The sequence below is a fragment of the Lissotriton vulgaris genome, chromosome 8, assembly GCF_964263255.1.
Source record: "Lissotriton vulgaris chromosome 8, aLisVul1.2, whole genome shotgun sequence".
NCBI classification, from domain to species: domain Eukaryota; kingdom Metazoa; phylum Chordata; class Amphibia; order Caudata; family Salamandridae; genus Lissotriton; species Lissotriton vulgaris.
Genome location: NC_141696.1, coordinates 370,081,025 through 370,153,113, shown reverse-complemented (window position 1 = coordinate 370,153,113; position 72,089 = coordinate 370,081,025).

Below are 72,089 nucleotides of genomic sequence, written 5' to 3'. Positions count from 1 at the left end.
TTTCATATGGTCATAGGAGGTCATCTGGTGGTCCGGGAGCTGTAGCAGGGCATCGCGGCCCTCATTGAGGAATCTCCCCCATAGACCGGCTCCCCAATCGCTTCTATCGATCCGGTGTGCAGTCATCGCGATTTCATAGGCCTTAAACCATTGCTGGATGTCGTCCTCTCGGAAGTATTCTCGGACGACATCCTTGGGGATGTGTACCTTTTTCTCTGTTGCCCCTGGGGAGTGGGGTTGCTCGGGTACCCCTACTCCTTTATTCTGCTTGCGTAGGTTGATCTCAGCTAGGTTCCGCTCGTGTTCGTACGCTAGTTTCTTTTCCTCGAGCTCCCTTTGTCTCTGTTTCTCCTCTCTTTCTTCTCGGAGACGCAGGTGCTCTAAGTTGATTTTTTGTTCGGCCAACTTAAGCTCAACGTCCATTTTGAGTCGGGCCATTTCCAGCTCGTGTAGTCGGGTTTTTTCTCTTTCCTGGATCTCGTCTTGCGAGAGACCCGTTCTTTGCTCTTCAGGGGCCGTGGTGGTTTTTGCTGCGGTGCTCTGATCGGGGGTTCCGGCGGCCCCGGTTTCTGCCCAAGACTCTAGGGCATGCTTAAAATCGTCTTTGGTACTTAGTTCGGTGGTAGCGATACCTAGTTCGATGCAGAATTGTTTTAGTTCACGATGGCTGTACTCATCCAATTTCTCCATCTGGAACTTCTTGGTTGATCCGCTTTCTTTAGTTGTCATTGTGATTTCGTCGTGGGGTGAGCTACTCTCTGTACGTTTATGCGGTGATTCGGATCGCGCCGCTGGCCACCAATGTTAGACGGACCGGGAGGGTCGGCCGAGGATAAGGGGAGAGGTCTCCGGGGAGAGCCGTCTCCAGCGATCGTACAGACAAGTAACTTCCCCCCCACAGACGGACACCACACAAGGTTAAAGTTCAACGAGACTTTATAGGCAATTCTTTAAGTTTACGATGGAATGGTACAAGGAGGTCTGGACTCAGGGGTCCCCTCGATTCTAGTCTCTGGTTTGGGAAAAGGGTAGCGGGACAGTCTGGTTACCAAAAAGATGAAAATAGCTCTCAATCCTCGAGCTCGGCGTTCTAGATGATCGGGCCGCGGCGGAGCCAGCAGGTCCCGAGATGGACGAAGGAAACGACGGTCCGCGGCGGAGCCTGCAGGTCCCGATGAAGATGATGGTTACAAACGGTCCGCGGCCACGCCAGCAGGTCCCGACGACGATGAAGGAGATGAAGGTTACGAAGGTTGCGGCAGCACCAGCAGGCCAGACGATGGTGCACAAGACAGAGCTACGGCAGCGCCAGTAGTCCGTCAAGGATGAGTTCTTCTTTGCGTCTCTCGACTCCAAGATACAACTGTCTTCCTGCTCTGGAGCTGCCCCAGTTATAGGGCTGGAGTGCTTTGATGTCCGGACCCTCGCACTTGGAGGTCGGGAGGTCCGGGATGAGGGAGTCCAGACACCCCGCAGGGGGGTGGAGCCGGCGCCCGGGGAGGCGATGGGCGAGCGGCACTTGGCGGGGGAGAGCCATCGACACCTCTTTCTCCCATTGACTTGCCAAGTAGCCCACTCACCTCCTGGGTGGATGGTGGTGCCGGGATGTCTGAGGCCGGGCCAGGCCCAGGGTTGAGGTCGATCGGGGGCCAGGCGGCCTCGTGGTGGAGGGTCCAAGATGGCGCCCCAGGATGGGCGCGAGGGCCGGCAGTGGATCGGACCCACGAGGTTGACATGCTCGAGGGCAGGGGTCCCTGAGGGGACAGAGGACGTGCAATGGTGGTGTGTGGTACTTGTGGGCCTGGACTCGGGCCTGGTTGGGCCGGGGGAGAGCGGCCCTTCATGGGGCCTGTCCAACACTCAGTAGAAATATTATGCAATGCTCCACTTGCCCCTGTAGGTAACTGATTAAATTTGTCTCTAGGATTTCATGCAGAGCCTGGTGCCTGATCCTTCTATTTTATTGGATGTGGCTTGGTGTGAAAACCTATGGATGTTTGGTCTGATCTCACCTAGTAGTTAATTTGAGGCCCATCGGGAGGGGGGGATGAAGCACCGACCACAGACACGAAATATGGTGTGACAAAGGCCGCTTTAATGGAAGCAGGTGCACCTTACAAACACAAAGCCTTGGCCTGAGCTGTACAAAACTAAATCTCACTAAATCCGAACTACCTAACAACCCCTCACGCCCACCCCTAAATGGTTCCCCACAAATAGCAACATAACCACAAATTACCAACTGCAACATGCCTAACTACCTAACTAAATAACTAAGTGTGGGCCGAAAATTTGTTCAGCTCGCGGAATTTGCGGATTTTTGGCAATTTCACGATCCGCGAATCTCGCGAAATTGCAGAAAAATCTGTGAATCCGCGAGCTGGACGAATTTTCCATGAAGCACTTACAGGGTTACAGCAGGTGCCCAAGTTGAAGCTAATTTCTTTGTAACCATTTACAAAATAGTTACAAAGAAATTAACTTCAACTTGGGCACCTGCTGTAACCCTGTAAGTGCTTCCTGAGCGGCGCCTCCAGAGTACGTTGCCTACTTGCAACTATTCTCTGACCCTGCTCTGACCCTAGAAGCAGGGTCAGAGAATAGTTTGGCACAAGGCTCCTGTCACAAAATTAAACCTCAACAGGAAGCAATTACAGATAAATAAAGCAGGTGCCCGAGTTGAAGCTCAAATTCAGTAACGTTTTAATCATCCCAAAACATTAGTGAGCACAGTCAAGGCTGGGCAAGTGTACTTTAACCCCATCTCTGCCGTCGAAAATTAGCTGTAATACTCGAGGGAGGTCTTTGCATCCATGAGTTTCTCAAGCGCGATCCCCTTGTAGTTCTTGTGGCCAGGAGGCTGCTTTCTCCTCACCTGCTGCCCTGCTCTCTCTCTGACCCTTTACACAAGAGGCATGTGCACACGCATAGAAGCCCCGCACCACACACTAGCAGTATCAAACGTTTTTCCCGCCCTTTCCCAACTATGATGGACAGCTCACTCAAGGGACCTCGGCGCCTTTTGGCGCGGTGGCAAAGTTACAGGAATACATGATCAGTGGAGACAAATCTTCTGGCCCTTTACGCAGCTGCAGTGTAGGAAAAGCACTATACATTTACCCAACGAGGTAGCACTTACTGATTAGCCAGTACTCCAGTTGAGTAGAGGTATTGCACAAAACGGTGGCATCTTCGTGGATAACTATGCAGGGCAGGATTCATTCTGGCACGAGGCTCCTGTCACAAAAATTAGACCTCAACAGGAAGCACTTACAGATATAGCAGGTGCCCGAGTTGAAGTTTAAATTTAGTAACGTTTTTAATCAACCCAAAACATTAGGGAGCACGGTTGAGGCTGGGCAAGTGTGCTTTAACCCCATATCTACAGCTCACTCAAGAGACCTCTGCGCCTTTTGGCGCGGTGGCAAAGTTACAGGCACACATGGTCACTGGAGAGAAATCTTCTGGCCCTTTACGCAGCTGCAGTGTAGGAAAAGCACTAGTCATTTACACAACGAGGTAGCACTTACTGATTATTCAGTGGAAAATACTCCAGTTGAGTATAGTGCAAATCGCAAACAAATCTGCGATTCCGCGGGAAAATCCGCAAATTTGCAGATTTTTTTGCGAATTCGCAGACCGCAAATCCGCAAAATTCACCCATACTTATAAATAACTTGTCATATGTACTCCCCACCCCTTGTCAAACAACCCAGGCCTCCTACTATTTTTCCCCCTTTTGACTAGAAAGAAACGCCACTCGAAAGCCGCCTAACGACTTTCGACCCCCCCATAGGAAGCCTGCCCCCTCGTATATCTGCGCACCCCCAGAGCCTGATCTAGTGCCTCCTTCAATTGGACAATATAGAGTTCCATCCCATACCGAGACAGATGGACTCCGTCTTCCCTGAAAAAATACACTGCGCCGTACCTGAGCTCCGGGTGCTCCATTCTACCCAAACCTTCCTTTGCACAAAAGCCTTCATATCCCTATTAATCTTCCTCTTTGTCTTATCTATGGCCCCTGGCCTCTCTGCCCCCCTCCAAACCCTCCTGGGAAGGAAATTCCACCAAATTACGTAACACCCTGCCCACCTTCTCCGTATCTCCAACAAATACCTCTTCATTTGTTTGACCAATGCCAGACCCTTGCACTGTACCAGGTCATTCTCCCCTAAGTGGATGACCACCACATCAGGACACACTCCCCCCTGTACCACATTATTCAAAACCAGCACCAACTCGTGCCAGCGCATGCCCCCTTTTCCCCTCCAATGACATTGAAACAACCGTTCGTCCAGTTCCAAATTAAGACTCCGATGCTTTTCCCACTCAGCCCTCTCTGCTCGTTTTACAAAGGAGTTTCCTACAATGTAAATGTCCAACACCGCCGCAGCTGGCTCCACCACAGCACCTGCAAAGACACACATGTAAGAGGGGGGGAAACTCTGTCATGTCAGTGCGCCCCTTCTACCCACCGCATCCTGACATAAGTCCTGTAGCAATCTGACTTCCACAGCCCCAACCGCTTGATATCCTCTTTCCCCCTTCCTCGACGCGCCGCCTCCGTCGCCTCCCTAAATTCGAAACAAATGCGTCCCAAAAGCCTTCGGGTCCTCACCATAGACCGTAGGGCATGCAGCAGGACCCACAACACCTGAGCCGCAGTCACCCTGCTGTTGTCCCCCTGACCAAAAACCTCCCCTGCCAACGCCCGCCGCCCAGCCACCAACCGCCGACCCCACACCGCCGGACACACCCCCTCAGACCTCCGCGACCCCAGCACCACCAGCCGCCCCTCCCCCCGCTGATCCGTCTTTAAGCGTCGCAGGCGCACCGTTACCTTCTGCTCCCAGACATCCACCTCCTCCCACAGGACCCCCGGTCCCACTATCGGGCCCACCAACTCCGAAACCCTAAAGGCTCCAAAAAACAACCACGACATGAGTGTTGAAAACAAAATAGTCTCCCCCCATTGCGGCAAATCGGCGGCAACGTCTGTAACAAGCACGCAAGCAGAGCTTCCGTAATAGGCCTCCGCTGACTCACCCGCGGCCCCTTTTCCCTTGCCCAACCTTCCAGGAGACGCGCCCCAAACTCCCCCGCCGACGGCGGATAACCCCACCACAGCTTCCCCATGAACGCCACCACCGACAACTTACCCGCAATCATCACCCTCGACAAACCCATGTCAAGCTCAACATGAACCGTACCACCTGCTCCTCCCGCTGTTTCTGGTCCCCTTGTCTTACCGCTCCAAACCGTCGAAATTCTTCCCATGCCTGTTCATATGCCTTCCAAGTGGATGCCGCCACCGACGCCCTCACCAGTTGAACGACCCGGTGTCTCCCACCGACCAAAGATCCATCGAACCGGCGTCCTGCGCTTGTCCGCCTCCATAGCTAGCCCATGGAACCTCTGCCACTGTGAACGAGACAAAGCATCCGCAATATCATTGTCCACCCCAGGCACGTGTCGAGCCTGAAATAAGATGTCATTCTCCAAGCAGCGTAGCACGAAAACTCTTATCAGTTTCAGCACCTGAGGTTCCCTAGCCGACTGCCTGTTAACCACCTGCACCACCGACATATTGACCATCCGCAACACCCACACCGTGACCGCCACCACCAAAGGAAACAACTCCAGATATGCATTGCTACTCCCCCGCTTGTCAATGCGGCGGCCATTGCTCCGCGCACCACCGCCCTGCCCAGTACAGTCCGAAGCCTCCAACTCCCGCCGTATCTGAGGACAGCGTGACGTCCCACTCCCAATCCTCCGGGGGCGCCATGGGCACACCATTGAAATGCCCCAGAAACGCCTGCCACATCTTTAAATTCTCCTTCGTCCCCGCCGACAAACGCGGATGATGGTGCGGCAGAGTCAAACCCAACAGCGTCAAACCTAGCCGACGGCAGAACGTACGCCCACACCACGCAGCATGCAAAATTTAGATGTCCCAACAAGACTTGCACCTACCGCACCGTCACCTTCCGCTTGTCCAACATGCTCCCCACCAAAGCCAACATTGCGGACCTCTTGTCCTCCTGTAGGCGTGCTTCCATGGCCGCTGAGTCAAGCTCTATACCAAGAAAGGACAGCACCGTACTGGGACCGTGCGTCTTGTCTGGCGCCAGGGGTAAGCATGGGCGAATTTGCGGATTTGCGAATTCGCGATCCGCAAAATTCGCGAATTTGTGCGAATTTGCGGATTTTTGTTTTTTTGCGTGTTCGCAGGGTTTTTTGCGTGTTCGCGGGGCTTTTTGCGTCTTCGCGAGCCGCTTGCATAGCAAAGTTACCCATGCAGTCGTTTATGGGAGAGGGAGAGAGAGATAGATAGATAGATAGATAGATAGATAGATAGATAGATAGATAGATAGAAAGATAGATAGATAGAAAGAGAGAGAAAGAGAGAGGGAGATAGAGAACGAGAGAAAGAAAGAGAGGCCGGATCTCTGAAGGGCCAGATTCCTGAGTTGCCCCTACAGAACATACAGCTTTGTATTTTTAGCAAAATGCATATGAAAATTGTGCTGTAAAGGTCTCTTTTAGTTTAACCCCTCCTGACAACTCAAAATGGGTGTATTTGCCATCCTCTCCCTTCTTCCTGTTTTTTATATCTGTAAGTGCTTCCTGATGAGGTTTAATTCCTTGGACAGGTGCCTCGTTGCCTACTTGTAACTATTCTCTGACCCTGCTTCAAGGGTCAGAGCAGGGTCAGAGAATAGTTGCAAGTAGGCAACGAGGCGCCAGGAAGCAATTAGCAGCAGGTGTCCAAGTTGAAGTTAATTTGTTTGTAACTCTTTTGTAAAAGGTTACAAAGAAATTAGGTTCAACTTTTGCACCTGCTGCTGTAACCCTTGCTTGACTTAAAATTCGTCCCCGCTGATTCGCGGATTTACCGCGATTTCGCGAGATTCGCGGATCGCGAAAGCGCGGAAAATCCGCAAATTCGCCCGCGAAACGGATTTTACGCCCACCCTTAGCCAGGGGAACACCAAAGTAACCCATGAGGTCCGTAAAACCGCCCAGCTGCTGCTGGCAGTCTGTAAAACCCGGCCGCCTCACCAGGAAGAAGTCGTCCAGATAGTATGTCACAATCTCAGAGCCTGTGCGCCAGGAAAAAGCCCACTGCAAAAAGGAACTGAACCGTTCAAACAACGCACATGATATAGAGAATCCCATGGGGAGCGCTTTGTCGACAAAAATGCCCCATTCAAACTGAATCCTCAACAACTGGTGATCCTCCGGGTGTACTGGGAGCAGCCAGAAAGCCGACTTAATGTCGCACTTCGCCATCAGGGTGCCCGTCCCAACCGCCGCCACAATCTTCTGCGTCACATCCACGGACGAGTACCACACCGACGTGAGATCTGCCGAGATGTAATCATTCACCGACGCCCCGGCTCCTTCTTGGGCACCACCCCAATCGGTGAGATAATCAGCTCTGGCAAAGGCGGCTCCGGGAAGGGGCCCACCATCCGGCCCACTTCACCTCTTTGAACAACTTCTCTTGCACAATCCCTTTGTGCGCTTTGACAGACTTCAAATTGTCCGCCCGCCCTGCGATCCACGGACCCTCATAACCCAATCGAAAACCTTCTCGGAAACCCCGTCGCAAAACGGCTGCATCCTCCACCCGCGGATACGCCGCCAACAAAGGCTCGAGCCGATCTAGCGTAACCGGTGTATGAGCCTTTCCCCATTGATGCTGCCCCTCCTTTTCCTCCCCCCGCCCCCTGGCCTGATTCCCCGCCGCCGCGGGCTGCCTGCTGCGCGTGCCCTTATTGAAATCCCAGCAGGCCCGACCGTGTTCTGACCTACCCTCTCTCCCTGCCCCACCCCCCACTGGTGGGGCGGGCCAAAAAGGGGGTCGGCGCAAGCGGCAAACCGCTGGCCGCATAAATGGTGCAGCCAAACTTTCCCTGCCCATTGTCTGTTGGTGCAAGTCTGAGTCCAGCTCTCCCCACTTCGCGTCCGGGTCCGAAGCCATCCTCTCCCGGAACTCCTCATCGTAATGAGACCAGTCGTAACCCCCGTACGTCACCTGAGCCCGCCTGACCACGTCCATGTACTTGAATAGCGTTATGGCCCTGTCCGGATACTTCTCGCAATATACGCTAGCGTATATCAGGAATGCCGCCAACCAATTGTCAATCGTCAGCGGTACCTTCGGGCGCCTGGCCAACTCCTGTTCCTCCTCCTTTGACCCCTCCTTCGACGTCAGCTCCAGGTGAATGAGCTTCAAAATCTCCACATACTCCCCCTTCAATATTTTTTCCTTTGTTGCCAACGACAAATGGGCCCCCAGCGGCTTAGTCACCCCCATGTACGGGAGCTTTGGCACTGGAACCACGCAACTCTCCTTCACCCCGGTGGCTTTCTCACCCTCCTTCGCACTCCCCGCCGCAGCACTCCCACCACTGCTTGCCCCGGGTCTCCCCAAACCCTCGCCATCCGTCACCCCCGCCCCATCCGGGCCTACCCCTGTGTCCTTCACATAACGCTTCCGTACCCACTGACACCTGCGCGCCGCGAGGCTTGCCCAAACCACTCCCCACTCCATCACCATCCTTACCTGGCGTCAAGGTCGGCGTCCGCACTGGATCCCGCCGCCTAAACAGTTGAGCTGAGGGGGCCGTAACTCTCGTCGCATCCTGCCGTGGGCGTTCCTGCAATACACTTCCAACAACATTACTCCTCTCCCCCTCCCCCTCCCGAATTTCCCCCTCCTCCTCAGACTCCTCCTCACAGCCCAAGCGCCCCCTTTCCAGATGCCCCCACTGTATCTCCCAGCCGCCCCCTAGGGACTCCAGCCAGCTCAAACCCGCCGTCTCCCTACACGCCCTCATCAAGTCACTCAAGTCTACACTCCCCCTCCACCCATCCTCTGCATATGTCCCCGCATCCTGATCCCTCGATGGAGCGGAGCCGCATGCTGCTCTCCCGAGCGCCTAGCCAGAAGATCCTGCCAAGAGAAAAAAGTGGAGTCCAGCATGCTGGGGAAAAAACGACCCCCTCCCCTCCAAACTCGCCACACGCCCCCACCCCTCCGTGCGCCCCTCCCCCACCCCATGGAGTGACCACCCCTCCGCGACGGCTGCTCCTTCCACCCCCCCAGCTCCCCCAACCCTGTCCCCAACCCCCCTCCCATTCTGGTCTCCACAACTCCCCCACCCCCCTCGCCCTGGCTCCCCCCAAACTGCACCCCCATCCCCCGCACATCCCGCACCCCCACCCTGCCGTGCCCTGACCCCCCACCGCCTCCCCCTTCCTGACATATCGCCCAGGCCCCCACCCCCACACCAATCACCTCCATCCTCCCCTCCCCCCACCCGGGACCCCCCCGGTCCCCCATCGATGGCGACCTGCTCGGCCCTACCTCACTCGCCCCCGATGATGACCCCCAGTCCAACTTGCTCCCGCCCCCCCCCTCCTGGCCAGACTCCTTAATCAGCAAGGGTGACCCTACCCCCCTCCCTCCCTCCCCCGCCCCCTCACTCCTCCCCCCAGCCCCCACTGCGCCATGCTCCTGGCCCCCCAACAGCTCTCCCACCTGCTGCACCGAATCCTCGCCTTGCCCCATGTCACTCACCCCCAACTCCACCCCCGCTCCTCTGCTCCGCCCACAAACGCCAAAGCAGGCCTGCCCCTTGCGCCCCTCTTCCCTCCCACCCTCCGCCGCACTCCCAGCACCTGTTTTGCCCGGCCCGGCCACCCGCCCTCTGCCGCGTTCCTGACCCACCTCCCCTCTCCACGAGCCCTACGCGGCCGCGACCGCGGGAGCTCACACGCCAGCACAGCCACCGCGGCATCACTCGCAGCGCGGCGGCCTTACCTGGACCTCGGGCAGCACCAGGTCCATGCGGCCTGCCTACCCGAGCAATGTTTCCTGCACATGCCAATCCACGCCGCCGCACACCAGGTCAACACGCCGCACTACCGCCCAGACACTGATCAGCCAAGCAAGAGGACAACACCACCCCTAGACAACGAGCAGCTCCCGGACAGAAACGCGACACCAGGTAGGCCAGCAGAACTGATGCAGGCCACGAAAAAGCTTGCCACCGACCCCCAGACCGTCTGCTGTGTCACTGCCACCGAAATGGTGGTCAGTGACACAAAATGGCCGCTTTTATGTGTCCCCAGCCCAGCACAAGCCCAACCATAGCCCAAAACTACCGCAAGCCCAAAAACAGCAACCAGCCCACGAACGATGCTGGATGGAACCCCCCCCTCCTTCCCGGGTCCCCAAAACCCCCCGGGGGTTGCAGGCCTCCCTCTGGTCGGCCACCCCCCCAAAGCCCTAATGTGAAAAAATAAGTGTCAGGGCTTTCATCAGGAGGCAGCTTGCACCAGCCCATTGCTCACATTGGCACTGCTTATAACAGAATCAACTACTAACCATGAAACCCTGCAAGTGGAGGGAGGATGCGGTGTAACAGCCAGAGCTGCTGACTTTGGAGCTGGGAAACAGGTTTGACTCTCGACGTTGGCTTAACATTCTGTGATTCTGGGAAAATCTCCCCTTGCCTGCCAAAAATTAATGTGTCCTTAACTGGTGCTCATGAAAACTCCAATACTTTTGGGTCGTGTTTGCGCTATAAGTGCTGGTATTGATGATTAATTGCCGGTGCCGAGCACTGTAAGCCACCGGCTCAAATTAAGCCCTGATAACACCCCAATTCACCCCCTTTGGACACGGTATGCGGGTGGTTAGCAATATGTAATGCCACGCCATTTTGCACTGCACTTTTAATAGCAAAGTATATTTTGTGTGGTAAAGTTGATTGGTGCTGCTGTGTGTGCTACTTTGAGTCGCATGCGCTCCTCTGTTACGTAATGTAAATCACACAGCCGAAACATTTATAGCATATACATTTATATACTGACCTAGTTTATGTTATATGCGTTTACTTAGCTGTAAAATCTCATTGGTGAGAGGGGTGTGCAGCAGATGCAGTGGCACGGGGCCCACCATAAATCCAATTATTGCTGTGTTGCACAATTCAAGCAACAGCCATTGGGGGCATTTCCTTTCTTGCACTAGGGCACTCAACACACTGCCTATGTCACTGATGCAAGTCGGGCTTCTGGGCTCTCTGTAAATTATGGGGCACAGGGGGGCCTTGAGTTCTTTTTTAAAAAGCAGGTGTGTGGGAGTGATTCTGATGGGCAGTTTTAAGTGTGGCAGCTTTATGAAACAGCCATAGTTCCTTGAAGGACAGGCCCCATTATTGTGGACCCCATGAGGCCCACAGAATCACGAATTACGAATTATGCCATTGTTGTCGGTGAAGGTTTATGAACAGTCTGGATCTTTATTTCCACTTCAGCCACATTTATTGATTATCCATGTATCTAGCCTCACTGTCATCAATGCAAGGAAGAGAACATGCTGCCTGTCCCTTATCTGTATCTTGTGGATAAGAAACAGGACATGTAAACTGGCATCTGGATGCAGAGGGCAGGGCATGAGGTCCAACACAAAGCCGGATAGGAAGGGATGATTACAAGTGGTAAAGCTGCTGTGGTAAGAGGAGAAAGGTAGAGTAGTCACTACTAGCTCCCTTTAGAGGAGGTGCTTCTGTGCCATGAAAAATCACCTTCAGAAGCACATGAGGAATTCAGGGGCATATTATCAAGGGGGGTTATCTCCGCTTTTTTGGCTTTAAAAGCCAAGAAAGCAGAGATAAAATGATCTCCCTATTACCTAGCTGTCGCTAACACCAGTTAGCGACAGCTAGTAGGAGATAGCGACCATCTTGGGCCCCGCTTTGCATGTCAGTGATATTTATCACTAATGACATGCAAAGTGGGCGTGCCAAGATGTTAGCGACTGGAAACAGTCGCTAACATCGCTATCTCCTATTACCAACTTTTGGAGATATTCGCGCTAAGCGCGAATATCTCCAAAAGCTAACACCTGCCCCATAGCAGTTCTTAGCCATGTTATCCAATGGTAGGTGGATAACATGGCTAAGAGCATTAGCTCAGTAATGCATGAATATCGCTGACTTTTCAGCGATATTCATGCATTTCGGACGATTTTTATCGCTTAGGAGATAAACCTTGATAATAGCAAGGTTCCTAAGCGATAAAAATCGCCGCAGCTCGGCGATAAAAATATCCCCGCTAAACCAACATAGCGATAATTATCGCTAGTTGTTGGTAATATGCCCCTTAATTTGGCTCTCCACAGAAGTCCACTCTACCCAGCCCGAGAGAACTAATAAGCATGACAACATGGCTCATCGAGTTAAACCCTCACCCTTCACGTCAGCTGTGATCAGTAGGCCACAGATTTGAATCCAGTTAAGGCCAACTCAGCCTTTCATGCTTCTGGGGTGAAAAAACGGAGTGATATGAGTTTAAGCACACCCCAGGTTAGGGCCAACTCGGGAGCTGGAGATCTGGGTTTGAGGCTCACATCGGCTCAACATCCTGTGATTCTAGGAAAATCGTATAATCTCCCCTTGCCCATGAACAGCGCCTGGATACCCTCATGGGTGATAAGACGTGCTATATAAATCTACAAATAGCAGTATTCGTTTCATGGTTTCTCCAACTAATAAAGCCCCTCAATAAATATCCCACCCATCCGGGCTTCTGAATATGTTGCATCACGGGAGTTGGAGTCCTAATTTTAATCCACGTGGGCCATATATAAATTATATATGCTGCCCTGTCTCCTGGTTCTGCAAGGTGAGCATAAAAGGACCGCCTTGGAGAACCATGGCAGACGGACTTTCCGACCGCCGCGGACACATTGGGATTCCCACCGCCATCCTAATTTGGCGGTGGGAATTTTACTGTGTGGTGGTGGAAGAACCGCCACCACCGGGTCCTTCCGCCATCATAATAAGCCCCCAAATCTCCTGGTGCCTAGAAATGAATGTGTCCATCTGTAATACAACTGTTGCTCATGTAAAGTGCTTCAACACCTTCAGGTCGAGTTCGCGCTATATAACACTGCAAAAATATATATATATATTTCAACATATAGATGCAGAGCTGTAACCTCTGGTGACCACGGAAAACAGAACAAGAGATATATGGCATATGAGCTACTTGTGATGTGGAGCACGAGAAACAAGAGGGTGGTGAAGGGTTCTGTGATAGAAGCAAGGCAGGAGTAGGGACCGGTCATTATACAGTAATGGAGGCTGGTTGCATGCCCGGTCATTATCGTCCTTACAGAAGAGACAACAATCTATGCGGTTTCAACTCTATAGCTAAGGCGTGAATGCCATTTCTGTGCTAAAAAGACTGTGCACTTCCCCATACTAAATTATAATTTTATTTCAATTCCATCTGTATTTAATAATATTCAGATAGTGATTATATACACTGATTATGTATATTAATATTCATAGTTTTGTTATTTTGTCAGTGTTTATCCACATTCATTTTTTTTGCATAAAAAATTATTTCCACAAATATTCAAAAAAGTGCACTCATGCTAATATGCACGTATGGGTTATTTGCTATAAACTGTAGACAAGCCAATATATTTTCTAATTCGTTTTTTTAACCAGGTGTTGTGATCCATAGGACGAATAGAAGTGAGATTGTTTTGGTAGCAGAAGCAGGCAACAAGTAATGTTATCTCCAGTGTTTTGTTTCCTCTTTCCAGTCTCTCATTCGTCACAGCTACTAGCTTGGTTGGTTTCGTAAATCAAACACACAAAAGATGGTGGGAGGAATGTTTGCAATAAGCAGCAGCGGCTCCTCCGCTAAGGCAGAGGAGCGTTGCCCCACTGCTTTTCAACAGTGCTAAAATGGAAAAATAAAATGATAAAACCTCAATGTTATAATCATTTTATTTTTCCATGTTGAAGCCAGTTTTGGGGTGGGTGGGGCTTGGCTGTGATCGCAGACAGCAGGGGGAGGAGTGGTTGGGGCATTTAAGTGCGCATGACAGTTTGGCCAGCAATCTTGGACCAGCCAAACAGTGATGCGCACTTAGCATGTTCTCCGACTGGCTGTATTGCACGGTCTGGGTGGAGAACATTCACAGGCTCCCAGTCCCTGTCTAAGCGCCCAACCAGGTTGCTCAAACCAAACAAGACGCTGCTGTCATGCTGGTGACAGGAGCGTCATGATTGGCTAGGGGAGTCTGGGGGCCTGTGATCTTCCATGCTGCCAGGCAGAGAAGAGGACAGAGGAGAGGCGAGGGCAGGCCGGACGATCGGAAGGTAAGTAATAGTTTCTTTTCTTTTTAACCAACTGCCTCCCCGCACTCACCACTACTGCCCCGGAGCAGCCGCCACTAGCAATAAGTACCCACTGGCAATCGCTCACAATAGGATTCCAACCCATGTTCTTTTACCCGGCGCGTGCCACATCAGTTTGGAATCAGCCATATGCAAAAGTCTTGACCCTGCTCCAATAGGAACAGTCTAACCTGGACTGCCAGACCAGGTCCTCTGTGAACCAGAACGCAAGCCACCCAGAGGTCAGACTTATTGTAAATGTATTCCTCCGACCACCTTTTATTTGTTTGGGTGGTTTAGTGACAGCAAAGGAAGCTAGTCAAAACTATATGTGCCATTTTTGTCAATGTTATAAATAAAAGCAAGCAAGGGAACAAACAGTGGGGATTATTTACAACCCCCTGTGCCGCCGGTGAGTCAATTTTTCCCATTTAAAAAGTGACCCACTGGCGGCGCAAAGGGGCTTGTAAATAAGCGTCTGTGTTTTGCATGTACTCATAAGTAAAAATCAGGAACAAAGGAAAACTGGGAGTTCTACTTATATCATTGTTTAGTTTTCTAAATAGCAGGAATTATTTACATTGTTTCATTCAAGTAAATTAGGTCAGGGTGCTTCCTTGCTTGATTTGTCAGCAGAGCAAACAATAGCAGAAGGTGTGCCTCATATCCAAAAGCCTATTTATTTATTCTGTACAACTTGCAAAATGATTCATTGTATTTCGCACGAATTTCTGTGGAACACCTGCAGAGGGAAGCACCATGTAGCCAACTTCAGGAACAATAGCTGAGTCAAGTTACATTTTTAAAGGTTGACCCTTCGGGCACATTTCAGATAATCCAAGTAGAACCGTGCTGTTCCTCTATAATTTGACTTATTCATGGTAACTTCCTATTAAATATCAAATGTGACTAATGCTGAACAGTTTCTTGCTTAACCACAGGAATGCATTTAACACACCTTCTCGACTGTGAACATTCAGCATTTTCTTAGCAAAATAACTTTAAAAAGTTAACTAGGATCTTCCTAGGGTTGCCTTGTTTCGGACTGGGCCATTTGTGCACACTGAACCTTGATTGTCATGTCAGTATCTTGTAAAATAGTATATTTCTAATAATATTTATCATAAATCATTGTAATTCTTGACCCCTGAATAGGGGTTCTGTCACACGGAAGAAATGCAAGTTGTTTTTATGGAATCTGTTAGAACCCCCTTCAGAGGACCATGTGGTAAGCAGGGGTTACTGGTTCCACTGTGGGGATTGAGGCCTTTTAATCCTGATGTACCAGGGCCCGACTTATTATGGATCCTGAGCAACTGGACTAAGTACCCCTTCAACACTCGACTCTCAGTGGTAGAGTGGGTTGAGCAGACCAAGGCTCCTGGAGGAGGAGGTAGATACAGAAGTGTGTAAACAGGCTCACAGCTCAAAATATGTTGAATAGCAGCAATGGTTGCCCAGTCAAATATTAGTATTCATTAAAAAAATTAGTATTTGTATATGATCGCAAAGTAGAATACTGCATTCATAAATAATACACACAGGGCCCGATGTAGGTCGGTCGGTAACGGCCGAAAATCAGTATTTTCGGCTGTTACCGATCGGTAAATAGGCGAATGGTATGTAGGGGGTATTATTTTACCGAATCGGTAAAATTACTGATTCGGTAATTTTACAGATTCGGTAAAATAAGAAATCGGTAAATTTACCGATTCGGAGCCACCCATATGTAGGTGGGACTCTTCAGAGTCCCAGGAGCCTTAATGAATCGGTATTTTACCATCAAATCCAATTTGATGGTAAAATACCGATTCCGGTGTGCATGCACATGTGTGCATGCACTCCTATGCCATGTGACAGGCAGACCTGCCCTTAGGGCAGGTATGCCTGCCACATGGCACCCATGCCTGTTTTGGTGGTGCCAGAGGGTGTCAAAGTGACACCCCCTGCACCCTTGTGTAAATCGGTATTTACCGATTCGGTAAATACCGAATCGGTAATGCCCATTCATTCCTATGGGCTTCAAAGCCCATAGGAATGAATGGGCATTACCGATTCGGTATTTACCGAATCGGTAAATACCGAATTCATCCGATTCGGTATTCCAGCACATCTGGAATACCTACATGTCGGACCCATAGATTTACCAATTTTAAATTACCGAATCGGTAAAATTCGGTAATTTAAAATCGGTAAATCTTTTCTACCTACATCTAGCCCACAGTCCCCTGATGTCAGTGCTCTAGTGTTCAAATGGCGGGTTCCTGAATCCCACTTTATTCTTTCTAATGGTAGTGGTTATTCCCCCATACATGACAGTCAACATTCAGGATAAGCCCCACTAGTAGTCTGAGGCTCAAGAGTCTGTCTCCAACTCTTCCATTGTCAACAGTGTTTATTTATGACCTTTATTCTTTATCCTTCATTCTTTTTATTTATGACCTTATTCTACCTCATAGAGCTTGAGGCTCTATGAGGTAGAAGAAGGTCTCTTGGCCTTTTGGTCTGTGATAGGTCTGACCCACTCCTGCAGAAGTTGCACTATCAGAGCCCCAGAGAGCATTTCGCTCTTGGACATTGTAGTGGGCTACAGCAGCTGCTGCTGGTAAGTAGCACATGGGGCTTCACAGGGCCGTGGCTGGGTGTCCACAGTTCTCTCTCCAATGAAACTGTGATTCTTCTCCCAGGTAGGCATTTTCACTCAGGTTCTGATCCTTAGTCGCGACGTGGGCAAGCACCAGTGACCATGGTATTCGCTTCTCTTAACAACGCCAGAACCAGGCAATGTTTATTTTTCGTCACAATGGTCCCCTCCGGCCTAGGGGGTCACTGACCTTATTCCACACAATTGGGCCAATATGTACAGCAGTAACTTCCTCTGCACAGCAGCCCCCTGTGGCATATGAGGTTGCACACTTCACTTCACACACGGGTAACAGCCCGATTAGTGCAGCCACGGCTAACTTCACAGAGGCCCCTCTTGGCAAACGTTGTCACTGATGTGAATTTCCCCTTAGGCAATAACCTGATCAGTGCAGCGGCCATCTCCTCACACCTCGCCAGGATTCCCCACTAGACCTTGCTCCCTCCAAGCGCTCTTCTCTTGCTCACAGGGCACCCAGTTATTGGTAAGCAGGCAGGCACTGCCCCTCCAGGCCACAGGGCTGTTGGTCTTGGATTTCCCTGTGTGATTTCCTCTCACCCATCTGGGAGACAGGAAGACCTTGACGCACAGTCCTGGTCATAGTCAGAATTATTGCTGAGCTTCTCGACATACAGCCTGATTGGCTGCTTGACAGCAGACAATATCGGGGGTCTTGAGCTCCCCTTCCTATAGTCCATTTCCAGACACTTAATGTGATTTAAGGTCTGAGACTTCGATGTTTGTGTTGGGGGTCTTCTTCCTTTTGTAGTACCCACTCCTTTCTCCAGAAAGCAGTCTGTCATAGCAGGAGTGACTCCAAATCTGATGGACTCATAACACAGACCATGGGAGTGACTTGATGTTCACACCAGGATGTCAACAACAGTGATATGTGCATCAAAAGGTTAACCCAGGGCCTCAGATCTACTGTTTCTGATTCTCTTATCTGCTCCATCTCCTTCTAACTATGTGACCAGGCCCCTTTCCTTTGACCTCTCTTCAGAATCAGAGAGCACTCTTTGAAATGTACTGAAAAGCCTGTCTCTCTTCCCATCATCGTGTCCCACCCAGCTCTCAGGAATGCAGCAATCCACCCGCTGTCTGAGGGGACTGCTCTTTCCCCTCATGCTCTCAAGTCAACCTAGAGTCCTCCATGTATTGTACCATTCACAGGCCCACTGCACACACATGCAACCACATGCTTGCTGCCGCTCTCCTTACCGCTGACCACCAATGGTAGATTAGGGTCTCTAAGTGGCAGTTGTTTGCACCCTGTCCAAGTAGGGACCCTCACTCTAGTCAGGGTAAGGGAGTCGCACAGCTAAGATTACCCCTGCCCACCCCCTTGGTAGCTTGTCACGAACAGTCAGGCTTATCTCAGAGGCAATGTGTAAAGCATTTGTACCCACAAAGGTCTGGCTCTAGGGTGGTGCGAACTGTGCCACAGCACTGGGCGCTGACTTCAACGGAGGGGGGGAAGGGCGCCGTCTTTGCAAGCATATTATAGTTTAAAAGCACCTGCTGCCGTGTTCTCGGCCTCCAGCAATTTTCAGGCAACAATAAAAAATGTGAAGATGGCTCTGGTGATTGCTGTTCTTCCTGGAGAGTGATCAGAGTTTTGTCTAGTGGAAGTTTTAACTAACCATAAGGTAGTGCAGAGGGTTAATATGCCTACTGCAAAGAATGTTTTCTATGCGGATAACAAAGTGCATATAATGTAAATAGGTCAGTGGGTTACTGCTTTTGTCAGGGAGATCCTTTTGTTACTTGCACTTTATAAGTTAAAATCCTAATATAAAACAGTGAGCTGCTAACTGTCATTAAAGAGGTGCATGTAAACTGCAAGGTATAGATTAGAGCATTATGATTTTTCCCCAGTCTCAGTTTCCTAATGTTGCACAAATGATTCATTTGGGTAGAAGGCAATTGTTATTAGAGAACCCCCAAACATGGTGTATCATTTTAAATTCTAAGTTTGTGCTTTTCCAGACCAAGCACTCTTAAACTATACTGCCTACCAGTATGTATGCCATGTGACTCCTACACCTTGTAGTCCTCTGTTATAGGTAAAATTTCATATACCCTGATTTACACACATACGATTCATTGTCTCTGGCTAATGTGTGTGTGATGTAAAGTGCTCTGATGCCCTACACTGGAATGAGTGGTACTTTAAAGCAAAATAAATCATGTGAGGAGGAGTGGTTATCGAGACTTGAGGGGCGCTGTTAAAGGGTGGTAACCATTAAAGTAATGGGGTGACCCGGAAAGGTACTGGACCCGGGTTTTATACGATATAGAAAAATTGGTCCGAGACCTCTATATTTTGTAAGACCTGAATAAATCAGTAACCTTTATGATTCAACAATTTCAAAAGCTTGTCACAGGGGATCAGCTCTATTCAATAAATGTATCTTTTTACAAAAAACAACAAAAACCTTTTGAAAAAGCAACAGCAAAAAACACAGTATCCAACCAGGAACAATTTTTAATTTCTACTGGTCAACAAATTAATCATTTTTTGGAACTTTTCGAAGTTAATATAAATGGTTGCCCCAACTAGAGCGTGCAAATAGAAAAAGAGTTGTGTAAAAATGTGTGAGAGATTAAGAAAGAAAGGAATTCATAGAAAATATTTGTGACATAAAATATTCAAAACAATTTGTACATCACAGTCCGGAAAATCAATTAACCGTGCTGCTCAACCTGGCCAAAGCAAAGCAGAATAAGTCAAACTTTTTCTTAAATGTTGAAGACACATCAATGTCAATTTGGTGTTTGCACATCAATATTAGAAAGAACAAATTGGTCCAGGTTTTTACTAAAAGTGTTGACGTTTCGACTCGTCTTTTCGGCCTGTCGGTCATTTAAGCCTGGGCCATGCGAGTCTTCTTCAGGACAAAACTGAAGGGGCAACCCGGGATCATAGATGACCCTACAACGAAAGACATTTAAATCTATAAGCTGTTGCTAGGACATATATAAAAGTAATACCCTAATCTATCTAAGTTGCTTACCCTCGCAGGAAATGAAGTGGTGCTTGTTCCCACGTTCAAAAGGATTAGTTCAATCCTATAACAATAAGATATAAAATTATATCACACAATAGGGAAAACTTAATCCCAATGTGAGAGTCCTAAATGATAGTGGGACTACAATATCAATATTTACCTAGAAAACTTACATAGAGAAATGAATCACTCCATGGAAAAGCGAACATGGTCCTCGTCACAGAAATCAAGCTGTAAAGAATAACAAATAGCTTTAAGTCCCTTCATCACCCCAAAGGGGTTATAATGGGGAAGGGGTATTAAATTACCCAATTGTACCTTCTAGTACTCCGTGTATCTTCTATGCTTAATCCTTAGGCATATGACGTTGGCTCAATTGCGGAGTCATAAAAAATGTGGCCCAATTCAATATGTGGGTGCCACTGCCGGATACAGAGCCCTGCAAAAATAATGGAGCCATAGTTATATACTCCATATAAGCCGGTAATACCACACCAAACAGCGTAGTGAGGAGATCGACTGTACCTGTCTTCTTCTCCTTATGTCTTCACCCACTGTATTTAAAAACCAAAGTCGGGACTCTGCGATTCAACAGCCAGTATCTGTAAATAAGTAATAACCGAGCAGCATTAGAGACAATGCGCTGGTATTAGATCTTAACCCTACTCAGCCAGCATACAAGTTATTATTCACGCTTACCGGATATCTTTTTTGCCCATGTATCCATGTATAGTTCCAACAAAATTATTCTAGAAACGAAGTCACGGCAGTGTGTTTAAAGACAGCATCTGTAAGTAAATAATTGCCCAACCGGCATTAGAGGCAATACACTAATATTCCGGCTTAACTTTACTATACCAGCACGAAATTATCAATCGTGCTTACCGGGTATCGCAGTAGTCTCCCCCAAAGTGTCCACATTGGCTCACAGTATGTCAGAGCAACGCCCAGCCGCCTAGGACGTTACCCTTGAACGTTGCGGTGAGAGTGGTAAACACCAAAAAAGGACTAGTGCTCCTAGCACTCGGGAATAGAGAGCGAATGTGGTTATTTAATTGGTACACTTTTGGGAACCGGTTATTAAAAACATTGGGGAAATAAAGCGGGCACCTTGCCATTGTAATTCTGAATATTTAAAGCCTATTTACAACCACGATGGGTAAAAAACTGTCCGCCATCCTGAATAGGGATCATATAGTTTAACCCTGCGCCATCTTGGAACAGAACCGCGTGAATAACCACGTGTAGTACGTTCTTGTGTTTGTGACCCAAATCGATCAACTCAATCTTAATTATTCTGTAATGTGTGGACATGATTACACAATATAATAACCACAATGTACTTAGAAAAACTTTCAAAACATCTTCTTGCCAATTCCTAAACGTGGGCCACCATCTTGATCTGGGATCACAGACTTGGACAGTGACATTGAACAGACACATTGTTGCCACCCCACTATTTGCTGACAAGGGCTATAAAACAATTATATACAAACACAATACAATTTCATGTAGTTTAATAAATTTACATTCAAAAGCTGTCACAACAATGGCTTATACAATACAGATAAATCATGATGTTTGTGGTGATATGTTACCCGTGTTATAGCCCTATTACAGATAACGCGGGTAAGATCATTCATAATCCTATAGCTGAAATGTGGATCACTACTGATGCTCAGAACGTGATCATACTCGCAACAATGACACCTGTCTATTAATCTCTTCTGATTCTTTCAATCCTTTATTCACGGTGTCCAATTGGTGTATCCATTTACATTCCCTTCTGCTTAACACACCACTGAGGTCGCCACCTCTTGGATTGACCTTTACCTTCTCAATGATCCACCACCTTAAGCTATTAGCTTCATGTTTGAAGGTGGTAAAATGTTCCACTAAGGGCGCCCCTGTTGTTTTACAGCGTATGCGGCTCGTGTATTGTAAGATGCAGCATTTCACTCGCTGTATAGTCTGGCCTACATACATCAATCCACAGGGGCATACGATGGCATAAATCACCCCTGTGGAGTTACAATTGCTGTGTTCTTTCAACACATATGTCGGATCATTCTGGGTGAATGTGGTACATTCTGTGGTCAAGGGACATGCTTTGCACGTCCCACATTTCATGTGGCCCATCACTGGAGGAAGGCCCCATAGTGTAGTTTGCCTCTCAGTCTGGACAGTTGGTAAAAGGGATTTTATTAGATGGTCCCTGATATTTCTTCCCTTCCAAAAGGCATGAAGCAGCGGCGCAAGTCCACCTACTTCGTCTTTCCTTAGATGCCAATGTCGATTTATTGCCTTCTTAATGGCATTGCTCTTAGTATTAAATGTGGTCACACACACCAGTCTTTCCTCACCATTCACTTTTTGTTGTACATCCAAAAGTTGTTCTCGGTGATTGTGCCATGCCCGCTTCCGGGCCTTCTTGAGTAAACGTATCGGGTACCCTCGTTCACTTAACCTGGCAATGAGTAGTGAGGATTCATCAAAGAAATCTTCTTTCTTAGTACAATTTCTCCGTACCTTCAGGAACTGCCCGAAGGGCAGGTTGTCCCTGAGGTTACGGGGATGATGGCTTGTGTATCTAAGAAGCATATTTCGCTCACTGCTTTTTCTATACAGGGTCGTGTGCAGACTACCTGAATCAGCTTTTATTTGAATATCCAGAAAATTGATTGAAGCATTATCAAACTCCAATGTAAATTGGATGTCTACCAGACGTGCATTCAGCCACCCATGAAATTGGACCAAATCCTCCTTGTTTCCATCCCAAATCATAAGGACATCATCGATGTACCTAGCCAGCACCGAAATATGATTGCGGTATGTGTTACTAGGTAAATATTGATATTGTAGTCCCACTATCATTTAGGACTCTCACATTGGGATTAAATTTTCCCTATTGTGTGATATAATTTTATATCTTATTGTTATAGGATTGAACTAATCCTTTTGAACGTGGGAACAAGCACCACTTCATTTCCTGCAAGGGTAAGCAACTTAGATAGATTAGGGTATTACTTTTACATATGTCCTAGCAACAGCTTATAGATTTAAATGTCTTTCGTTGTAGGGTCATCTATGATCCCGGGTTGCCCCTTCAGTTTTGTCCTGAAGAAGACTCGCATGGCCTGGCTTAAATGACCAACAGGCCGAAAAGACGAGTCGAAACGTCGACACTTTTAGTAAAAACCTGGACCAATTTGTTCTTTCTAATATTGATGTGCAAACACCAAATTGACATTGATGTGTCTTGAACATTTAAGAAAAAGTTTGACTTAATTTACTTTGCTTTGGCCAGGTTGAGCAGCACGGTTAATTGATTTTCCGGACTGTGATGTACAAATTGTTTTGAATATTTTATGTCACAAATATTTTCTATGAATTCCTTTCTTTCTTAATCTCTCACACATTTTTTCACAACTCTTTTTCTATTTGCACGCTCTAATTGGGGCAACCATTGATATTAACTTCGAAAAGTTCCAAAAAATGATTAATTTGTTGACCAGTAGAAATTAAAAATTGTTCCTGGTTGGACACTGTGTTTTTTGCTGTTGCTTTTTCAAAATGTTTTTGTTGTTTTTCGTACAAAGATACATTTATTGAATAGAGCTGATCGCTTGTGACAAGCTTTTGAAATTGTTGAATCATAAAGGTTACTCATTTATTCAGGTCTCACAAAATATAGAGGTCTCGGACCAATTTTTCTATATCGTTAAAGGGTGGTAGTGAGGGAATCGGTGGAGAAGGAGGTCATATCGGTGCAAACAAACATTGTTGCACTGAGAGCTGCACACACAGTAACATAATGAAACCCCTACAAAAGGAGTTCACACCATTTCAGAAAAATTCCCAATATTTATCTTGATAAAACAAGACCAAAATGACAAACATCCAACATACACAAGTCAAAATATGACTTTTGAAAACTAAAGCAAGTTTAGTCCATATAAATCAATAAACGTGTTCGTTTTTTGCACAAAGTGCCTTTGATTAGTCAAAATTCAAGAACGGTGCAAGGCATAGAGTAGGTGAGGTGCAGGAAAGCAAAGCGTCCCTTACTAGACAGGGGAGGTGATGATGAGTCGGTTCCTTACTGGCAGGGGAGATGATGCATTGGTATCCAGGCACGGTGCCTCATGTCCCTACTGCGGCTTAGTGTCGATGAAGAGTCAGCGTATAGGGACAATGCATTGAAAATCCAGACATGCAGCGTTGAAGCAACAGCGGTGATGTAGGTGCTGTGACAATTTCACAGCCGCGAGGCAAGCGAAGTCGGAGTGGGTGCCTCGGACGTCAGTGACACAGTGCTCGGGAGTCACAATGCTGCGATTTGTTTGACGTGCTGTGATGGCGAGCTGGGGCCAGAGGTGAAAGACATGCCTGATGCTTCCAGCTGGAACCACGCTTCAGTGCTGGCAAAAGCGATGCATCGATCTTTTGCAGCGATGCATCGAGAAAGCAGGCACTGGGAGTCAATACGTGTTTTTCTTTATGATCACCAAGTTACACTTCTAAGAGCAAAGGGAATGGATTTAGCACCGCTTGGCAAGGCAGGACTCTCAGCGGAAGAGCCCAGGTACTGGTAAGTGAAGTCTTTGATGACCGTAAGACAAAAAACTAAGTTAAACTGACACAAAAGGCCAACTTTACTACTCGTAAATGCTCTTTGTGAATACCAAAAGTCATAAAGTTAGACTTTTGTCTCTGTTTATCTTTGTGAATCGGCCCACATGACTTTGAAGCCTAACGCTATAGACTTGTCCTTCTGAGGTAGATAAATCCAGCTCAATTAAATTAGGGAGCAAGCAATTTTTACTTAAAGGCTTGGAGATATGGGACACAAGATATTTAGGACTGAAATATCGTCCCTCAAAAATGTGGCACATTCAGTGCTGCATTAACTTTCAGCTAGGTACGAGCTACATAAATATCACATACCTTCATACATGTTGGTAACAAAAATAAGGTAAGTATAAATACATAAGTATACATTGATTCTTTTCAAATTCACACCTGTGTGCCATGGAAATAAATATATATTGTCAAGGTTCGGCAATGATGCTGGAACAATTTTTAGAGTGGGGTTGCAGCCTTCAATTTTACATCACTGAAGTCATAGGGGTTGTGTTGGATAGTGGGTTATTGGTAGGGGCAAATGTAGGTCTGCCACTGGCAATAAGGCCACTAACACATGATAGGACTCAGCAAAGGTATTCCTATTCTCAACCCTTAGTAACGTGGCTACGAGCAGACAGGCTTAACTTCAAAGACAGGTATGTAAAGCATTCAAAAACACCATTTCAGTAAATAATTAAGACACAACACAAAATAAATATCCCACACCAATTTATAAAAATAGGTAATATTTTTATCTTTTATATGACACCAAAATGAAAAAAATCCACTGTAGGGAACCAGAGATATGAATTTTTAAAGATTAGCCACTTTCTAGTGCTTCGAAACAACAGTGCCCCTTTTAGTCATTTTGTTTTCTCTGACAGGGACACACCTTTACAAATTGTTCTGAAGACTTTTCTCACCACTGTGGTGTGCCGCCTTTTTTAGCAAGCAGGGTCCAGTTAGAACACCTTCCTGGAGTTCTGCTTGCGGGTCCCAAACAGTGGCGGCTGGTGACTTTTTAAAGTGGTGTGGCGTAAAATTAGTGGTGGAGCACACCGTACGAGCGAGCGTAGCGAGCGAGCCCAAACCACCTACGGAGGGTTCGGGGGGGGGTACCCCCCCCTCCCCGAGAAAATTTTGAAAAATTAGTAGGCATAGTAGGCAAATGGTGCATTTTCAAGACTTTTGGAAGCCACTGTGATAAACAGAAACAGGCCACTGCCTCCCCTCAAACTATCATCAGTTCCAAGGCCTTCTAGAAATCCAAATTATGTAAGTTTCGACAGAGACCGTCCAACTCTTTCAGCAGTAACTGCAATGAGGCACAATCACAACACCTTAAATAGCGTCATCAAACTCATCTATCAAATCTTTTAATACACCCAGCACAGGCCATGCCACTTGTATTTTGGAGATTAGTGGGCCTTTCTGAGTGCAGTTTAGTTGGAAGAAGGAATGCTACTGTAATTGACAGACAATCACAGCATATAGTAGACAGTTAAACCTACAGCAATATACTCGGCCACATTAATTACAACCCAGACTGCGCCAGCATGGCCCCAAGAGAGGCCTGGGCTGTCAGATACATTAACGCTTACACATGCCCAGTACCTCACGAACCAGATCCGAAACAGGTTATTAGAAAGCTTTTAAAACGTGTCAGAATTATTCAGCAGCAGCCGAGGTGGTGGTTTTTCAGGCACCTCATTAAAAATGCTTTCATTTTATCAGTGTATAAAATCAAGTATGTATTGTATTCCTCATGTTTCCCTACACTTCTACTAAATAAGAAACATAATAATAATTAAGAACAAGCAATGGCATAGCAATAAGTCTCGCCTTTGGGACCGTATAAGTGGTTAGCCATGCAACAGTTGATGTTGTTGCACCAAGGATATTGTGCTGGATAACTAAACACTTATAAAGTCCCAAAGGTGAGACCTATTGGCTATGCAAATGCTTGTTTGTAATGTCTTTGTTGTTGTTTAGGTACATAAACAGCAATCACATTCATGTAGCAATATAAGCATACCCAGAAGCATATACAGACAAAATGTAGAGAGATATGCAGTGAGACAATACACAAAAGGCAACATGCAAACACAGGTGGTTGTCAATGAATGTGCTGATGGCTGTTATGGGGAATACATAAAGAGACTGTTGTATGACTGTATCTGCATATTATGGTGGATCGGTGTTAATCACATAACTAGCTTGATGCACATGCGAACATATGGGTAAACACCCGGGTGTTAGAGGATGGATCAATGCGCAGGTAAGAGTGGATGGATATGTGCTTGGTTGAAGGTGGTTTAGGGATGAATAGGTATGGGTGGATATACAACTTTACGCAGATCCATGTGGATAACTGAGCAGGATAAGTGTGCGTTCAAGGGTGGTTGGGCCAAAGATTAAGTGAGTGCATGGCTAGGGGTATGGGTAGGAAGTGTGGATGTTATTGCATATGTGAATAGAGGAATGCATAAGAGTGGGAGTCGATGCCACCATCAACATTTAAATTAAATGAGTCATGGTTTGCTCATGACATTCTAAACATAAAACATTGCATGACTAATTACTCCATTGATGAAAATGTCTATTAAATGATATCTTTCTGTTCACATAGATAAGCACAGACAGAAGAGATTTCGCTAAAAGATCAAATGCGTACAATTTGGGTTTCTGGATACTGATACAGGTGCCAGCAAACCTGTCAACACAGCAGTTCGGGGCAGGTTTTTGAAGCAGCTGATTTTATGGTGGCATGGTCTGATTTTTGTGTTGGTTTGTGGGTGGTTGAAGGGGTCTAGACAAAAATGCTGGTACAGGCCTGGTTTCTTCTCGGTTTGTGAAAGAGGTAGGGAAATTGTTGCTTAAGTGGTTTAATGAATAGGCTCTATGTGAAAGAAAGCTATGAGAAATCAAATCGCTGGAGGTGGTTGGAGGGCCTTGAGCACTAAAGTGAACTTATGGTTAGGCTGAGGGGCTCAAGTGATCAGTAGAAATACTGTCACTCGTTGCTGAACACAGGTAGCGGCCAAAGTGGGGTGAACATCTTCCACATGCTCCATACAGTGGTGGTTGGAAGCAAAATGTGAATGACAGTTGAATTGACAAGAGGACAATGAGGACAGACTCACATCCCTCTATGAACTGTAGAGAATGTTTTTGAAGATCAGGGATTTGTGTGGGCTGTTTGGTGATCTTTTACAAGGGGTTATGGCTGTAGCTGGAACATGCAGGGAGAGTAGGAGTTGTCTTGTGTACGGTGAGAAAAGTCACGTTTGAGGTGGTCTCCGGAGGCCTGTGTGGAATCTTTGAAAGTCACCTGGAGGCAGGATGCTTCTGCAGTTGGTGCTTCCGGTGGCCTATTGTGGGGTTCTGGATGGAGTGTTTGTGGAGGGTGTTCTGCTGTTGTAAGAAAAACATGAAATATCTTTCCCACAAAAGCTCTTTAAGACGCAGTACAAGCATTTTAGAGGCTTTAGAGCGTCTTTCATTTTAGTGGCTGTCTGAGCCTTTCACCCGAGAGAAAACAGGGGGTGATTACAAGTGAAGCACTTCAGCCGGCTCCTTTCCACTGCCTCCTGACGTCGGGTGAGTTAGTTTTATTTTATAAAACTGATGTAACAGGAGTTGTTGTTCCTTTCCCCATGGTGGGCCAATGAGAGTTTAAAGCATAGTTGAGCTTGTAAAGGAAACGCGACGGGCAGCCATCACCAACAAAAGAAAGGGAAATTGGGTGCTGTGTCGTCACTCTCAGCTAAAGTTGGACGCATGGCGAGTGCAACACAGTGGTGGCTAACTATGCCTATAGGGCCATAGGGGGTGGGAGGTGGGGATTAGGAGCTTGACGTTTTGTATCCCTGTATTGGGTATCACAACACACCTTTGTCATGAATTGTGGAGTGCGTCAGGACATGCTGATGATGACGTCGGTGTCTCAGCTCAGGATGTCACGTAGCGCGAAAGCATCTCTTTGGCACAGTGTGAGAATATGCAATTTGTGGTATAATATTTTCTAATATCACCACTGCGTTCAGCTTAATAAATATAACGGTTAATAAGTGTATTGCACAAATTGTATTGTATTGTATTGTAATTCTATTTATATAGCACTTACTACCCATGACGAGGTGTCAAAGCGCTTTTTCGGCGAGTAGCACGCTACTCCGGGACCCATAGAGGATTAGTGTTGAAGTAGTATAGTGAAACATGCAAGTACATTTTTAGTAGTGGATAGGTTGGTCAGTTAACCCCTTCCATGCTCATGACGAGCTCAGCTCGTCATGGACTTTCCATTGATTTCAATGGAAATTATATGAGACTACTGATAATGCCTTAGCACTAAAGGGGTTAATTAGATTTGTAATGATAGCAGAAGGATAGAGGAGGAAAAAAGGTTTGTATTTACAGCACAGGATCACAAAATGGAAACTCACTTAAAATCATGTAAGTGAGCAATAAGTGGTCTTAAAACAGGCACAAAAGCGAAATAGCAAATGATTCATAAAATATAGTAGCATGCCTTAGGGAACATATGTGGATTTGCATTTTAATACTACATAAGCTTTTTCACTATAATAAAAGAGCTTTCCTTGCCTACTCAAACTGTCACCCCATAACCATAAAAAGAGCTTTTCTCACCTCTTGTGCTCAGCTATAATTTTCTGCTTGTTTCTTGCTAAAGTGTTAAGGGGCATCAATTGACACATGACTACTGACTTTTTCCAAGGAAAGACTCTTTAGGGAGGAATGGGAAAACAGAAAGTTGTAGCTGGAATACATGAAGTCATCCCAGCCCTTGGTAATTACTCTTAGTTGAATTCCAATCCATTCTTTTTCTTAGTCTCTGTGTCACTGGAGACAAGGTCACACTCTATGAAAATCGGTCCAAGTCTTATTCAAAAAGGGACAGCCCAAACTACTGGACTCTGTCCCTTCTGATTGGGAACTGAAGACCAAATAACCTCACAGATGTTCCAGCTTTATTTGGCGTCATCATATTGGCACACCTGACCCACTTAGAATGACTCACTGAGAGTCAATCTCTGGCACTTTCCAGAGTTTTTTTCTTTTTACTCACTGTGCCACTAAAGATAGGGACACACCACATGCAAATCAGTTTTGTACACATGCTATGTGTGTGAATACAAGAGACCCCAAACTTGTTTCAGCCTTGTTCAGCTTTATCAGTGTGGTGCAGCTAGAGACCTGTACTAGGCCCAGTTTAGTCAGAACCCCTATGTCAGCCTATTACAGTTCCACATTGAAAATATCTGAAGTGTAGGGTGCAATTATTGACTTAATCTCAGTCAAATGTAACTACCCAGGGACGAATTCTAGTCTATTGCTATCTGTTCCAATACACTCAGCAAGCCCCCTCTGCAAATCAGTATAGGCCACACCACAAAAGGGACAACTACAACGAGGCCTACTATGTATTTCTGTGGTGTGCATATGTCGCCTGCTCCTCTATCTAAAAAAATCGCTTGAGGCTAATAGGATTCTTTTGATATACAAAACTAAAACTTTCATAACCCTGGCAGCACATCAAGATACTTCAGAGGGACTCTTTACCAGCTCCTTTTTGATTTCATGCTTTTGAGGAAAGGAGGACACAGCATTAAACCCTTGGCCTTTAGCACCTAACGTTACATCGGGGAGGCTTTCATTTATCATTTTGTTTACAAATGTGTAGTCTTCCCATTCATTTTTTTTCAAAATAGTCGGGGAAAAGAAATTAACTTGGACTTTTCATCCGTGTTTCCAAATGATTAGTTTCCTTTACAAACTCTGAAAGTCGCTGCCGGAAAGTCACTCCCGCCCTTGGAAATAAAATGAAATGCTCACAGTCACATTCACATAAAAAGAGCACGCTATAGAAAATGGACCGCATAATCTGCAGACAGTCATAAGTTATTTTGGGAATGCGGGCCGCATTCACTGTCTGCAGATTTTCTTTAGGAATATTGCGCAGTGTGGCATTATCTGTTCTGGCGCAGCAGGCTAAACTATCTCCCCTTATTCCTCCGCTCCACATGGAATAACAGTAACACACGCAGCGCAGGCCTATAAGTTAAAAACTGCCCGCCCGGGAGCCTTACCTGGTGAACTGCCCGAGTTCAGAAGTCTGCTCCGGACAGCAACCACCTGGCAGCCTGCAACCAAATGGACTAGGCTGCTGCTGCAGGGCACGACCGGTCCGCTTCCTTCAGGCTCAGGACAGGACAGACTGAGGCTCCGATCTCGGGTAGTCTCCGCTGTAATGCAGTGATTGCAGTCTACTCTGTGACCGTCCGTCTGCATGAATGGCTGCCACTCCTCAGGCTCCGACTGCCAAATCACGCACGCGGGAAGCATTCTGAGCCTGCGCAGATGGTCACTTGACTACTCGTCACAGGGTGGGTCTCACCACGCCCTGTGATGAGTCTGGAGGGGGTGTGGTGACACCATGGAAAGCTCTCCTCCACTCTCTGATTGACGTGGAGAGTTAGAGATCCCGGGCTTCCATTAAAAACGCCCGGGGCTAACTTAATCTCCACGCCATCAGGGGTGGAGACTGGGCCTCCAGGCTATGTCTTTGCCTAGCTGATGACGTCACAGCCTTCAGGGCTGTGAGGTTCTCAGCCGGCTAAGACATAGCAGGCTTCTTTGGGCCCGGGAGCAGCAAAGCAATCAGTCATGTCACGTGATGACATGACGAAATGTAAACAGTGGAGGAGCTGGTGCAGAGGTATTGGTGAGGGAGGCAGCAGACTCTGAGACACTGCCCGTGTTCTTTGGGATTTTTTAAAATGAAATTAACGTGATCTCTATTTAAAATGTAATCACTTGACAATGTCAAAATGTACCTGGGGCGGAGCCCCGACGCCCGCAAAGAGAAACCGCCACTGGTCCCAAAGTATCCAACACACAATCCAAGGTTCTGGAAACTCCAAGAGGGTCCTTGAAAGTGTGAAACTTCAATTCCACAATCCACTTGAACAAAACCCTTACAAATCCACTGATGGGTCTCCAATGTGTAGATTTCGTTGGTGATGTTCCAGTTGAGCTCTTTTAACCTGTAGCCTTCAGGGAGTCCACCATTTTTAGTTGCTTTTGCAGCACAGAGTCCACATGGATGTAGTTTTCAGATGTGCAGTTTTCAGAGGTCAGGCCTTAGAAATCTTTGCACAGCAAAACTTCTCAGCAGGGTACTTCTTTCTTCAGTAGTTTCAAGCAGCAGATCTGGAGGATTCTGGGCCAGGCACCAGGTAACTTCTGACCAATGACAGCAGGTCTACTCCTCATAGTTATGACCACATCCTGTAGAGTGTGGCATTATTTTGTCCCAGAGTGCATCATTCTTCCAAATCCATAATGGCTGATTTTTCAGCCAGGAGGAAAGAGCTAGCTAAACACCCCCTGGGATGGCTTATTTTCATGGCCTCTTCCCCTACCATCTGCACATACCTTCCTTAAGCCTAGCCCTGACTCTGGGTCAAGAGTGTAAGAGTGAAACTGAAACCCAGGCTTCCTCTCTGCCTTTGAAGAGGATGGTTTACGACTTCACCCACTGACCTGGCATTCCTAGATACCAGCACACTGCCCTCCCAGCAGAGTTGTTAACCCTTGGGGTTCCTTATCACCCCTTCAAAGCAACCTGGCTAATCTACTTAACTCTGACCAATCAGGGCAGACCACTGGAAGGCTGAATTTGGACTTGCAAACAAGAAAGTCTTATAACTTCTTGTATGTGCACTTTAGGAGAAATTCAACAATATAATATTGTTGGATTTACTACTACCATTCTGGGTAGTCTTTGAATGGTCCGGCTAGTCCTCTCCTATCAATATTTATTAATCAATAACTTTCTACCATGTTAACCCATGGGCCATGGGGTTTGCAATGGGGAAAATGACTTGGGCCAGTTTTCTAGCATCAGGGCTTATAAAAACATATTTTATAAGTATTTCCTTAATTTCTACAGGACCCCCACCCCCTGTGCAACTAGGGGAGACTTCAGGGGTTCTGAATCTGCAGAAATATGGCAGATCCTCCTTACCCAGTAATCCTAGCATCAAAGTCGAATTTGAGCAGCACTTTAAAACAATATGGGATGTGAAATGTGAAATTTCACTTTACCCAGGCATATAAAAACTCATTTTATAAGGGTGTACCTTATAGATAACTGACCCCCCCACCCCACCCTTGGGATACCTAGGGTAGACCCTAAAGGGCTTTAATATGGCAAAACATTGTAGGTTTTTCATTTTTAAATGCCCCTACTACCAAAGTCGAGTTTGGGCACAATTTAAGGTTTAAAAGCAGTCCTGGCAACCAGTGCTGCCTTTAACCTGACCTCAGCCTTCAGCACTGCATACATGCTGGTGGAGAAAATCTGCTGGTTTCTAAAATGCCATGCCCCAGGATACTGAGGACTTCTAGGTAGTTTCAATCCCCTGCTCTATTATATACTAGGGGCTTATGGGGTAGGTCATGCCAATTACAGGGGCACCCCACCTTACCATAGTGTACCCTAGTGTATGTTGGGTGTCTTAACTGTATTCTAATGTGTTCCTTTTAGCTTGGCACTGGCCTTGGGCCTGGTTAAACAGCGCCCAGGGTCCGTCAGAATCAGTTACCACCAGTTCCAGTCGGCAATAAGTTGGGGTGTGCCTGGGGCACAGGATGACTTTACAACGGGTTGTAAAAAATCCAAGTGTCACAGAAAGGACAGGTGTAGCAAACAAGCCACGCCAATTGAGCAGGAGAGTGGTAAGGTTGTGGTATGTAGCCGTTAATGCATTTTGAAAAATACTGTTGTAAATATATTAATAACGCAAGGTGGGGTAGCACACTATCATTTACAGACAGCACATTTTCCATTGAAACAAAAACATAATTTGCACTGAAGTAGTTTTACTAATTAAACAGGGCACAAACAATAATGTATAGAAGTTAGCTTTCAGGATATAGCTATAATTTCTACATCACCAAGTGCCTTTATTTGTTTAGATCCAATTACAATCTTTGTTTCCATCGCACTTTACAATTATACAAAACTGTGTTTCACTTGTGCCTTCCTAACTGATATAAATAGAAATATTTGGTAGTTAATTTACAGGAATTTAAATGCTGTTGTGTGTTACAAAAATGCTGACATCCTACAGCCTGCTCTTTCACACCAGCAATATTGTCAGATAGTTCACCTTAGAAAATACCCTAACTTTGCAGCCAGTGAAAGAAAAGTAAACACAAATGTACATGTTATAAGAATAAGCAGCAATTTGAGAGAAGACATAGCCTGACATCTGACTTCTGTTTTTGAACCCATAGCAAATGTGACAAGATAAAAATAAAATGTAACACATCTTGATTGCTCATTCACCTTCTGAACTCCAGGAGGTTAATGTTCCTGCTTCCAACACCTATGGGGGTCACATATGTGAATGGAAGTTGAATAAACCTAAAGCTGCCTACATATTTGGTATATGTATACTTACCTTCATGATATTGTGTTAGTCAATATTTATGTCACAATATTTTTCTAGTGCAATATTTTATCCACAGGATTCGAGTACTATACCACACAAGTTTTCCTCTTCTCTTATAGATTGTTACTGATGATGATTCCATTGGGAGTATGTGCTAATTTACAAAAGGTGCCATCCTCTTGATGGCTTAATCATGCCAAAATGTGAATACTTTAGTTTGAATCCCACATGGTGGCATGGAGAAACTAGTTTCTGTTCGGTTTCATGTAATGGAATCCCAAAAGATCAAAGTTTTATTACAACGTCAGACAAGTAAGGTGATAAGGTGAACCTAACTACTATATCACTATCTAGGCAGCGGCGTACCTTCGGGTAAGGGTGTGTGGGGGGTGTTACACCCCCCTAATGAATGTATTTTCTGGTAACTAGTTGAGTATGGCTGATTTCAGTCAGGTATGGTGAGATGTGTGTCGGATTTCACCAGGAAATTTTGCATACATACAGACAAAAAGGCATTCACACACTCTCACTTTCTATTTTGAAAGTCAGCAAAAATGTTGGTTATTTTACACAATATTGTGTTTTCTCTCACTTAGTACCCCTACCAATCAGCATTTGTCTCCCTTTCCACTGCCCCTTTAGCACCTCTCATGCTTCCCGCTTGCCGTTTGATTTTATTTTAACATTATATGCCAGTGTGATTGTCAGAACGTATGAAGCTCATTCTCTCCCAATCTTACTGACCAAGCTAAGCCCCTGCGTCTAGGCTGCCATCTTGGGGACCTGGAGAGGTGGGTTCGGCACCAGGCACAACGCTCAAATAGAAAACAATCTGGTCCTGGGAAAATGTATTAATCTCATGTCACATAAATATTAAAATATATGAAATGTAAATCAATTGTAAATATGCCAATTGTGATATGAGTGATTAATTCAAATGCACGCGAGTCTCCATTAATAGACAGGATCAGTGAGTAGTGCCAATGCATAAATTGTCAAGAAACAAGACACTGCCGTGTATAGCTATGCATTCTTTATACATTTTGTGTTCTATGCATCATAGTGGGAAATCTATTCTGGCAGTGAGGCAGTTTGGTAGGTACAACACTCACTGTTAGATGGGGACCGGGAGGGTCGGCCGAGGACAAGGGGAGAGGCCTCCGGTGAGGGCCGTCTCCAGCGATCGTACAGACAAGTAACTTCCCCCCCACAGATGGACACCACACAGGGATAAGGTTAACGTTCTTTATAAGCAATTCTTGAAGTACGGTGATACGATACAATGGAAGCAGGACAAGATGATCCTCTTAACTCTAGTCTCTTGACAGGGAAAGGGGTAGCGGGACAGTCTTTGTTACCAATCTGGTACTGCGATGCGATGATGGTAGCTCACAATCCTCGAGCTCGGCGTTCGAGAGGGACGGGCCGCGGCAGCGCCAGCAGGTCCCGAGGTGGTCGTAGATAGGAACGGGCCGCGGCAGCGCCAGCAGGTCCCGACGAGGACGAAGGTTGCAAGAAGGCCGCGGCAGCGCCAGCAGGTCCAACGAGGAAGAAGGTTTCAAGAAGGCCGCGGCAGCGCCAGCAGGTCCAACGAGGATGAAGGTTTCAGAAGGCTGCGGCAGCGCCAGCAGGCAGGACGATAGTTCACAAGGCAGGGCTGCGGCAGCGCCAGCAGTCCGTCAAGGATGAGTTCTTCACAGTGTCTCTCGACTCCAAGATACAACTGCCTTCCTGCTCTGGAGCTGCCCCAGTTATAGGTCTGGCGCCCTTTGATGTCCGGACCCTCGCACTTGGAGGTCAGGAGGTCCGGGATGAGGGAGTTCAGACACCCAGCAGGGGGGTGGAGCCAGCGCCCGGGGAGGCTGGGGGCGATCAGCACCTGGCGGGGGAGAGCCATCGACACTTCTACCTCCCATTGACCTGCCAAGTGGTCCGTTCACCTCCTGGGTGGATGGTGGTGCCGGGATGTCGGGGCCTGGCCAGGCCCAGGGTTGGGGTCGAACTGAGGCCACGCAGCCTCGTGGTGCAGTGTCCAAGATGGCGGCTGGGCCGGGCAATGGTGCTGCCGGTGGCCCGGGCCAGTGATACAGAGATGTCCGGGAACAGGAGTCCCGTAGGGGACGGTTTGCAGGTTGCTTCTGTGGGTCGTACCTGGCGAGCCGGTGTCCGGGCCCTGTCAGGCGGGGAGGGAGCGAGCCCTTCATGTGGCCTGTCCAACATGCGTCCCCCCCAGCTGAAGGCGGGGAGAGTCACCCATCCTCTTGGGGACTTTCCTCGTCGAGGCGGAAAAAGCGTGACAGGCCATCCGCGTTGGCGTGATCCTGGCCAGGGCGGTGCTCCACAGTGAAGTCCATCCCCTGCAGGGAGATGGACCATCGCAATAGCTTGGGATTTTCCCCCCGCATCTGCATTAGCCATTGCAGGGGGCGATGATCTGTTTGCACCCGAAAGTGGGTACCGAAGAGGTAGGGCCGGAGCTTCTTGAGGGCCCACACTACTGCGAAGGCCTCCCTCTCGATGGTGCTCCAGCGCTGTTCCCGGGCCAGTAGGCGTCTGCTGTTGAAGGCCACTGGTTGGTCGACTCCCTCGGGGTTCAGTTGGGAGAGGACGGCCCCAATGCCATGGTCGGAGGCATCAGTCTGGACGATGAACTCCCGGCTGTAGTCGGGAGCCTGGAGCACAGGGGCGGTGCACATGGCGGCCTTCAGCTTCTCGAAGGCCGCTTGACAGTCGGGAGTCCAGTCGACTCTTTTTGGCTGGTTCTTGGATGTAAGTGCTGTGAGGGGCCCCACAATGCTGCCATAGTCCTTCACAAACCGCCGGTAGTATCCGGTGAGCCCCAAGAAGGCTCGGACCTCGGTTTGGGTGACGGGTGGCTGCCAGGACTGGATGGCAGCGATCTTGAGCTGGAGGGGGGCCACCAGACCGCTTCCCACTTGGTGTCCGAGGTAGGTCACGGACCCCTGGCCAATCTGGCATTTGCTGGCCTTGATTGTGAGGCCTGCCTGTTGGAGGGCCTGCAGGACCTCTCGGAGGTGGTGGAGGTGGTCTGACCAGTGGCGGCTATACACAGCAATATCGTCCAGGTAGGCGGCGCTGAACTCTTCGAGGCCCGCCAATACCTGGTTCACAAGTCGTTGAAAGGTTGCTGGAGCGTTTTTCATGCTGATTGGCATCACTTTGAAATGGTAGTGGCCATCCGGGGTGGAGAAAGCGGATCGTTCTTGGGCCCTGGGGGTGAGGCCGATCTGCCAGTAGCCCGCTGTCAGGTCAAAGATGCTGAGGTAGCGGGCAGCCCCCATGCGGTCGATCAGTTCATCTGCACGGGGAATGGGGTGAGCGTCGGTTCGGGTGACAGCGTTCAGACCCCGATAGTCGACGCAGAATCGTAGCTCAGGGGTGGTGCCTGGGGCAGCAGCCTTGGGGACCAGCACGACTGGGCTGGCCCAGGGGCTGTCCGAGGGCTCGATGACTCTGAGTGTGAGCATTTTTGACACTTCTTCTTGGATGCAGGCACGTACCCGATCTGGTACGCGGTACGCCCGATGTCTGATAGGGGGACTATCCCCAGTGTCCACGTCGTGCAAGCACCAGGGGGTGACCCCTGGGGTGAGGGAAAATAGGGTCGCAAATTGCAGCAGGAGGGCCCGACCGTCTTGGCGCTGCTCCGGGGTTAGGGCATCTGAGAGTCGGACCCCGTCTACTGAACCATATTTTTCACGGGTCCTCAGTAGGTCAGGGAGGGGCTCGGAGTCTTCTTCCACTCCACTGTCTGTAGCCATCAGTAGGCTGAGCTCCGAGCGCACAAAGTGGGGTTTGAGTCTGTTGGCGTGGAGGACCCGGAGGGGGTTCCGGGGAGATTCCATGTCGATGAGATAGGTGACGGGGCTCTTGCGCTCGACCACCTTGAAGGGCCCAGTCCACTTATCCTGCAAGGCACAAGGTTCGGTGGGGGACATCACCCATACTTGCTGGCCAGGTTCGAACTCTATGGAGGAGGCGTTCTGATCGTACCATTTCTTCATGTCCTCCTGACTGGCCTCAAGATTGGCTTTGGCGATCTCTCTGAATCGTCTGGTCTGATTGCGTAGGGTCAGGAGGTACTTGTAGACGTCTGGAGGGGTTTTCAGGGGGGCCATCTCCCAACCTTCTTTGACTAGGCTGAGGGGCCCTCGAACAGGGTGTCCGTACAAGAGTTCGAAGGGGCTGAAGCCGAGGGACTTCTGGGGGACTTCTCGGTAGGCGAAGAGGAGGCACGGGAGTAGCACATCCCACTGGCGGCGGAGGGGCTCTTCCAACCCCATAATCATTCCCTTGAGTGTGCGGTTGAACCGCTCAACCAGTCCGTTTCCTTGCGGGTGATAGGGGGTTGTGAATCGGTAGGTGACCCCGCACTGCTGCCAGAGGGATTTCATATATTTTGAAATAAAGTTCGTGCCTCTGTCGCTGACGACCTCCTGGGGGAAGCCCACCCGGGAGAAGATCCCCATTAAGGCTCGGCCGACCACCGGTGCTGTTACAGTTCGAAGGGGAACGGCCTCGGGATAGCGGGTGGCGTGGTCCACCAGTACCAGGATGAATCGATGCCCTTGTGCTGTTCGGGGGTCCAGGTGCCCCACAATGTCTATTCCCACCTTTTCGAACGGGGTGGTAACAACCGGGAATGGTTGCAGGGGTGCCTTGAGTTTGCGGCCGCTCTTCCCGCTGGCCTGGCAAGTCTGGCAGGACCGGCAGTGGTTGAGGACGTCATTTCTCATTTTTGGCCAGTAAAAGTGGGTCACCAGGCGGTTGTAGGTTTTGTCCTGTCCCAAGTGTCCAGCCAGGGGGACATCGCGGGCCAAGTTCAACAGGAAGTCTCTAAAGCGGAGGGGCACCACCAACACTCGACTGGCCCCCAACTCCGCGATTCTTTGTTCGCTGTACAATAGGTCATTGTCCCAATAGATCCAGTGGGCCCCGGCGGTATCTCCCGCGCTCTGGGCGAGGGCTTCCTGTCGTAGTCCCTCGAGGGAGGGACAGGTCTTTTGCTCTTGACAAAATTGTTCCTGGGTGGGTCCCCCTTCTTGACGCCACTGAGCCAGGTCTGGAAGGTCCTGGGGCTGAGCGAGCCCTTCTTGGGTTTGTTCCGGGGGGTCGGCATGGTCGGCGTCCCCCACTGGAGCGATCGGAGGAGCAGGTGCCGGCCATTCGGGTTCTTCGGGTCGGGGGATGGCGCGGGCTGCCATGGATCGGGTGGTTACGCACGCCCAGTCCGGGAGGCCCAACATCCCCAGGTGCTCTCTTCTTTCCACGGCGGCCCACGGGGAACTCTCGAGATCGTTCCCCAGGAGACAGTCCACGGGGGCATCATCGCGGACCGTCACCTTCAGCATGCCGGATACTCCTCCCCATTCGAATGGGACGCAGGCCATCCGACACAGGCTCTCGGAATTGTCGGCTGAACGGACGGGGCAGAGAACGTTCGGTAGGATTTGTTCCGGGGTCACCAGGTGACAGCGGACGGCCGTCACACTGGCCCCCGTGTCACGTAGGGCTTCAGCCTTGTGCCCATTTATATTCACCCACTGACTGTATTTTCTGGTGTTGGCGGGTAGGGGAGCCCGCGGGATCATGTCTCTTCCCCCTAGGCACGCCAGGACCATGGCGGCCGGTTCCCACTCTGGTTGCTCCTGCTCGTATTCTTCATGCTCTTCGTAGACTTGCTGTTCTCCTAGGGCGGCGGCAGCTACCTGGCGGGGCCCCGGAGTCTGGTTCTTTGGGCAGTTCGGGTCATTGGCGTAGTGGCCGACTCGCTGGCATCGGTGACAAGTGACATTGGCTCTGAATCCCGGGCGCATCGGGGGGTTGCCCCGGCCGGCCGGGGGCGGGGTGCTGGTAGCAGGAGCGGCCGGGACGGCGTCTTTCCCCCGGCTCTGGCCTCCTCCTCCTCCTCGGGGACGGTGATGACCTTGGTTGTTCCTGTTCTGCTCGTTCGGCCCACCCCGGCCCACTCGGGTGCTTTCCCATCGGTCAGCCTCGGCAGCGAGCTGCCGTGGATCAGTCAATTTACTGTCAAGGAGGTGCTGCCTGAGCTCGACGAAGCAGTTGTTGGAGAAGTGCTCCCACACGATGAGGTTAAAAAGCTGCTCGTAGGTCGTTACGCGGCTCCCCTTGATCCATCCCTCGAAGGCTCGGCTGAAATAGTTTACATATTCCACCCAAGTTGTACCCGGAATTCGGGTGCAGTCGCGGAACCTCTGGCGGTACATTTCGGGTGTAAGCCCATATCAAGTGAGGAGGGCGGCCTTCATGTGGTCATAGGACGTCATTTGATGGTCCGGGAGCTGTAACAGGGCATCGCGGCCTTCATTGACGAACCTCCCCCATAGACCGGCTCCCCAGTCACTTCGATCGATCCGGTGGGAGGTCATGGCGATCTCGTAGGCCTTGAACCACTGTTGTATGTCGTCGTTTCGGTAATACTCTCGGACGACATCTTTGGGGATGTGGACCTTTGGTTCTGTAGCTCCTGGGGTGCGCGGTTGCTCGGGCACCCCCAGGTCTTTGTTTTGCTTCCGTAGCTCTATCTCTGCCAGTTTGCGCTCGTGTTCGTATGCCAGTCTTTTTTCTTCGAGCTCTCTTTGTGTTTGCTTTTCTTCCCGCTCTTCTCGGAGCCGTAAGTGTTCTAGGTTCATTTTTTGTTCCGCTAGTTTTAGTTCTCCGTCCAACTTAAGCCGTGCCAACTCTAATTCGTGCAGTCTGCTTTTCTCTCGCTCTTGGATCTCTTCCCGGGAGAGACCCGCTCTCCTTTCTTCGGACGGAGCGGTGCTCGCCTCCGGTGCTTCGACGTGTTGGTCCCGGGGACCGGCGGCATTTGCTTCTGCCCACGATTCTAGGGCGTGTTTAAAGTCATCTTTTGTGCTCAGACCGGTGGTAGCAATGCCCAGTTCCATACAAATTTTTTTAATTCTCGATGGCTGTACTCCTCCAGTTTTTCCATTTGGAATTTCTCTGTAGATCCGCTCTCTTTGGTCGACATTGTGGTTTAGTCGTGGGGTGAGTTGCTTTCTGTACGATTACGCGTTGGTTCGGATCGCGCCGCTGGCCACCAATGTTAGACAGGGACCGGGAGGGTCGGCCGAGGACAAGGGGAGAGGCCTCCGGTGAGGGCCGTCTCCAGCGATCGTACAGACAAGTAACTTCCCCCCCACAGATGGACACCACACAGGGATAAGGTTAACGTTCTTTATAAGCAATTCTTGAAGTACGGTGATACGATACAATGGAAGCAGGACACGATGATCCTCTTAACTCTAGTCTCTTGACAGGGAAAGGGGTAGCGGGACAGTCTTTGTTACCAATCTGGTACTGCGATGCGATGATGGTAGCTCACAATCCTCGAGCTCGGCGTTCGAGAGGGACGGCCCGCGGCAGCGCCAGCAGGTCCCGAGGTGGTCGTAGATAGGAACGGGCCGCGGCAGCGCCAGCAGGTCCCGACGAGGACGAAGGTTGCAAGAAGGCCGCGGCAGCGCCAGCAGTTCCAACGAGGATGAAGGTTTCAAGAAGGCCGCGGCAGCGCCAGCAGGTCCAACGAGGATAAAGGTTTCAGAAGGCTGCGACAGCACCAGCAGGCAGGACGATAGTTCACAAGGGCTGCGGCAGCGCCAGCAGTCCGTCAAGGATGAGTTCTTCACGGTGTCTCTCGACTCCAAGATACAACTGCCTTCCTGCTCTGGAGCTGCCCCAGTTATAGATCTGGCGCCCTTTGATGTCCGGACCCTCGCACTTGGAGGTCGGGAGGTCCGGGATGAGGGAGTCCAGACACCCAGCAGGGGGGTGGAGCCAGCGCCCGGGGAGGCTGGGGGTGATCAGCACCTGGCGGGGAGAGCCATCGACACTTCTTCCTCCCATTGACCTGCCAAGTGGTCCGTTCACCTCCTGGGTGGATGGTGGTGCCGGGATGTCGGGGCCTGGCTAGGCCCAGGGTTGGGGTCGAACTGAGGCCACGCGGCCTCGTGGTGCAGTGTCCAAGATGGCGGCTGGGCCGGGTAATGGTGCTGCCGGTGGCCCGGGCCAGTGATACAGAGATGTCCGGGAACAGGAGTCCCGTAGGGGACGGTTTGCAGGTTGCTTCGTGGGTTGTACCTGGCGAGCCGGTGTCCGGGCCCTGTCAGGCGAGGAGGGAGCGAGCCCTTCATGTGGCCTGTCCAACACTCACCAATGAGTCCTGTCATGTTTCACAGCTCAGGAATGTTGAGTGATGATAATGCTGACTCTGACTTACAAGATTTCAAGGTCAACAACTTGACTACCATCAAACAGGATAACGGAGAAACCATTGTACAGCGCAGTGAAATGGCAGTAAAGCTGGATGAAGTGATGGCAATTTTGTTTATTTCATTCGTAAATTCAGATTGTTCATACTGCAAGCAGGGTAGAAATAAAAGGATTTTGTGTTGGCTTTATTGTCACTCTGTGTTTTTTGCTTTGTATTGAATGGTTTTCCTTGTCCATCCTGTTCCATCTCGTGTTCCTTCTTTGGAGCATAGTCCCATAATCATCCTTTGGCTTTACTGACTCTCTATCCTTCTACGTCTCACTTTTAGTTAGCTATTTTTTTCTTCTTGCTTAAGCTCTTATGAGAGTGCATGTATATTCCAGCTCTCTTTCTTTCACGTGCTTCTCACCTCTGCCAAATATCTAGCCCCACGCTCCATGTTGCTCTTTCACTCGTGCTGAAACTCTCTCTTCCACACTCTTCTCCCCCACCGAACGATCCTCTTCCCCATGCTCCATGTTGCTTTCTGTCTTGTGTGCTTCTCCCATACCGCTGTGTTGCTTTTCTCTTTTATCCTCAATTCTCCAGTGCTTTCCCCCATTCGCTCCTCCATTACCCCCATACTGCAGTCTTTAAAAAAAAATGTTTTTGTTTGTTTCTTTATATTTTGAAAGGAACAGGTAGAAAATAGATGCTGGCCCTTCCACATGATAAAAAAGATGCTTTCCAGCTGCTTCTATTTCATTTCGATCTTTCCATCTTGGATCAGTAAACTCGAAGTTGCACTCTTGTGTGTTGTTTCTCCTACTAGCTCTTTGTTGCTTCCCCACCTGCACCCTCCTCTTTCCCCCATTGTTTCTCCCCCCACTCATATACTCTCTCCTGTAAATTAAGACTGTAGGAAGGCAGCTTTTTTGTAACACGCAACAACATTTAAATTCCTGTAAATTAACTTTTAAATATTTCTATATATATCAGTTAGGAAAGCACAAGTGAAGCAGTGTTGTATAATTCTAATGTGCGATGGAAACACAGTTTGTAGTTGGATCTAAACAAATAAAGGCACTTGGTGATGTAGAATTTATAGCTATTTCCTGAAAGCCAACTTCTATACATTATTGTTTGTGCCCTGTTTTATTAGTAAAAGTACTTCAGGGCAATTTGTGTTTTCGTTTCAATGGAAAATGTGCAGTCCGGAAATGATAGTGCGCTACCACACCTTGCGTTATTAATATATTTGCAACAGTGTTTTTCAAAATCCACTAATGGCTACATGCCACACATTTACCACTCTCCTGCTCAATTGGCATGGCTCGTTTGCTACACTTGTCCTTTGTGTGACACTTGAATTTTTTACAACCCCTATGACTTCAGTGATGTAACATTGATGGCTGCACCCCCACTCCAAAAATGGTGCCAGCACCACTGCTGAACCTTGACAATATATATGTATTTCCATGCTACACAGGTGTAAATTTGAAAAGAATTAATGTATACGTATCTATTTATACTTATCTTATTGTTGTTTCTCCTCCCCACCTGCACCCTCCTCTTTCCCCCGTTGTTTCTCCTCCCCACGCCTGTTCATCCGCATGCTTCATCTCACCCACTGAGAGTTACTCTTCATCCATATGGTTCTCCTGCTCCCAATACTGCGCTATCCATTTTGCTTCCATCCCTGGGACCCCGCTGTTGCATCTCATGGCCCTCGCAACCATAATTGCTGTTTTGTGTTGCGTGAAAGGGAGAGAGCAGGACAGCACCACATCTACTAAGATATGTCACAGTTGCTCTCACGCCATGTGATGGCACAGTTTATGTGTGTGATGTCTAACACAGATGTACCCTTCCAGTAAAAATACCGTGCTTAGACTTATTTTAAAATGTTTCCAAGTTTGTATGTCTGCTTTACTTTACAGCACGCATGGAAAGTTGGCAAACTTTGGAGAAAGGAAAACTTCTCCAACTTCAATCCTGCAGCTAGGAGGCTTGATTTTTGGGTGCTAAGCCTTCTCTGCCATTTTTTATTAGAAGATAGGACTTTGCATCAAAACATATGGGTGGTTGCGGGAATGTCTATGTAACCCCATGGGACGCCCCCTTGACACAAAGTAGTGCGAAGCAATAAATAGAACTATTTGTGACACTTAAGGCACACTTGATTTGCGAAGTATATTAAACACTTTATCAAGACTTTGTGCTGGTTTATGTCACTTTTTTGTGACTTTCCAGCAGCAGAAGCCTTGATGAAACTGGCCCTAAGTGTGTCCCAGCTTGTCTATCATTGCATGGCTTAGCGTAGACTATTTTGGTGTGAGACAGAAAAGACGGACAATGGAAAAGACACGACATTGGCTTTGGCTTCTGTCTCAAGATTTATTTACTTGCCAGTCAGATAGCGCTGCTATGCAATACTTAGCGCCAAGTGGGCATACCATGGGTAGTGCATTGGCATTCCCATGCAACCACACAAGGTTTCTGACGTTAAACCCAATTTACTAAATAAAGTTGACAGAGTTTAGCGTAAAAAAATAGCGCACACAGGGCCGGACTGGGAACAGAAACTGCTCAGCCGCCACCCCCCCAACCCCCCGGGGGTGAGGGGGAGTGCAGCCGAACAGTTTGCGAGGGCCGGTTTTGGCTGATTTTGTTGCAGGGGGCGATGTTACCCCGGTAACAAAAACGGCCCCCAGGGGTCCAAAACTGCCCCCCACCCTAGCGGTCCACCAGTGAAATGCCCAGTGCCCGCTATGGCCAGTCCAGCTCTGAGTGCACCCTTCAACCAGGTGCTTTGTTTTCGGACTTCACATGTGCGCTGCACTGTACATTACACATACAAAGCGTGAAAATGTTTAAAATTAGTGTAAGCATAGTATTTTGTACTGGAAGGGTATCTTTCCAGTACAAAACCTATGCTTGACTCACAGAGACACCCTTGCACTATTGCGCAAAGGTGTCTCTGTGGCCTACGGCAGCTAATTTTAGCACCAACGTTAGGAGTTTGGAAGATGGGAGGAGAGTGCCATATTTCAGTAAATTTGGTGCTCTCCTGCGCTCTTCTTCTCAAGCAGTGCAGCACAGCATTTGCAGTTGCTGCACTGCATGAGAAATTGGTAAATCTGGCCCGAGTAGTTCTTCCTACTAAAGCTGAACATGTCAACAAATAAACTTTTAATTCTGGTGACAAATTACTTTTCCACAAACATAAACAAAACCTCAAAACGCCCCCGTCTACAAGTTAATCATATCATATGGCTGTGTACATGATACTCGCAGGCGTAGACCTTGGGAACTCTGTGCTTTTGACTACTTGCCTGAGATTCGTCCACACTGTACGGGACATTTTGCCGACTTTGGGCTGCTCTGCTGACAACCTTCCAGGTGCGGGACTGCGAGGACCAGCCTGCTTTGCGGCTCGTCATCTGCCGCAGCTGGGTCCTCTTCCCGCACCTTCCTCCCTGCTGCATATAACGCCACGCGACCCCCGCTCCGCGGGAGCCGCTCACAGGCATAGACCTTGGAAACTCTGTGCTTTTGACTACTTGCCTGGGATTTCTCCACGCTGTACGGGACAATTTGCCGACTTTGAGCTGCTCTGCTGACAACCTTCCAGGTGCGGGACTGCGAGGACCAGCTTGCTTTGCGGCTCGCCATCTGCCGCAGCTGGGGCCTCTTCCCGGCACTTTCTTCATCTACTTAGACACGCCCATAACCGCGGCTCGCGGGACACGCGCGGGCGAGCACCGGGCAAAGCCCGGGCCAAGGGCGGGCCCGTTGTACCCCGTTAGAGACCGTGTAAGACCGGACCGGGCCACCCCTCTTGGCTGGAGAGTGTTTAAGACTTTGTAACTAGACTCACAAAGATACACCGGTCATTGCATTACCACCAATTTTGGATCATGGCGGGCCGAGAAACCAGAAACAAAGCTCTAGCATCAAGCACACTGGTGGCAGGTACACTGGACAATTTCCTTGGTAGAGCAAATTCTCTTTTATCTAATGAAATAGTTATATTGGAACGCTGTTTGTCTCAGGGGATTGATAATGCCAAGAGATCTTCGCTGGGTCACATTGCTAATGCGAAAACACCCGAGAGACGCGTAGGTTCCCCTGGCGCTCCATCAAATAGTAATGATTATTCAAGACCAGCTGCTTTGCTGGAGTCCAGGAGTAGTTTGGGAGCATGCAGAGATCCCCTACCTGACATTCCCGAATCTAGCCCAGCACCTTCTGTTGGTGATAGCATGACCCCTGATATTAGGCCTGTCATTAGTACTATCCAGCTCCGAGGGAACAGGGAGGAGGCTGTTCCCAAAAGAAAGCGCGGGGCTCAGACAGGGGGTGGAAAGAAGCCATGGCTAGACAAATGTCCTTCTGGAAAACATCCTAATGGCCAGGCAAAAGGAGGGGAGGACCCGATAGTAGTTTGTGATACTGCAAGTTCCACGTTGCAAAGGTCCCCCATGGTACATCCCAGCATGTTTACTTTTGGAGAAAGAACACAGGCTTGTAGCGACCTATCTAGCTTAAATCTAGTTAGCATCTTCAAATCTTTGATTGAGCCGCTGGTTGCCAGACTGGATCAAATAGACCTCAGACTGGCAAAAATAGAAAAAGTCACTGGGGCAATGTCGGACAAGTGGAAATTAATAGAAACTACACAGGGGAAATCCAACGCTAAGGAGGGAGGCGCACCTGTAGTTAACACTACTACTACATTAAACTCCCCCGCACCAGCTACAATTTCTCGGGTAGTACAGAGTGACTCTACCACTCTCCCTGGTAATTTTTCTGTGGTAACGGTTAAAAAGCCCATTCAGAATCTGGAGCGAACTAGCGCGGAGGATAATTTATCTAGAATGAATAAGGTAGTAAACTTACCTCCAGAGGCAGCCCCCCTCGTAGTGGTCCTAACCGGTGTCCCAGAGCTCAGCACTTCAGTAGCGGAATCATTTTCCTCACTTAAAAACAAGGTGGCAAACTGGTTGAATAATCATAGACCCCTACCCCCCCCCCCCCATATTTCTAGCGAAATTCTGATGGTGAGAAGGGTTTCCTGGGTGGGACACAGCAGTAAAAACATCACCGGTGATTGTATCCTGGTTAATTTTAGGAACCCCGGGACAGTCTCGCACATTTGTAATTGGCAGGGCATTGAGGTAGATACTACAATTCAAACTTACCCACTGTCCTTCTTTTACCCTTCCAATAGTTTTCGCTGTGATTTAGGGTACGAAGAAGGTTGGACAAGGGTAGGACCTAGGGGACAGCTTAGAGGGCCAAGGACTAATTTCCACACTACCCATATGGCCACCCAATATTTTCATAACAATAGGTATAGCTGCCTGGAAGAGGTAGACTGACTACAGAATAAATCGGAAGAGGCTGGTCGAAAAAGAGGGATTGAAGGTACAGACTATACATATATACCATTGAAGCGGATGGATGTTTGTTTGGATGTGGGTAGGACACAGGTAGATGATAGTATAAAGAGTAATCATCTAGGGACACTGCTAGCTGTTCCCCTTGGTCCTAGTATCAGTGACTTTCAGGCACAGTATGAAGCTAATTTGCAAACCCTGGTAACCTCAAGTATTGGCACTGAACCAAGTCCACAAACCCATGGTTATACAACCAACGATAGAGTGTTGAAAATATTGTCCTGGAATTTGGCAGGTCTAGGTAATAAAATAGCTTGTCCCGAGTTAGGCTCTTTTATAGATAAGAGCGACATATGTCTGTTCCAGGAAACCTGGGCAAGGGAGGAAAAACTGCGGAACGGTTTTGCCTCATTTTCAGTTCCGGCAAGGTGGGGTGGGAAGGGCAGACCGTCGGGGGGTTTAACAATCTGGGTAGGATCCCAACTAGGCTGTAAAGCCAGAGTAATGAACACTGCATCAGAGGACATCCAGTGTGTGGTCCTAGAGTGGCTGAATACTTCAAAGCTCGCCTTGGTTAACGTCTATTCCAGACCAGTGAGTGTTACCTGCGAGTCAAGAATTATCGAAGAACTTTACACAATTTTAAATAGGATTCTTCAGGGTACCACATTCTTGGTCGGTGGGGATTTTAATTCCCAGTTTGAGCTACTTCCTGGCTTGATGGATGAGGTGGGATTGGAGGAGGACGAGCACTGGAAAATTCCCCCGGTGGTGGGACCATCTCCCAGGTCATGGGCACCGTTGGCCGTGCAAATCATGGCTTTGACGCTGAACCATTCTATCAGGGCCTGCAACGGACGTGTAAAATCGGACATACCCTCTAAATGTACCTATAACAAGCCTGGGTATCAGTCAAGGGTGGATTACATATTTGTCGAAAGTTGTGCTTGGCAGAAGGTTTCCGACTTTAGGGTAGAAACTGGGGGTGAATGTGACAATAACGCACTGATCCTGAACTTCACATCACCGGGTGTGCCCAATGATGATAGTAAGACAGCTAGCGCTTCAGATGACAGGGTGCTTCTGTCTAGTAACAGGCGCAGGGTTAGATGGGATACACTTGTAACACACCCAGAGGCAGTGGCTGAGCTATATGCTGGGGCAATCCCGGTACTGGAAGCTGTTGGTGCCTTAATCCTGCAACACCCCCTATCTGAAACACATTCTCAACTTTGGGATCTCAATCTGGAATTAACTACCTCACTAGCAGAGGTCCTCAACCCCTCAGTCCCAATAGGGAGAACGGTGCAACTGCAAAATACACCTACATGGTATAATGCTGCCTGTACAAAGGCGAAAACGCAACTCCTTAAGGCCCTGAAGTCAAATAATAACAGGGGGCTGATGAAAGAAAGGAGATTGGAATATAGGCAGCTAATACATCACGCTAAGGTTGAGTGGGATAATGATTACTGGGCTAATCTAACATCTGCTCTTAAAATTATGGACAAAAGGATTTTCTGGCAACTTGTAAATACATGGTCTGCTGACCCATCACCGGCAATAGTGCCTAATATTGCTGTGGCTGTGTGGGAAGATCATTTCCGTACCCTCTACGGAGGGGAAAACTCTGATTGTGGTATGGAACAAGGGGGAAATGTGATCAGTTTTTATGACCTAACTACCGAGTCTGAGTTCTCTGAGGGAGAGGTCCGTGCTGCTATTTCTAAACTTGCAGCCGGCAAAGCTTCAGGGTTGGATAAGCTCCCTGGAGACCTTTTCAAGCATGAACCCACGGTTTGGGCCCCCTACCTAACGGTTATATTTAATGCAATCCAAAGAGGCATGGCAGTCCCTAGTACTTGGCTGGGAGCTGAGATAGTCCCTATCTTCAAGAAGAGTTCTCCTCTCCTCCCAGCCAACTACAGGCCTATCAGCCTCATCGATGTATTGCAAAAGATCTTTGCGAGGCTTATCCTAGACCGCCTTCTGGAATGGATGGAGAAATACTCCATCCTTAGCCTCTACCAGGCAGGGTTCAGAAAAAATGTATCCACTAAGGATCAGATTTTTTGCCTGACCCTGCTATTTTGGAAAACCGTTAAAATGGAGGGTGGCTCTTTATACACTGTTTTTGTGGACCTTCGTGCAGCCTTTGACTTGGTCCCACGTGGGAAACTGTGGGCTGTGCTCCTAGAACTGGGTGTTCCCTTCCCCCTTTTGAGTATGATAATCAGACTCCACAAGGAGAACTACGCACAGGTTAGGTGTGGGAGAAATGGTTTTTTGTCTGCTAGATTCCCCGTTGGCAGGGGGGTGAGACAGGGGTGTGTACTGGCACCTACCCTGTTTTGCCTTTATGTCAACGGGCTAATTGCTCACTTGAACGCGGTGCCTAACAGTGATGCCCCCAAGCTCGCTAGGTGCCGGGTTCCTGCGATCATGTTTGCAGACGACACCCTATTACTCTTGAAGTCCCCTATGGGCATCCAATGAGTATTGAATGGCTTTGAGGCCTTCTGTTTGGAAAGGGGACTGGAAATAAACACCCTAAAAACAAAATGTATGATCTTTAATCAACCAGAAATAACCCGCCCAAATCCAAAGATTGGAAAAAATCGTATAGAAAGGGAACAAACTTTTGAGTATTTGGGCCTTACTTTAAATGAAACCATGACCTGGCTCCCTCACCTAATAAAATCTCAACTTAAGCTGGCCCAATTATCAGGGGGTATCTTGAGACTTTCAAACAAGTCCACTGTCAAACTGATTGGCCCACTGCTTGAAATATATAAACTGCAGGCACGGGGGTCAGTAACCTACGGTGGCGAACTGTGGGGCTACCATTGTAGACCAGAGATTGCCGCCGTGGAAAATACATTTTTACACCAGCTGGTGGCTTTGCCCTCTAGTACACCTTTATTGCCGCTCAGGCTTGACTTGGGCCTTAGACCCATAGATGAGGAATTAGGCCTTAAACCTCTGACATTCTGGCGGGGGCTTTGGACTACCCCCGAGCTCAAGAACTATAGGCAGGAGCTTGAGGGAATCTTAACGCTCCCAAATGTGGGCAAAATTTCCTGGTTAAAGTATGTGAGAGAGGAATTTGTGAGATTGGGTCTACCGCAAATGTGGTCAGACCCACAGACGGCCTGTACTAGGATACCTCGTAAACATTTGGCTAAATTGTATTATGAAAGCAAACCAATGGCTTCCACATTGAATGCACAAATCGGCACTTTAACTGGCACCTTTTTAACTATAAAAGATTTTTATCAATTTGAGACAGTTTTAGATGGTATTAGTCCAACCGCTCTGAGAAAGTTGTACCTCCAATGGAGGCATGGAACTCTACCTATTAGAGCTTTTACAAGTAAATGGACCATCCCAGCACCAAAAAATTGCCCTGGGTGCATTTCGGAACAGGAAGATGAATTGCATGTTTTATTCTTTTGTCCCGCTTACCAATAATCCAGGAGGTGCTGGATTGTCCCTCTATGTAAAAATATTGGGTTTAAGGACTGTATGCAAGCCTATAGAACATTTAAAACGGATCTCTCAACTGTGATCGTGTTTGCCTTAACAACATTTCTGGCAGCCATGTGGAATAAAGGAAGGTCGCTTGTTAACAATGCTTGAATTCGTATTTACCAGTAACAGCTGTATGATCTTTTGGTGTTTTGCATTTAAACTCTAGGGCCCTTATTTATGAGGACTTGCGTCAGTTTTGCGCCGCCGGTGCGTCACTTTTTGTGATGCACCAGCCACGTAAAATATGCGCCTTGTTGCGCCATATTTAAAAAGGGACGCATCTAGGTAGATGCGTTACTTTTTAAACCCCTGCGCCACATTATACCTGCGTCAGGTATAATGTATGCAGAGGGGGCGTTCCCCCGCAAAAAGCCTCGTAATAGTGACGCAGTGAAATCTATGAGATTTCACTGCGTCACTTTTAGGATGCTGTTGCGTCAAAATCTTGCGCCTGCCTCACAGCAGGCGTAAGACTGACGCAAGCCCTTTCACATGGGGCTTTCCCATGTGAAAGGACGCATTGCTGGAGTTGCGTCACTTTTGTGACACACTCCAGCAATGCGTCACTTTTGCGCTTTCAGATACGTCAGAAATACTGACGTATCTGTAAGTCCTTGCGACATGATGCGTCATACATTAAATATGACGCATCATTGGTGTCGCAAGGAGTGCGCAGTGAAAAGTGACGCATCACTGTTTTCATGCAGCGATGCGTCACTTTTCATAAATGAGGCCCCTGGTTGCAATGGAGGAACACATGTACATTGTCTATTTATTATTCTGTAATTGCAAGCACTACGTGCATCTGCACCTTCTTGTTGTCTCTTGTTTTAGATACTAGTATTGTATTAGATTGTTTTTTAACTGCCTAACCATGAGAATTCTTTTATGACAATATTGTCGAAATAAAGACGAAATGAGATGAGATTTACACTTTTTTGACTACTGTTCAAAAAGTACGGCTGTTTTCCAGTTGCGATAATGGAACTGGCCTTTTTGACATGGTCCTTGATGGTTTTATGTTAGAAGAGCAATAACAAAATCATCAATTGACATAAATATTGTGGCCTAGATATTCGTTGAAAATAATAACGATCCAATAGGTGCCAAATTTGCATTAGTAACTTCAATTTTTGTAAACTATATTTAGGGCACATTATTTTTGCCCGACAATACTTAGGTCAGGATATCACGATACCTCTTCCATTCCCCTGCCCCATATAAGGAGCGACAACAAAGGTTCTGCGATATTTCACAAACGTTCACTCTTCTGTTTCTGTGTCTTTGTCAGAGACAAAGAGCTCTTGTAACCTTTGAAGAACAAACCCCATCGCTTACAATACAGAAAGAACTGTTTATAGCATTTTAGTAGCTATCCTGCGAGCTTATATTTTTCATAACATAAATATGGAGTAATGTTTGAAATGTGTGGCTTAAACACACACAATCAGAACTAAGCAGCAAACAGCAATCGGGGGCGAAGCATTTAGAATATCAGTTTCGTCCACCATACAATACTTAATAAATATGTACTAACAAATCCACATCAGACAGGTCTTGAATTAGGTACACCTTTACTTGAACATAGCAGCATCTAACAACAATTTATAGTTATAAGGAAAATGAGTAGGCCAGTGAAAAAGTTTTTTTTGTGTGGACTACTAGAGACTTATTCTTACGTACAGAAAGCGACAGGGACCACAATAATTTCAATTTGTAAACAATCCAAGTATTTGTGGTGTAAGCCGGGACACACAAACAATGGTGAAAAACAACCAGGTGAGGGTGGAATGCTTGAATTAGCCTCAAACACTGGCAATTACTCGGGCCACATCCCAAAGCATTGTTTTTTGCCCAGCATGCTACCTCCGTTTGGACCCAACCATATGCAAATCAGCCTTGACCCTGCTCCCCATGGGAACGGTCCAGCCCAAACTGCCAGGCCAGGTCCTCCCTGAACCAGAACACAAGCAACCTCGGACCAGTTTCGTCCCAGTTAGGGTTCTTCAGCCTGGTATGGCTTGGTTACAGTGGCACAGTGTGCCAGGAACCCAAGTCTGGCCATACCCAGCACATTTAGGACAGCAAATGCTAAAACAATAAGGTGATGGATGGAATGCTTGAATTAGTCTCAGCTACTGGCAATCACTCTGGCCACATCCCAATCCATAGTTTTTTTGCCATTCATGTCACATCAATTTCCTAATCTGAAGCACTGCTGCACAGCGCTCTATGCCACTCCACTCAACACCACTGAAATCAATGCCACTCAATGCCACTCCACTCTACCCTAGACCACTCCACTCTACCGCGCACCACTCCACTCTGCACTACTTCACTCTACTCTGAAAGAATCTACTCTGCACCACTCCACTTTACTCTGTACCACTCCACACCACTCAACGATACTCTGCACCACTCTACTATAGCCACTGCACTTTACTCTAACCACTGCACTCTATGCCGCTGCGATCCACACCAATGCACTCTACACCGCTTCACTCAAAACCAGTGCACTGTACGCCACTGCACTCCCTACCAACCTACTCTGCACCACTACAGTATATATATCACTATACTGTATTCTGCAACACTCTACTCTATGCCACTGCAATTTACATCACTCTTTTATACTCCGCACCATTGTACTCTATGCCACTGCTCTCTATGTCACTATGTCAGCACCACTCTACACCACTGCACTCTCTTCCACTGAACTCTATTCAACTCTACTTTGTGCCACTGCACTCTACTCTGCACTACTCTACTGCACTCTACACCTCTCTGCACCACTGTACTCTATGCCAATGCACTCTTCCTACCTCTACTCTGCTATGCACAACTGCACTCTTCACCACTGCACATTACGTCACTCCGGTCTAGGCAACTCCACTCTGCACCACTCCACTCTATGCCACTTTGCTCTGCAACACTGCACTCTATGCCACTGTACTCTCCGCCAATGCACTCTATGCCAATGCACTGTACTTTGTCCTACTCCACGCCTGTGCACTCTATGCCAAAGCACTCTACCCTGCACCACACCACTTCACTCTACTCTAAAACAATCTACTTTATGCCACTGCACTCTATGCCACTCTACCCACTCTGCACCACTCACTCTGCACCACTCCACTCTATGCCACTGCACTTTATGCTGCTCCACTCTACTCTACTTTACAACATTCTACTCTACACCACTGCTCTCTAAGCAATTCTCTAATTTAAACCATTGCACTCTCTGTCAATGCACTGTACATCACTGAACTTTACACCAACTTCTCTGCACCACTGCGCTCTACGTTACTATTCTCTTCTCTACAACACTGTACTCCATGCCACTGCATGTTACTCTACACCATTGCACTTTACAATGTGCTATTCTACTCTGCACCACCGCAATCTATGCCATTAGCTCTCTACACCACTCTACTTTCCACCACTCTACTCTACACCACTACAGTCTACACCAACACACTTTACACCACATCACTGCATGCTATGACATTCTACTGTGCAAGTCTGCACTCTCTACTTTGCACCGCTGCCCTCTATGCCATTGCACTCTACTCTGTACCACTCAACTTTACACTACTCTACTGCATTCTATGCCACTACACTCTGCACAACTCTAAACTGCATAACTTCACTCTGCACCAATGCACTCTACTCTGTGTCACTCTACACCAGTGTACTATATGGCGCTACTCAATGCAACTGCACTCTACCCTGTACCACTCCACTCTACCCTGCACCACACCATGCCATTTCACTCTACTCTGAAATAATCTATTCCAATGCACTTTATGCCACTGCAATCTACCCACTCCATGCCACTCCACTGTATGCCACTGCACTGAATGCCACTGCATTTTACATTACTTTGCAGCATTGTACTATACACAACTGTGCTCTGAGCCACTCTACTCTAAACCAATGCACCCTCTGCCAATGAACACTACACCATTTTTCTGAAAACAATGCACTTTATGCAAACTGCTCCGCACCATTGCACTCTATTCCACTATACTCTACAACACTGTACTCTATGCCACTGCAGTCTATGCCACTGCACTCTATGCCACTCTACACCATCGCACTCTACGTCACTGCACTCTTTACCACTCTATTCTACTCTGCATCTCTGTACTTGGCTCCATTGCTCTCTACACCTCTTTAATCTGCATCACTCTACACCACTGCACTCTACGCCAATGCACTCTGCACCACACCACACCACTGCACTCTACGACACTCTACTGTGCCAGAATGCACTCTTTACCACTTGAACTCTATGCCACTCTACTCTGCACCACTGCATTCTACCCACTACATTCGACTCTAAACCATTCAATTCTACACCACTCTTCTGCACTCTAAGCCATTATAAACTAAGACATTATACTCTACGCCACATTACTCTGCATCACTCCACTCAATGCCACTCTGCCACTCCACTTTACATCACTCTAATCTACTCTGCTCCACTGCACTCCACATCACTATGCTCTACACCTCTACAGTCTACCCAGCACCACTCCATTTTACATCACGTCACTCTACTCAGAAGCATTCTACTCTGTGCCACTGCACTCTATGCCACTCCTCCATGCCCCATTCCACCCTGCAACACTCCACTCTGTGCCACTCCACTCCTTGCTGAGGCACTCCACTTAGCGGTACACCACTCTCCACCATCTGCACGTCTAGCATGCTAGGACATGCCCTGAAACAACTGTGTGCAATAGTCTCGTACCTGTGTGCACTGCCATGCCAGGTGATAAAATTCTGCCCCCTCCCTCCTTCATCTGGCACACCTATCATCATCTCGTAACTTACATTTATGGAGTTTTGCAGGCGTATAATACAGTCTGTGCACATAATTGTAGAGTATAAGCCGCAGCCGACTATTGGCTGTGACGGCTGCTGTTTGTGAGCGACTGAACTCCCACTGCTCGTCCGTCAGAGGCGTTTCCATGTCATTATCCTACTCTGATCTAGCTTTAAGGGCACCTGGCCGTGTAGCGTTCTAGACATATTTGTATAAGAGTGAAATTAGGCGCCTATGAGGTCCTGGCTGTAGGAGTGCATGGAGCGGCTCTAACATCAGCGGTTCTAGGGGATGTGCTGGGGTAGCAGCCTGCACACTCTGGCGGAGCCTGGTGTACATAAATTGTTCCATGGTAGTGGGGTCAAGTGTACCAAAAAATTGTTCCTTAGTCCGGAATGTACCTGCCAGATAGAGGTCCCCCCACACTTTATATTGTAACTGGTCTAGCATTCAGCTGCATATTCCCTCAGATGTGACTTGCAATTCTGGGTGCTAGATCAGATGTATTTTGGGGGAATACAGCATTGGCACCACAAGGTTAGCAGTTATCTTTCTCCAAGCTATGATGGTGCAGTCCACTGTAGAGGGGTCCCGCATCCGGATCCTACTTGGCGTAAACAAGTATGCCGAAGGTGGGGTAGGGTTCATATACCTGTCTTCTATTGCTAAATGTGGCATGAAGGGAGAGGGGTGGAACCAAAAACAGCAAAAAGCGCCTACATGCAGTAGTGGATGGAATGCTTGAATTAATCTCAGCTACTGGCAATCACTCTCGCCACATTCCAATCCATAGATTTTTTTGACATTCATGTCACATCAATTTCCTAATCTGCAGCACTGCTGCACAGCGCTCTATGCCACTCCACTCAACACCACTGAAATCAATGCCACTCAATGCCACTCCACTCTACCCTAGACCACTCCACTCTAACGCGCACCACTCCACTCTGCACTACTTCACTCTACTCTGAAAGAATCTACTCTGCACCACTCCACTTTACTCTGCACCACTCCACACCACTCAACGCTACTCTGCACCACTCTACTATAGCCACTGCACTTTACTCTAACCACTGCACTCTATGCCGCTGCGCTCCACACCAATGCACTCTACACCACTTCACTCAAACCCAGTGCACTGTACGCCACTGCACTCCCTGCCAACCTACTCTGCACCACTACAGTATATATCACTATACTCTATTCTGCAACACTCTACTCTATGCCACTGCAATTTACATCACTCTTTTATACTCCGCACCATTGTACTCTATGCCACTGCTCTCTATGTCACTATGTCAGCACCACTCTACACCACTGCACTCTCTTCCACTGAACTCTATTCCACTCTACTTTGTGCCACTGCACTCTACTCTGCACTACTCTACTGCACTCTACACCTCTCTGCACCACTGTACTCTATGCCAATGCACTCTTCCTACCTCTACTCTGCTATGCACAACTGCACTCTTCACCACTGCACTCTACGTCACTCCGGTCTAGGCAACTCCACTCTGCACCACTCCACTCTATGCCACTTTGCTCTGCAACACTGCACTCTATGCCACTGTACTCTCAGCCAATGCACTCTATGCCAATGCACTCTACTTTGTCCTACTCCACACCCGTGCACTCTATGCCAAAGTACTCTACCCTGCACCACACCACTGCACTCTACGACACTCTACTGTGCCAGAATGCACTCTTTACCACTTGAACTCTATGCCACTCTAGTCTGCACCACTGCACTCTAGCCCACTACATTCGACTCTAAACCATTCAATTCTACACCACTCTTCTGCACTCTAAGCCAATATAAACTAAGACATTATACTCTACGCCACATTACTCTGCATCACTCCACTCAATGCCACTCTGCCACTCCACTTTACATCACTCTAATCTACTCTGCTCCACTGCAGTCCACATCACTATGCTCTACACCTCTACAGTCTACCCAGCACCACTCCATTTTACATCATGTCACTCTACTCAGAAGCATTCTACTCTGTGCCACTGCACTCTATGCCACTCCTCCATGCCCCATTCCACCCTGCAACACTCCACTCTGTGCCACTCCACTCCATGCTGAGGCACTCCACTTAGCGGTACACCACTCTCCACCCTCTGCACGTCTAGCATGCTAGGACATGCCCTGAAACAACTGTGTGCAATAGTCTCGTACCTGTGTGCACTGCCATGCCAGGTGATAAAAGTCTTCCCCCTCCCTCCTTCATCTGGAGCACCTATCATCATCTCGTAACTTACATTTATGGAGTTTTGCAGGCGTATAATACAGTCTGTGCACATAATTGTAGAGTATAAGCCGCAGCCGACTATTGGCTGTGACGGCTGCTGTTTGTGAGCGACTGAACTCCCACTGCTCGTCCGTCAGAGGCGTTTCCATGTCACTATCCTACTCTGATCTAGCTTTAAGGGCACCTGGCCGTGTAGCGTTCTAGACATATTTGTATAAGAGTGAAATTAGGCGCCTATGAGTTCCTGGCTGTAGGAGTGCATGGAGCGGCTCTAACGTCAGCGGTTCTAGGGGATGTGCTGGGGTAGCAGCCTGCACACTCTGGCGGAGCCTGGTTTACATAAATTGTTCCATGGTAGTGGGGTCAAGTGTACCAAAAAATTGTTCCTTAGTCCGGAATGTACCTGCCAGATAGAGGTCCCCCCACACTTTATATTGTAACTGGTCTAGCATTCAGCTGCATATTCCCTCAGATGTGACTTGCAATTCTGGGTGCTAGATCAGAAGTATTTTGGGGGAATACAGCATTGGCACCACAAGGTTAGCAGTTATCTTTCTCCAAGCTATGATGGTGCAGTCCACTGTAGATGGGTCCCGCATCCGGATCCTACTTGGCGTAAACAAGTATACCGAAGGTGGGGTAGGGTTCATATACCTGTCTTCTATTGCTAAATGTGGCATGAAGGGAGAGGGGTGGAACCAAAAACAGCAAAAAGCGCCTACATGCAGTAGTGGATGGAATGCTTGAATTAATCTCAGCTACTGGCAATCACTCTCGCCACATTCCAATCCATAGATTTTTTTGACATTCATGTCACATCAATTTCCTAATCTGCAGCACTGCTGCACAGCGCTCTATGCCACTCCACTCAACACCACTGAAATCAATGCCACTCAATGCCACTCCACTCTACCCTAGACCACTCCACTCTACTGCGCACCACTCCACTCTGCACTACTTCACTCTACTCTGAAAGAATCTACTCTGCACCACTCCACTTTACTCTGCACCACTCCACACCACTCAACGCTACTCTGCACCACTCTACTATAGCCACTGCACTTTACTCTAACCACTGCACTCTATGCCGCTGCGCTCCACACCAATGCACTCTACACCACTTCACTCAAACCCAGTGCACTGTACGCCACTGCACTCCCTGCCAACCTACTCTGCACCACTACAGTATATATCACTATACTCTATTCTGCAACACTCTACTCTATGCCACTGCAATTTACATCACTCTTTTATACTCCGCACCATTGTACTCTATGCCACTGCTCTCTATGTCACTATGTCAGCACCACTCTACACCACTGCACTCTCTTCCACTGAACTCTATTCCACTCTACTTTGTGCCACTGCACTCTACTCTGCACTACTCTACTGCACTCTACACCTCTCTGCACCACTGTACTCTATGCCAATGCACTCTTCCTACCTCTACTCTGCTATGCACAACTGCACTCTTCACCACTGCACTCTACGTCACTCCGGTCTAGGCAACTCCACTCTGCACCACTCCACTCTATGCCACTTTGCTCTGCAACACTGCACTCTATGCCACTGTACTCTCCGCCAATGCACTCTATGCCAATGCACTCTACTTTGTCCTACTCCACGCCCGTGCACTCTATGCCGAAGCACTCTACCCTGCACCACACCACTTCACTCTACTCTAAAACAATCTAATTTACGCCACTGCATTCTATGCCACTCGACCCATTCTGCACCACTCACTCTGCGCCACTCCACTCTATGCTACTGCACTTTATGCTGCTCCACTCTACTCTACTTTACATCATTCTACTCTACACCACTGCTCTCTAAGCAATTCTCTAATTTAAACCATTGCACTCTCTGTCAATGCACTGTACATCACTGAACTTTACACCAACTTCTCTGCAACACTGCGCTCTACGATACTATTCCCTTCTCTACAACACTGTACTCCATGCCACTGCATGTTACTCTACACCATTGCACTTTACAACATGCTATTCTACTCTGCACCAACGCAGTCTATGCCATTTGCTCTCTACACCACTCTACTTTCCACCACTCTGTTCTACACCACTACAGTCTACACCAACACACTTTACACCACATCACTGCATGCTATGACACTCTACTCTTCAAGTCTTCACTCTCTACTCTGCACCACTGTCATCTTTGCCATTGCACTCTACTCTACACCACTCAACTTGACACTACTCTACTGCATTATATGCCACTACACTCTATACAACTCTACACTGCATAACTCCACTCTACACCAATGCACTCTACTCTGTGTCACTCCACACCAGTGTACTATATAGCGCTACTCAATGCAACTGCACTCTACCCTGCACCACTCCACTCTACCCTGCACCACACCATGCCACTTTACTCTACTCTGAAATAATCTATTCCAATGCACTTTGTGCCACTGCAATCTACCCACTCCGTGCCACTCCACTGTATGCCACTGCTCTGAATGCCACTGCATTCTACATTACTTTGCAGCATTGTACTGTACACCACTGTGCTCTGAGCCACTCTACTCTAAACCAATGCACCCTCTGCCAATGAACACTACACCATTTTACTCAAAACAATGCACTTTATGCAAACTGCTCTGCACCATTGCACTCTATTCCACTATACTCTACAACACTGTACTCTATGCCACTGCAGTCTATGCCACTGCACTCTATGCCACTCTACACCATTGCACTCTATGTCGCTGCACTCTTTACCACTCTATTCTACTCTGCATCTCTGTGCTTGGCTCCATTGCTCTCTACACCTCTTTAATCTGCATCACTCTACACCACTGCACTCCACGCCAATGCACTCTGCACCACACCACACCACTGCACTCTACGACACTCTACTGTGCCAGAATGCACTCTTTACCACTTGAACTCTATGCCACTCTACTCTGCACCACTGCACTCTAGCCCACTACATTCAACTCTAAACCATTCAATTCTACACCACTCTTCTGCACTCTAAGCCAATATAAACTAAGACATTATACTCTACGCCACATTACTCTGCATCACTCCACTCAATGCCACTCTGGCACTCCACTTTACATCACTCTAAACTACTCTGCACCACTGCACTCCACATCACTATGCTCTACACCTCTACAGTCTACTCAGCACCACTCCACTTTGCATCACGTCACTCTACTCTGAATCATTCTACTCTGTGCCACTGCACTCTATGCCACTCCTCCATGCCCCCAATCCACCCTGCAACACTTCACTCTGTGCCACTCCACTCTATGCTGAGGCACTCCACTTAGCGGTACACCACTCTCCACCATTGCACTGACTCCACTCTGCACCAATGTGCTCTACACCACTTTACTCAAAACCATTGCATCTATGCTACGCCACTGTACAGCAGTCTACTCTGTCCTTTACAACACTTCTCTCCCGGCCACTATACTCCACTCTTACCCTCCACTCTATGACATTATATGCCATTCCATGGCATTCTACTCCATTAACCTCTACTCCACTCTATTCCGCTCTATTTTGTTCTATGCCACTCCACAACAATCTATTCCACTCTATGGCACTCTACAACACTAATTCACGAAAGAAAACTCAACGCAACCACATCTACACAACTTCATGCCAATTCACTCTATTCTATGACACACTACTCAACTCAACTACTCCACTCTACGCCACTACACTCTATGCTACTCCACTCTGTGATGCCCTTCTCAACTGTATACCACAGCACTCTACAACACTTTACTCCACTCTATACCATTCCACTCTGCTACACTTTTCCACCCTATGCCTCTCCACTCTACGACAATCTACTCCACTCTACGTAACACTCTCTACACAACTCCACTCTGCTCTACCCCACTCCACAACACTCTATGCCACTCCACTCTACTCCACTCCACACCCTTCCACTCTACAACACGTTACTCCCTCTACAACACTTCACAGCCCTATGCCACTCAGCTCCTGATGATATCTTGGAGATTTAGAATATTATGTTTACATTGACATCATAAGTATGGTTAGAAATGTTGTAGAATTAATTTTTATGTAATAAACTACTTTTATAAATTATGGTTATTTTGGTTTGTATGTTATATGGGAAGGAATTTGTGGCATTCTGACTGAAAAACTGGTGTAAAACCTTTTAGTCGAAATGCACATCAAGATTCCAGAGAATGGAGTTGATCGCGTCTTTCATATGTATTGTAGCAGAAATCATAATTAATCATACCTACTTACCACACATCTTCATGGCGTCATTGATAAGATGTGACACAGGAGTGCTTTTTGGGCACATGCTTCACCCACCCCTGCTGGATCAGTAGACATTCCATTGCCAAAATGTGTAACCAGTGGTTGAAAATGAACAAACAAGCATTTGCAATGCCAATATGTCTAGCTGGTGTATGGTAAGGGAAGCATTACCAGTACATAGCATGGAATTGAATTTGTATTTGTGTGGTAGCAAAGAATTATAGAATAATTTTGCTGTAGATTGAATGACCAGGGGACAGTTACACTGTGAAGCCAGAGCTAAACATCCCAGTGTGTTAACAAATGCCTCGCTCTCATCTCTGCTGCTGCCAAAGAAATACAACCACCATAAATGATCTAGCTATCTAAGACATTTTAATAGCATGACAGTGTCATGTGTACACCTCTGAAAATTCAAGCTCAGGCAGTTGGATAAATAAACGAAACAATCACATTTGCAGGGAGGCCATGTACTTTTTGTATTGAAGCATACAACTTCTGCCCAATCAAAACATGTACTCCGGGCACCCAACATGTGGGTGGAGCCAAGGCCCCTCGCCAGTGATGATCACATAATTGTCTGGCAGCAGCTGCTCTATTGAGCCAGTCCAAAAATAGTATGGGAACTGTAATCTAGAACATACAATGGTGGGGGCGAGCGGTGACACCTGGTACTGAGTCAGTGAGACAAGGTCAGAGACATGCATAGAAAATGCACACTGTCCTGGTTTTGATTATCATTAAAAAAATTATTTCAAAAAGTATTTGATCCAGCTGCAAACTGATCTGATGATAGACATGTTTAATGCATGGATTTAAAACTTTTGGAAGTACTCCATGCCCAATAAATCTTTGCCATCTGAGCAAAGACGTTCCATCAAGAAAAGTAAACAAACTGCTGGAGAAAAAAAGACCCTGTAGCTCTCTCTCGCCTGTCTAGTGATTTGCCCCTTGCACTTTCTCCCATTACTATCCTTTGTTTTGTGGTGTTTGGTTTTCAGATTTACACTGCAACCCTTCAATCATAGTAGCCTTTTAGAGACACCTGCCTGGCACATGGTTGCACGGCCCATCCAGACTGGATCCTTTGCTTCACGGCTTGTTTATATAACACACCTCCTTTAGATAAGAAATTGCTTCACCACAGCCGTGAAGCAAACGATACAGTCCGGATGGGCCATCCCAAAAGGAGAAAGGGCGGTAACAAAGAAGCCTCATTTTCAATCAGAGGCCACCGTTTACCATAAATGATGACGCTATCCAATGAGAATGAGGGGCTTCAAGACCCCTTCTGAAATCTCCTCTTTCACAACATGTCTCGCAGAGCGTGTGGCGCATGCGCGCTGCAACACTAGGCAAGACCTAATAAAGGAACATTGCAGCCATACTCGGTGTGTCTCCTGTGTTATGTAACACAACAAAAAGCATATAAGGAAAAGTGAGGGGGCCCCTGGGTGGCATGGAGACTCCCCTATACCAAAGCAGACATTAATTAAACAAGCATTTGCAATGCAATCGGTCCCGCCTTTGGGACCTTATATGTATTTAGCTATGCAGCATATTAGCCTGAGTGCCGAAACATCTACTATTGTTCCACATGGAGGGAAAGTAAGCACCAAACTGCGTGACACGCCAGGTATGGGAACACATGGAGAGAAATATTGCCATTGAGACGGCTGGTCTCAGCAGGAACTGGTATTGTCCAAAGCTCTGTTTTTAATATTAAATCAGGGCCTTCGGTGGTCATATCCCTGAAAATACAAGATTTGAAAAAAATATTATTGTCTATGCGTGCTTGTAGAAGACAATTTCTATGGGCTGGAATCTAGAGAATGATAAAGTGATTCTGGTATTTTACTGACCTCTGCTGGTCGTTTTCTATCAAGAAAGTAGAGGCATTTGCCAGAAAGATAAAAAAAGAAAGTCCCTCAGCAGAAAGCAATTCTGGTTTTTTACTGACCTCTACTGGTCGTTTTCTATCAAGACAGTTAAATAGAGGCAGTTGAACAAGCAGAAAGCATATCTGGTATTTTACTGATCTCTACTGGTCGTTTCTATCACGACAGTTAAATAGAGGCAATTGAACAGAAAAAAGTCCCTAAGCGAAAGCAGACAAGTCCTAGGGCTGATCTCCAGAGCCCACAAAGTACATACACATATAAGTATATCCTAAAGTATAAACAAGAGGTCTCGAATGCTTGACCTAAAAATGTGATAGGGCCCCAGATTACTTTTTAACAGCTGGCACAGGACAAAGATGATAGGTAGCAAAGGGGTGGTGGGGCCTCAGACCAGGAGCCCCCTGCACATTTGGGGATGTGGGTTCCTGTGCTATGCTTCTATATTCATTCAGTCATTATTTCCTTCGAATAGATCACACTTGAGATACTGACTGGTGATCATATTGAATGCTCTCAACCAAAGGTAAATATTAGCCTTCAAGTGCTCAGAAAACGCTTTTATTTGTACAATACAAATGGTCCCTTGAACTCCAGTAGAGATAAATTGTGTGGTTGTAGCTCTGCACGTAATTTAGATCCCTTCATATTATTCTAACCTACATTTTGCCATTCTTATTATATGTGGCCACAAAAGTAATATAGATCTAAGTGTATGGCCTTATTTATTTCTTGCCATGATGCCCACTTTCCCACCATATTTAGCAGAGATCTCTGTTCCTTCAGAGAAGCCATCTCAATGATGGCTCTTCTGAAACCATTGTAGCTTTACTGCATCGCCACAAAGTTTAATATGGTCACCCAGCAAAGTATTTTTGTTTTCAGAAACAAACTCCAAAAGCAGAATTTCATTTTTGAAAAACAGAAACTAACGGCCCTGACATGCTGGGATGTTTCCCCCACTATGTAGGGTCATTTTTAGGTCACCACATACCAGACAGCAAAGCTATGTGATATGCAAAAGACTGCTTGGGTACTTTCAGAAAATTGAACTGGGAATGCATTGTGCCTGCTGCTTGCTATTGACTTTGTAGTTGGTAACTCAAGTTTTCTGTCTTTTGATTTGCTGGCTTTATTTGTTTTAGGCAATGCAGCTTGATTCATACCTCCGCCACCCTAAAGTCGCTTTTACAGTATTTGTGCATGTACTTGTTTTCTGTAATAAACAGACTTTTAACCCCTTCACTGCTAGGCCTCCCCCGAGCTAAGCCTTTATTTGGCTATTTGGGGTAGTTCGCGATTCAGCCCCCTGTAATTGTTTGTTCACATAAGGTATCCCAAGCCAAACTTGCGTCCTTTTCTTCCAACATCTTGAGGATTCTAAAGGTACCTAGGGTTTTTGGATTATCCTGGAGAGAACCGAGAAATTGGCCAACATACACCTTATTTTTGTTTTGTTTTGGAAAAATGGGAAAAAAGTGCTGCAGAAAGCAACTGTTTTTTTCCCTGCAAAAGGTATCAACAAAAGGTTTATGGTGCTAATATCACCATCTTCCCGGCTTTCAGGAACAGGCAGACTTTTGTCAGAAAACCACATTTTCAACACAGCTTTGGCATTTTACTGAGACATAGCCTATTTTTCCTATTTTTTGTGCTTTAAAATAGATATGTCAACCCGCTGACCTTAAGCATAATACTGAACGGAGGAAAAGAAACTAACCAGGATTCCCTCAGTAACAGCGAGGTAAGAGGGAAGAGCCAATGCCAAATCCCTACCCGGGGACCGGCGCGGGAAATGTGGCATCCAGAAGATGGACTCGCCGGCGTCACTCAAGGGGTCCAATCCAGGCTCACCCCATGGACAGTGTTAGGCTGGTAGCGGCCCCTGGCACTCCAGGATCGGGTCTTCTCGTAGTAAGGGGTTCCTTGGGAATGCAGCCCCAAGCGGGTGATAAACTCCATCTAAGGCTAAATATGGGCGCAAGACCAATAGCCTACAAGTACCGAGAGGTAAAGTTTAAAAGAACTTTAAAGAGAGAGTACAAGAGGATGTGAAACTGTCGAGAGGTAAACATGTGGGGTCTATGCAGTCCGCCCAGAGGATTCAACATGGTGGGAAGATTGGTGGCCCAGGAGGGCGGATCCCTTCTGTGGGACTACCGCCCAGGCGCATATGGCCCCCGGGTGCATTGTCTCCGCGATGGTGCGCCACAACCGGCTCTGAGTTGACTGGGAAGGTTATGGAGTGGCAGGTGGTTCTCTCTTCTGGCAGAGGGTGTTATAGCACCCCTTGCAGCAGCTTCGCCGTGTCCACGGTGCAGTGGCAGATTCGACTGCCTCCGTGCCCTCCCCCTGCAACCATTCCCGGCCGTCCCTCAGGGCATGCCAGGGTGGGGAAGATGGAAGGGGCCCCTGCTCCTGGTGCAACTGTCAACTGAGACAGACTGTGCTCAGTGCACCCCAACAGCGTCACACCGCCGGGAGGCCCACAGAGGGCACCAGGGTTCTAGGGCAATGTTGGTTATCCACCAACCAATCTTGAAACACAGACCAAGGAATCTACTATGTGCACAAGTCAGAGAGCCAAGCAAAACTTGGTGGTGCAATGAAGGTGAGGGCCGGTGCACTCTGGCTGAGGTGGGATCTCACCATGTAGCCAGCAGCGGGCACACCACCGGCCCATCTCACTCACTCCGTCGGGGTGGTGGAACATGAGCGTGCATGATAGGACCCGAAAGATGGTGAACTATGCCTGGGCAGGGCAAAGCCAGAGGAATCTCTGGTGGAGGTTGGTAGCGGTCCTGACATGCAAATTGGTCGTCCGACCTGGATATAGGAGCGAAAGACTAATCAAACCATCTAGTAGCTGTTTAACTCCGAAGTTTCCCTCAGGATAGTTGGCACTCAGAGCCCCCAGTTTTATCTAATATAGCGAATAATTAGAGGTCTTGGGACCAAAACAATCTCAACCTATTCTCAAACTTTAAATCAGCAAGAAGCCTGATTCGCTTGTGTGGAGCCGGCATGGAATGCGAGTGCCTAGTGGGCCACTTTTGGGAAGCAGAACTGGCACTGTGGGATGAACTAAATACCCGGTTAAGGCGCCCCATCCCGATGCTCATCAGACCCCAGAAAAGGTGTTGGTTGATATAGACAGGTCCGTGGCCATGGAAGTCGGAATCCACTAATGAATCTGTAACAACTCCCTTGCTGATTCAACCAGCCCAGAAAATGGATGGCGCTGGAGCATCGGGCCCATGCCTGGCCATCGGCAGCACTGAGAGCCAAGGGGCTAAGCTGCAATGAGTAAGAGGGCAGCTGTGGTGCACACAGAAGCCTGGGGCAAGGGCCCGGGTTGAGCTGCCGCAGGTGAGATCTTGGTGGTAGTGGCAAATATTCAAATGAGAACTTTGAAGGCCGAAGTGGAGAAGGGTTCCAAGTGAACAGCAGTTGAACATGGGTCAGTCGTTCCTAAGAAATGGGTGAGGGCCATTCGGAAGGGACAGGAGATTGACTTTGTGGCAGAGACGGGTGCCCTCACGGCGTTCAGTGTGGTAATGCAAATGATTCCGGAGAAGACAACGGGAGGCCAGGTGAGAGTTCACTGTTCTTTTGAAGGGCAGGGAGCCCTGGAATGGGGTCACCCCGAGAGAGGGGCCCAAGAGAGGGGCCAGAGCCTTGGAAAGCATTGGAGTTCAAGCGGCATTCGGTGAGCTCTTGCTGGTCCTTATAAAGCTGGAGAAGATGGTGTAAATCTCGCGCCGGGCAGGACCCTTATCTGCAGCAGGTCCCCAAGGTGAACAGCCTCTGGTATGTTGGAACAATGTAGGTAGGGAAAGCCGGCAAGTCAGATCCGTAACTTCAGGTTAAGGATTGGCTCTAAGGGCTGGGTCGGTCGGGCTGGGGCATTAAACGAGGCTCAGCGCGCACCGTGGATGGATGAAGCACCGCCTTCTGGGCACCGGCGACTCTGGTCACGGCCTAGCCCTTCCAGTGGATCATCCCAGCTGCGGTGATCACCTCTCCCTCTGCCCCTCCCCAGAGTCAAATTATTACCTCCTTACCGATTTTGTCAATCCAGCACCCACTTCAAACAATGCAACTAGCAATGATTCAGGTCCCATTATAGCACCCTGTTCACCGTCTGTAACAACAGAAGAAGAAATAAGTTTAGACCTCGGTGAAACCATTGAATTTGTAGCCTCCTTAGCCAAGAGTGACACTATTGCATCTAATCTCGTAAATCTGCCTGATGTTTATGAGGTCAACAACGAACTCAATAACAAGAAAAGTGCTTACACTAAAAAGGTCACTTACTGTAAATACACAAATAATAAATATAAATGTGATCTATTTGGAGACACATTGGGAACTTTCAAAGAGATGAAAAAGCATGTCTCCAACAAAAATAAAGGGTTCTATCTGAAAACATATTGTTCAAAATGTGACAAGGAAGCTGAATACCACAATATTGCATGCCACCATGCAAAATGCAAAGGAAGAACAAAAAAGGAGAGCTGCAATATCTATGCAGCTTTTGTGACCTCAGATTCGGAAAAGAAATTGGAGTTTCACAACATGCTCGGCATGCACATTAAGAGCACAAAATGAGGCTAGACTGGCAGCTCTTGCAAGCAGCAAACCATCAAAATTATGGTCACAATAAGAACTACCTCTGTTAGCAGAATTGGAGAAAGTATACGAAAATAAAAGAAACATTAATGTGCTGATGGTTCTGCATTTTGACAATAAAAACAGGAAAGAAATTGCAGAAAAAAGGAGAGATAGAAGAGATAAGAGCAGAAAAGCGGCAAAGGATGTACTGCAAGCATTCAATAACACTGAAAGTGACTCCTGCGATGAACCTGAAGTTTCACTAGAAGCAATAACAGAAAGGCGTAAAGAGTTTATCAAACAAAAGCGTGCACCAAAAATAAAAAACTTTGAATAACTAAGTGATAGAATCTCAGAAGTTGAGAAATACTTTCAAAACTCAAAGCATCATGATGCTGCTATGGATCTAATGGATGAAATTGTGACATATATTTCAGAGAACACCAGTGTTATAAGTCCTGTACTAGCAAATCGAAATCAACCAACAAGTAAATGCAATAATGAGCCTATGAACTCTGCTCAAGATGAGCATCAGAATGCCTCAATGCAAAATAACATATCAAAAAAGATAAGAAAAATAGAAGGCTCAATTGAACATGTAAGAAAAAGTATGCTAAAGCAAAGGGCTGCTACAAGGAATACCAGGCTATGTTTAAGAAAGAAAAATGCTAGGATAATTACTGATGGTGCAGAAGATGCCACTTGCCAAATTAGTGCAGATGATATCTTTCAATACTATAAAGATACAATAAAAAAAGAAAATAAGAAAAACCCCACATTCATTCCTATTGACACCATACGGGATGAATGAGAGAATGAAAGACTTTGCAAAGAAATTACACTGCTTGAAATACCTGAAGCCTTGGACAACTCAATCTTAAAGAAAGCAGTGGGGCTTGACAAAATGCCTGAATGATCTGAACAATGTTTATAACAAATAACCAAGACTACTGTCCAGAATTTTATCGTCTTGGTTATCTATAAGAATAGTCTCCGAAAGTATTAAAAAAAAACGGTCAATATTAATACCAGTGAAAAAAAATTGTGAAGAAAAATATGTCCATTGGAGAGGAAAACAAACTAATATTCACACAGGTGTTATGTTATGTTATGTTACGAGTTTGTTGAAGCACGACAGCTGCCCCAGCAGCGGGGCGTCCCAGGGCTGAGAAACCATAGCATAACCAACTGAAGGGAGGGGGGTCAGGGTTTAAGGCAGTGGGAACAGATACGTTTTTATTGCCTTGCGAAAAGCTGATAGATTGTCCAGGCAGCGGATGTTCAGGGGAAGGGAGTTCCAGAGTTTTGCTCCTATGGCTCTGAAGGAGCGACCCCCGACACAGCAGAGTTTTGTGCGGGGAACCACTACAAGGTGTTGACCAAAGGAGCGCAAATTGCGCTGGGGAGTGTAGGGTATTAGGAGCGGGCGGAGGAGTTCGGGGCCATTGGTTTTGAGAATTTTAAAGGCAGTGTGGTAAGAGCCTTAAATTGAATTCGTGCTTCCACTGGGAGCCAGTGGAGTTTTCGTATGGTGGCGCTAGCAGAGCATCTCCTTGGAAGGCCTACTATAGCTCTGGCCGCAGAATTCTGAATGGGTTGCAACCTCGTTGTTTCTGCTTTGTTAGCGCCCAAAAGTAGGATGCTAGCATAGTCCAGCCGGGAGAGAATGATGGATTGGACTATGAGCTGGCGTGTTTTGGGATCAAAGAACCCAAGAATGGGGTTGAGGCTTCTTAGTAGGCCCACACACGTAGCTGCTACTCTTTTGGTGTGAGTTTGGTAGCTCAACGAGGAGTCCAGCCAGACTCCCAGGTTTTTTACCAAGGATTTAGGGGGGGGAATGGGGCCTAACAGTGGTGGCCACCAATGGTCGTTCCAACAGCTGGTGTTCCTGCCAAGGAGCAGGACCTCGGTTTTCCCTGCATTGAGTTGTAAACAGTTATCTGACATCCAGTTGGCGATTGCCACCAGGCCATCCCTGAATCTCATGGCAGAGGTTGGGTCTCAGTGAGGGTGAATACCAGCTGTGTGTCGTCGGCGTACGACACCAGCGTGATGTCCCATTCTCTGGCCACTGCCGCCAGAGGCTGCACATACAGGTTAAAAAGGGATGGACTGAGAGACGAACCCTGCGGGACTCCTTGGCTGATAGAGTGAGATTGGGAGGTGAATGGGGGTGCTGAGACACGGAAGGATCTGCCCGTCAGAAACGAGCAGAACCAGTCGAGGGCCAGGTCGCTGATCCCTATATCTTCCAGGTGGCCCAGCAGGATGTTGTGGGATACCGTGTCAAAGGCCGCGCTGAGATCTAGTAGTATCAGCGCAGCACTTTGACCGGCATCAAGTACCTTCCGGAGATGTTCAGTGGTGGAAAGAAGGGCGGACTCCGTACTATGCCCTGGCCAGAACCCGTGTTGGGTGGGGTCCAAGATGTTATGTTGGGCCATATGATTTGAAAGTCCTGTGTTGGCATGGGCCTCTGCTAGTTTGGACACCCAGGGAAGCAATGAGATGGGCCTGTACTTCTCCGGTTTTGCGGGGTCCAGGGTCGTTTTTTTGATAATGGGGGTAACCCAAGCTTCTTTCCAACAGGTACGAACAGTAGCCGAGGCGAAGGAGAGATTGAGGAGTGTGGCCAGGGATGGAAGAAAGAAGTCCAGGGCCTCTAGAAATTGAGCCGGTCTCATGGGATCTGAAGGGGCACCTGATTTCACCTTTCTACAGAGTTTGGCCAAGTCTCCGTGGGATATTGCAGGCAGGCATGTCAGTCTAGTGTCTTTGAGGAAAGGGTTGGAGGAATTAGTGTATTCATGAGGATTCTGTGGAAAGGTGTTTTTCCTTACCTTTTCGATAAAAAAGGTGGCGAGTTCCTCACATTGCTGCGTGGAAGAGATGCATGAGACAGGATTACCCGAATTTCGCAGTTTTTGAACCAGTTTATAAATGGTTTTCGTTGGGTTGGGGCTGTTGTCAATTTCCCTAGCGTAAAAAGATGCGCGGGCCGCGCGTATTGCTTTGTGATATGTTTTTAGTTTGGACAGGTAGAGAGCTTTATCCATGTCC